The 72,089-nt window shown below is 35.9% G+C and overlaps 1 pseudogene; it reads right to left on the bottom strand.

Annotated features, from left to right (window-relative positions):
• Positions 1-32,532: 32,532 nt before the first annotated feature.
• LOC131036147 ((+)-neomenthol dehydrogenase-like) lies at positions 32,533-66,527 on the bottom strand (annotated as a pseudogene).
• Positions 66,528-72,089: the final 5,562 nt, after the last annotated feature.

Raw genomic sequence — 72,089 nt, 5'->3', positions numbered from 1 at the left:
TTGGTAGTAAATGTTTTATCAAGAGAGGTGACTATGTTAGTAAATTTAATGCTAAGAGTGATGAAGGCATATTCCTTGGTTACTCCACCAAGAGTAAGGCCTACAAATGTTACAACAACCGGACAAAAAAAATCATTGAAAGTGCTGATGTCCGAGTGGATGAGTGTCCTGAAGTCTTAGGAGAAACTAGTGAGGAGATAAAGGAAGATGAACCTTACATTCAGATTTTGGAACCAGAACTGGTGAAGCCAGAAGTTGGTGAAGTAAATGTTGTAGTACCAATTCAACCGAATCAGGTAGATTCTGCAAAAGAAGATGATGATAGTGAGGAAGAAGAACTTGAAGATAATGATCATGTTATTCCAAGGTATGTGAGACTCAATCATAATCCTGACTCGATTATTGGAGATAAAGATGCTAGAGTGTTAACCAGAAGAAGAATTAGAGAAAATTCCTGCATGATCTCCATTATTGAGCTTAGAACTGCTAAGGAAGCATTTGGAGATGATCACTAGATCAAAGCTATGGAAGAGGAGCTTGACTAGATCGAGAAGAACAATACATGGACCCTAGTACACAGATAGGTAAATAAAATTGTGATAGGTACTAAGTGGGTATTTAGGAATAAACTGAATGAAGATGGAGTAGTAGTCAGAAACAAAGTAAGATTGGTATGCAAGTTTATGCAGACGAAGAAGGAGAAGACTATAGTGAGACATTTGTACCAGTTGCTAGATTGGAAGGTATTAGGACTCTAATTGCATTTGAAAAATAGAGGGGATTTAAAGTATATCAGATGGATGCGAAGTCAAAATTTTTAAATGGAATACTAGAAGAGGAAGTATACATTGAACAACTAGATGGTTATGCTTTGACTGATGCAAAGGATACGGTGTGTAAACTACACAAGGCACTATATGGTTTGAAGAAAGCACCAAGAGAATGGTATGGAAGACTACATTCACACCTGATGAAGATAGGTTTCCTGAGAACTAGTGAAGACAATAATATATATCTCAAGATTGAAGGAGATAAGATACTGGTTAGTGAAGTGTTTGTGGATGATATCATTTTTAGAGGCAATGATGACATGGGTGATGACTTTGCAAATGCGATGAAAAGTGAATTTGAAATGTCTCTGGTAGGAGAGATAAAATTCTTGATAGGTTTACGAATTCAATAGATGAAGAGTGTTATTTTTATCACATAGCCTAAATATGTGAAAGAGGTATTGAGGATATTTGGAATGAGTGACTGTAAACCAGTTGGGACACCAATGGTTACAGGTTGTAAACTATCTAATGAGGATGATGCCACATCTATTGATGAAAAGGAGTACAGGTCATAGGAAACCTGCATTATGTTGTTCACAACAGATTGAATATTGCTCATGCAGTTGGATTAGTTTCCAGATTTCTGAAGAACCCAAAGGAGACACACATGATTGCAACTAAAAGAATATTCAGATATTTGAAAGGTACCATTGATTATGGATTATGGTATCCATATGCAGGTAAATTTGATTTGAAGGTTTATACAGATGCATACTAGGCAGGAAATGTTGATGAGAAGAAGAGCACAACCGGTGGTGCATTCTTTCTTGGATGAAGACTTGTATCTTGGATCAGCAAGAAGCAGAGTTGTATATCACAATCCACTGTTGAAGTTGAATATGTTGCAGTGCATATGAATTTTACCCAGGCAATCTAGATGAAACACAATTTGGAAGGATTCAAGTTGAAGATTATAGAACCAGTAAAGATTTTATGTGATAACACCAATGCAATAAATATCTCAAAGAACCTGTTGTTGCATGCTAGAACCAAGCATATTGAGCTGAAATATCATTTCTCGAGGGAGAAAGTGTAGAGTAAAGATGTATTATTGGAACATCTATCTACTAAGGATCAGCTAGTGGATGTCTTTACTAAACCTCTTCCTAAGACTACTTTTGAGTATCTTCCCCTACATGAGGTCAATTGAGTAGATGTGGATTACATCAGTCCCAGAGCTAATTGAAGAATCTTGAAGCAAGAATGGTGTAGAGTGGAGTTATTCCATAGGGGGAACATCAAGTTACAAATTGTTAATGCTGAATAGTGAAGTATGAAACTGCATGTTTTACTTTCACTTTCACATTGTTGTCAAAGGGGGAGAATAACTATATGATTGTGGGCAGATGAATTGTATGATTGATAGAGAGAAGATTGGTAGCCAGTTACCAGCTGAAGACTTGGAGACTCAGTTGAAGGAGAGTACATGGTAAAATGTAAACTAGGATTCCTATACCTATGTATGTGCATTACTCTAAATCATCACAATCAATGGTATTGATATTTGTATTGCCATCAATTCCAAAGGGGGAGATTATTGGTATTTGTTTGAAGATTGTATTGATGAACTCTTGTGTTGTCATTGATGTCAATTGTAACCGGTAATGATATTGTTATGATATTGTTTTGGAACTGGTAGGTAAACAAGTGAAGGAAACTGGCATTACTTAAGAAGCAGTAAGATCAACTGGTAACCCTACCTATTGATGTGCCAAACCCTAATCGATGGAGCTTGGTGAATCAAATGTATTGATTTATGATCAAATGGTAAACAATAATGATTATGCCACATATGCATGTTGTATGTGATGAGTTTCAAGTGGTTTTTGGTGCATAGAGAAAATGGTTTTATCTTGGGATTGAGTGGGTACATTACATGAAGAGGAAGCTATGTGATGAGTTATAGGATTCAATGAAGCGGTGATCAAGGAGTGATCAATCTTGAATAATGTGCAATGATTAATATGTAATATAACAGTCATACTTGAACCGATTTGTTTGTAATCTCTATGAGATCTTAGGTTTGTGATGTGTTACCGACCTATTTTTTTTTATTACAAGAAAAACAGGTTTGAAGGGATCCCGAAACACTTCACAAAATATCCTTAAAAGATAAGAGCATTAAGAAACAAGAAAAGACATTTTGCAAAAAAACCAGCACAGTTTTGGGCAAAAACCAGCATAAAAGCCCAATAAAACTAGCAACATCCAGCCAAAATAGAAAAAAGACAAAAGACAAAAGACAAATTACTTAATGTTTTTAAGGGCATTAGCCACATTTCCGCTAATCGCTTGCAAATATTTGATATTGTCCCTGAGCATTGGGATTTCCTTGGAAGAGGCCAAAGTAGCTTTTTTCGTACTCGCCCTAGTCCTTTTTGTCGTGCCACCAGGAACACTTTCCATGTTCCCTATTTCAATAGCATCCTCATCAACATCTAGGTCCACAACAAGTTTGGAAATGTTGGAGCCATCAAGGAACTTTATAATTTCCTCTATATTCCTGGTCACAAAGGTAAGGATATCTAGAATCATAACCTAAAAGTTCTTCATGGCTATCTTTCCTTCCTCCAACTTACTAATCTGAGCTTCCATCTTCTCCACTTTTTCCTCCATAACCTTTTTCCACTGCTCCTAGTTACTTTCATCTTTCTTTCCCTGCTCTTCCTGCTACTTATCATTTTTTTCCAATTTCTTGATTCTTTCATATACCCATGTATCAAAACCCATACGAGCCTCAGACTGGTTTTTGAATTTATCCAGAATAATCCCATCTCCAACTTTATCCTGTTCCCTGCTCAGTTTCCATTTCACTTTCCTCCTTATTAATCTGATTGTCCTGCTCCTCCATATGTTGGCTATTAACATTACCAATACTCACGCTGTGGGTAGGGCTATTCTGATCAGAAACATCCTCTGCTCCTCCTTCCTCTTCCCCTACTTCCTCTTCTTTCCATCTCTCCTCTCCTTCAGACTCATCGGTCTCCATCTCACTTCCATCTTTTCCTATGTCCTTAGAATCAACCTCCATATCCTTTTGTTTACCCATGTCTTCTTGAATTTTCTCCACAGTGGCTTTTTAACCTTTTCGCTCTGTGTCAACTCATCCTTACTGGGCCCACTTTCCTCAATTTTCCTCTTTCCTTTCCCCAGCGACACTGATAACCTTTTATTTTCCTGTATAGCTAGAATCTTGCAATGCTCATAAATGAGCAAAATAAGGCCGTAATGAAGCACAAGAGAAGAAGGGTTCTTACTATGCTTGTTCAAAGACTACGACAGAGACCTGAAAAGGTAACAAGGAAAAGAAATCCTCTTCTCATGTCTAAAGTGATTTAGAAGCACAAAATGGTAGGTGTGGACTCTAGTGAAATGACCCTCCACAATAATATATTCCATAATTGCATTAAGCACACAACCCCAGATTTTTTTGATATTAGAAGCATCATAATACCCCCCCTGAAGCTTTTCCTAATTTTGCTCTCTCCTTCTCTTTACGCAAAAAAAACTTCACTGCATTATTAGACTCTTTCAGGTCCCTAAAGACATTAAGACCAGAATGGGGCATACCTATGACTGTGGAAATGAGGTCCGCATCCAACTTGAATCTAACTCCATGAATTTTGAAGGAGCCATTTTTCCAATTTTCTGTGACTTTGGTAACCACTAGGTTAACTTTGCTTTTATCATAGTCAACCAATTTTTCCATGAAATGTGTCATGAATCCCTTCTCCAGCTTTATCCATACCTCAGGCATCTCCCACCATCTAGAAATATTATCAGGTTCCTCTCTTCTTAGATCCCCTCCATTTTAGAATTCATTTTACAATTTCTCTGCTTTTGCAACTTCTAAGCTTTCTTCCAAATGACACTCATCTTTTTGAAAATGCACACCCACAAAGCATGCAAAATTTTAATATTCTTGTTTAGGAATCTGGCCTTCTGATGTGCTATCATTACCTTTCTAAAAATTTGATGATTAATCATTAATACTTCCATAATTAGCATGCGATCCTTCTTTCCCCATAAATCTCTCCTTTCTAATGAGTTCTTCAATATTAAAATCAATATTAACTTTCTCATTCCATATGCTTTGAGATTCAGAAATAATGCTAATGTTAGCAAGGCCGTCTGCTATGACATTTTTTTCCCTGAAAGCATGCCCTATAATAATTGATTTAAAGCTTGAAATAATTTCTCTAGCTTTAAAAATGATATTTTCTATAGTCTATGAAGGCTCAACTTCTCCCTTAAGGCATTTAATAATGTTAAAAGAGTCTCCCTCCAACCATAAATTATCATGATTGAGATTTTTAGCTATAATCAAAGTATTCAAAGCCATCAAGGCTTCAACATAGTGACTAGTTTGGTTACCCAAAGGGCCACCAACAACCACATGGCAACTTCCAGAAAAATTTCTGACAATGCCCCCATAACTAGCTTTCCCAAGATTTCCCTTAGAAGCCCCATCAAAGTTGGCCTTGATCCATCCCTGGGAAGGAAAGCACTAGAAAAGACCATCCTTACCCTTGTCCTTACTATTTCTATTATTGGGGAGGTTCCATCTTTCATTAAAGTTTTCTTTAGCAGCTAAACCATTATCAATTCCATATAAACAGTCATAGATCCCTCTATAGATTTTGTCCACCACCACTTCAGGGTTCGCACTTTTTCCCCTAAAAATCTTGTTGTTATGCTCCTTCTAGATGTTCCATATGACAATAGGGAGAGTAAGTTTCCAAAGCTCAACATTCTTAGAATTGGAACTAGGGCAATACTATTGTTGCCAAAACTCTTCCAGAGAGTTCGAGAAAACCTAGCTCAACTTCCACCTACTAAAAATAATATTCCAAATTTCTAGACTAAAATTGCACTAGTAGAGGATATGACAAGCAAAATTCTCCTCCTTGCAGCAAAGAGAACACCTGTTAGGAAAAAAAAATCCACACTTATGGAGATTATCAAGAGTTAGCACCTTATTTTGGATAAAAATCCAAAAGAAGATATTAATTTTGGGCGTCAACTTCTTTATCCACACTTTATCCCACCAAGGGATCTCTTTCAAAGCTTTATAATGGATAGACATCGCTGAAGACACAAAATATTTCCCATCAAAAGTTTCCCTCCAAATCAAACAATCCTCAAAATCCTCCATAAAGATTTTGGAAGAAAGAAACATCTCCAAAATTTTTAATCCCAGACAAAGCTGGCTGAACTCAATCCACTTCCCATTTCTCTAGTAGTTACTGACCTATTGTTTTGCTTATAAGGTCGATGAGTTGTTTTGTTGTAGTGTTGACAATTTTTGGTTAAGTGTTAGTGTGATTGATTGCCAAACTAGATGGTGTATCTATAGTATGTGTGAAGGCAGATAGGAGCATGAAAAAGATCTGATCAAGCAGAGTAGTTCTATTTACCAGATCAACAAACCCCTGTTGTTCTCTAACAATTACAACAGTCAAATCCCTTAACTAGGTAAGCTTTAATAAGCTTAGTGCTTTCTAAATCCTCTAACCAGGTGATCCATTAGCTTTGATTTCAAATCCTCTACCGAGGTTACTCCTAACAGGGTATTGCTTCTAATAGGGCATTATAGTGAATCCATTAACCGAGATGTCCCTAATAGGATCTGTTCTTAACATGACTTTTTATAAAGATTTAATATGCTTGGCTCCTAACAGGGAAAACTTTAGAAGAGTTCAAAATTATTTTGGGTATTCATCCCCACCGTGGTTTTTCCCATTTGGGTTTCCACCTCAAAAATCATTGTGGCAAGTGGTGAATGGTTTTTGTGGTTATGTTTGCTATGGTTAATCTACTTAACTGTTAAATCCACTTAGATATGATAAGATGATTGATAGTAATCTGAAATGTGCTTTTACTACTATTAGTAAAGTATTTTGATGGGTTGGTTAAATGGTTTGGGAGTTTCAGAGCTATTATACTCTTATTCTGATATGACAGACAACCGGTATACTTGACAATGCTATTACAATTTATAGTTTAGTGTTTGAACCAGTTAATTCTAAGATTGACTTGTGAGATTATTTTTGAGTTTGGTGAGAGTTAAGTCAGTTTTCTATCTACTGATTCACTCCCCCCTCTCAGTAGTTGTTCAGATCCTTATTGATTCATAATACCATCAGTGACATGGGAGTTTAAGGAGGGAGGGGGAGATATAGAAGGAAAGATGAAGAAAATGATGGAGAGACCTAAAGAGGGGAAAGAGTGAGATGAGGAGAGACAAAATAACAAAGAGAGAGAGATAGAGGAGTAAGAGGGGATGGAGAGAGAGGTAGACATGAAGGGAGTATAAGATGTAGAAGAGTAAAGAGAGGTGAGAGATGTAGATGGTGAAAGAGGGGTGATATTTATAGAGGGGGATCAAGAGAGGTGGATAATGAGACATAAATGTAGAGGTAGATAGTAATGGTATGATGAAAGAATAAGGATTCAGTCAACTACTGAGAGGGGGGGGGTGAATCAGTAGATAGAAAAATTGATATAAGATTTCACCAATCTCAGAATCAACCTCTCAAAGAAAACTCTAAACTTACAAGTTAAACCAGTTGACTGTTATAGCAGATTAACAGTAAACAACTTGAAACTCACAAACATCCATATACTTTACTGACATAAGTAAAACCTCATTTTAGATTGTTGCCTATTAACATAACATATCAAAGTGGATTAAGCAGTTGAGCAATTCAACCATAGTAAACATAACCACAAAAACATTCACCACTTGACACAATATTTTTGACATGGAAACCCAAATGGGAAAAAAACCATGATGGGGATGAATACCTACAAGTATTCTGAACTCTTCTGAAGTTCACCCTGTTAGGAGCTAAGCCTATTAAAGTTTTACAAAAAGTCTTGTTAAGAAAAGATCTTGTTAGGGACCACCCAGTTATGGGATTGACTATAATGCCCTATTAGAAGCAATACCCTATGATGAGTAACCTCAGTAGAGGATTTGAAATCCAAGCTAATGGACCACCTAATTAGAGGATTTGCATAACACTAAGCTTGTTAGCGCTTACCCGGCTAGGGGATTTTAATTGCTATAATTGTTAGAAAACAATAGGGGTTTGTTGATTTGTTTGAATAGCACTACACTTGCTTTTTCAGATCATTTTCATGCTCCTATCTACCTTTACACAAACTGCTAATACATCATCTGGTTTGGCAACCACACACTCAACTACAACTTTGCCAACTCTGAAACAAAACTCATCAACCTTATAAACAAATCAATAGGTTGGTAACACAACAAAAACCTAATTCTCTCATAGAGATTACAAACAAGTCAGTTTAAGTATGACCATTGGATTACTTAGTATTCTCTACACATCATTCAAGATAGCCTCGACTACTCCTTGATCACCGCTTCAGTAAACTCAGTAACTCATCACGTGGTTTGCATTACATGCAATATACTTTCTCATTCCCAAGATAAAAACCATTATCTCAATGTGCCAAAAACACTTTGAAACTCTTCTCATACAACATGCATACGTGTCATAATCATTATTGCTCATCATCAGATCATAAACCAATACAAAATACTTAATTGGTTAGGGTTTATCAAATCAACAGGTAGGGTTTACCGGTTCAACTCTCCAATACTTAGCAATATCGGTTCACTCCACAAACTCACCTATGGGTTACAGTTCCCTTTCACTAGCTCTTCCTACCGGTTACAAAACAACATTATAACAATCACATTACCAGTTAATTGACATCAATGACAACATAATATTTCATTAATGCAATCTTCATGCAAATGCCAACAATCTCCCCCTTTGGCATTGATGGCAATATAAATATTAATATCATTGATTGCTATGATTGTGAATAGGAATCCTGGTTTACATTTTGGCATGTACTCTCCTTGTCTTCAACTGGTAGCTGGTTGTAGATCTTTTATCTGTCAATCATACAATTCTTCTCCCCATAATTACATAGTTCTTCTCCCCCTTTGACAACAATGCCAAAGTGAAAGTAAAACATACAATGTCAAAATTCACTATTCAGTATCAACAACCTACAACTTGTTGCTCCCCTTGTGGATTAACTCCACTTCTACATCAATCCTGCTATAAAATTCTTCAAGTAGCTCTGGGACTGATGTATTCCACATCATGATCAATTGACCTCATGAAGGGGTACAAACCCTAGCTGACTTTTAAAATAATCAAAAGTAGTCTTAGACAAAGGTTCAGTAAAGATATCTGCAAGCTGATCCTTGGTAGAAACATGCTCCAGTATCACATCTTTACTCTGCACTTTTTCCCTCAAGAAATGATACTTCAATTCAATATGCTTGGTTCATGCGTGCAAGACAGGGTTCTTGGAAATATTTATGGCACTGGTATTGTTACATAAGATCTTTACAGGTTTTGAAAACTTCATCTTGAAACCTTCCAAAATGTGCCTCATCCAAATAGCTTGGGTACAGTTTATATAAGTTGCAACATACTCATCTTCAGTAGTAGGCTATGATATACAACTCTGCTTTTTTCTACTCCGTGAAACAAGTCTTCCTCCAAGAAAGAATGCTCCACCGATTGTGCTTTTTCTATCATTAACATTACTTGTCTAGTCTGCATCTGTATACACCTTCAAGTGGAAGTTACCTACATATGGACACCATAATCCATAGTCAATAGTTCCTTTCAAATATCTGAATATCCTCTTGGTTGCTATCAAATGTGTTTCCTATGGATTCTTCTGAAATCTAGCAACTAGACCAACTGCATGAGCTATATCCGATCTACTGTGAAGAACATAGTGCAATTTCACAGTCATTTCCCTATACTCCTTTTCATCAATAGATGTGGCTTCATCTTCCTTAGACAATTTACAACCTATTACCATTTTTGTCCCAACTAGTTTACAGTCACTCATACCAAATGTCTTTAATACCTCTTTCATATACTTAGACTGTGTGATGAAAATACCACTCTTCATTTGCTGTATTTGCAAGCCTATGAAATTTTTTATCTCTCCTACTAGAGACATTTCAAACTCACTTTTCATTTCATTTGCAAAGTCATTTCTCATGTCATCATTGCCTCCAAATATGATATCATCCACAAACACTTCACTAACCAGTATCTTATCTCCTTCAGATTTGAGATATATGTTGCTATCTTTACTAGTTCTCTAAAAACCTATCTTCATTAGGTTTGAATGAAGTCTTTCATACCATGCTCTTGGTGCTTTCTTTAATCCATATAATGCCTTGTGCAATTTGCATACCATGTCTTTTTCATCAGTTGAAGCATAACCTTTTGTCTGCTCAATGTATACTTCTTCTTCTAGTGTTCCATTCAAAAATGTTGACTTCACATCCATTTGATATACTTTGAATCCCTTATTGCTGCAAATGCAAGTAAAGTTCTAACACCTTCTAGTCTAGAAAATGGTGCATAAGTATCACCATAATCTTCTCCTTCTTCCTATGCATAACCTTCACAAACCAATCTAGCTTTGTTTTGGACTACTATTCCATCTTCATTCAATTTGATCCCGAATACCCACTTAGTACCTATCACATTTTTATTCACCGGTCTAGGTACTAGGATCCATGTATTGTTCTTCTCAATTTGATCAAGCTCCTCCTCCATAGCTTTGACCCAATGATCATCTCCAAATGCTTCCTTAGCAGTTCTAGGCTCAATAGTGGAGATCATGCAAGAATTCTCTCTAATTCTTCTTCTGGTTAACACTCTAGCATCCTTATCTCCAATAATCTAGTCATGATTGTGATTGAGTCTCACATACATCAGAATAACATGATCATTATATTCAGGTTCAACTTCTTCATTATCATCATCCTCTTTAGTATCTACTTGTTCCAACTAAACTCATACAACAACATTCCCTTTACAAGTTTCAGGTTTCACAGGTTCTGGTTCTAAAAATAGAATGCAAGGATCTTCATCCTTTTTCTCCACACTAGTTTTCCCTGAGACTTCAGGATACTTATCCACTCGAACATCAACACTCTTAATGATTCTCTGTGTCTAGTTGTTATAACATTTGTAGGCCTTACTCTTGGTGGAGTAACCAAGAAATATACCTTCATCACTTTTAGCCTCATATTTGCTAACATAGTCACCTTTCTTAATAAAACATTTGCTACCAAATATCTTAAAATAACTAACATTAAGTGATCTACCATACCGGTATTCATAAGGAGTCTTATCCTTACCTCTTTTTACCAAAATCCGGTTCATAGTGTAGAAAATTGTGCTGACAGCTTCTCTCCAAAAAGTTTTTGCTACACCTCCTTGTATCAACATCGTCCTAGCAGTTTCAACAACTGACTGATTGTTCCTCTCTGCAATACCATTCTGCTGTGGTGTCCTCGGTGCAGAAAGCTATCGTTTGATACCATTTTATTCACAATATCTAGTGAATTCCTTAGAACTAGATTCACCACCTTGATCAGTCCTCAAACACTTTATCTTCTTACCACTCTCATTTTTAGCTAAGGCCCTGAATGCCTTGAATTTACTAAATGCTTCTATTTTATCCTTCAAGAATGTGACCCACATCATTCTTGAGCAATCATCAGTGAAGATCATAAAATATCTGTCACCTTAAATACTTTTGGTCCTTATTGGTCCATAGAGGTCTGTATAAACCAAATCTAACTGATGTTCCACTGAAAAAGATTTTCTCTTAAAAGTTGAGGATGTCATCTTTCCCAACTGACATTCCTTACATAGAGCATTAGCTCGTTTATCCAACCGAGGAAAACCTCTCATTGTCTTGGACTTACTCACTTTAATAATGTTATCAAAATTTATATGACAAAATCTCCTATGTTAAAGCCAACTATCATCTACTTTAGCAATTAAATAGTTGTTGACTTGAGGATTTAGGTGAAATAGGTTACCTTTAGTTTGCTTGTCGGTTGCAATCAGTTCACCCGTGCTCCCATAGATTTTTCACATACCATTCTTAAACTCCAATGGATATCCTCTGTCATTGAGTTGAGAAACACTCAAAAGATTATGCTTTAATCCTTCAACCCAGTAGACATCATCTGCACTGCTCTTTCCATTAAGAGAAATAGTTACCTTACCTTTAACCATGCAGGGTGAGTCATTACCAAATCTCACAACTCTGCCATCAAATTATTTCAAAGAAAGAAATTGCTCCGGTCACCAATCGTGTGATGTGAACAACCACTATCAATGATCCAATCATCGAAATTACCCATGCGAGAAACTAAAGCCTTCTGATCAGATGTCTCCTCTTTAATGGCTACAAAAACAATGTCTTCATTAGCATCACCCTCAAATTCCTCATCAGTGATATCACCATCAATTGCAATAAGATAATCTCTTTTTCCTTTTCCCTTGTACTTCTTGAACTTCTCTCGCTTATGCTCATTATCACCATTAGGACAGTTAGCTGCAATGTGTCTGTAGCGTTCTAAAATTGTGACACTTGCAATTTTGATTGCATTTGGGTCTTCACGATGGCGATGCAACGTTGAACCTGAATGGAGACCCCGAAACTTGTTCATGACATCAAAAACTGCATTTTTCTGCACCTTGGCATGATCCCTCCTTGCACCCTACTGTCCTGGGAGGTGGGACCATGGCGCCTAGCGCCCTGGTCCCCTAGGACCATGGCACCCAGTGCCCTGGTCCTTGGCCCTATTTTGGGCCCGGTCTCTTTTGGGCATCGGGTCTTTAAGTTTGCAATTCGGGAAATAATGCTTCCTGGTCGGCGTAAGGTCAGAAAAATCAGTCTATCAACCCTAATTGACAAGTATATAAACTACTTTTCCTCTCCTAGAAAAGGAGAAAGAAAAGAAGCAAGAGCAAGGCATGAAAGCGATATTCAAACATTCAAACATTCAAGCATTCAAGCATTCAAGCATTCCTTCAAGCAATTGAGCATTCTAAGTCTCCATTCAAGGCTAAGTGTTGCATTCAAGACAAGGATTCAACCATTGAAGAGGAGATCACATACAACACACAACATACTACATACATTACACCTTCGCATGTAAGAATACAAACATTCTTACAACAAGGTTGCAGGTACACAACTGTAATTGAAGATCTGGAATCCTTGTGTAGAGACGAACAGATCCCCCTTCGTTTCGCGGATTTTTCGGAGGACCGTGTGCACGCCAGGTGCCATCGTCCCATCAACTTTCGCTCAAATTTGTAGAACAGCACCATCTCGACATTTTACTGCTAATTCCAAGTCCACAGCTTCATCCCATATCCCTATCTCTATTTATAAGAGAATATTTCCTACTTTACATGCATTCCTAGTTCAATCTTTCTATCTACATTCTTTACAAAAGAGGGTATCCTTGATGTCTTAACCCTTGAAACTCATTTTGAATCCAATCCTGCATTGTGTGGGATTGGATCTTGTGGGTTTCAACCCCTCTTTTGAATGTAAAGTCTCTCCTAAGTGAAAACCATCAACCTTAGTGACTCTCCCTTCTCTCTCTTTGGAGTTGGGGAGGGGAGAACGACTAGGGTTTGATTTTTCGCTTTACATTTTGGTGAAACCAATGTGAACATCCTCATTCTGATTATTCATGGTTAGATCTAAAAAATTTGCTTCCTTAATTACATTTCCATGTTTGATCTTTTGCAAAATTTAGAGGTTGATTGCATAAAAACCCTAAAATTTTCTTTTTAGTAATTAAACTTGTGGAATGTTTAATTGTTAATGCTTGTTTCAGATCTACCCTTCTATTGCAAATTATTAATTCATATTTGTGCTTTAATTCTGAAAATTAAGTGGTTAAATGTCAAAACCCTAATTTTTAAGACCTTCTTGATTCAACCTTTGGTTGATAATTTCACTAATCAAAACACCTCCAAATCGGCTGCAACTTTGGATTCCACAATAAAATCACAATATCTTTCATCCCTGAAAATTTGGAAAAAAGTTGCGAGGACCGTGTGCACCCCGAGTGCCATCGTCCCCGACATTTTTTCCGAAATTTCGGGAGCTAGATCTTACTGTATTTTTCTGCTAAAATCCAGAATTTTGGCTGATTTTATCAATTTTAACACTTTCAAAATTAAAGTCAAAGTTGGTCTCAAGAATACCCTGATAGTGAAGCTCTTTCGTTAATTGAGGGTCTAAAACGTATGGTTCAAAGTGATAAGAATGGAATTGATATTTTGTGTGGTATTGCACACATTGTGGATTCGAATGTGATGCCTATGAAGAGTTGTGCCGAAACTTTAGGTTATACACAACCTCCTACTCAAGTCAATCATTCTATTCCTTTGACGACTCCTATTGCTAGTATACCTACTTTTACATCAAACATAATGACTACTTCAATACAAGACATTCCTCCTATGATCACCAGTCATGGGGGCAATCCTTCTTCTTCAATCAACCCTCTTTCTTCAATCAATCCAACTTCTTCATTCATTCCTTCAATGAGTGTTCCTATTATATCTCCACAAATAAACACGACGCAAGGGGGCAATTCATTTAACCATTCCATTTCTCCTTGTAGTGTTCCTCCTTTCCAATCATCTCCTATGACTAACTATCATAGTGTCCCACCACCTTACTCTCTACCTTCTTTCAATAACATAACACCTCCATCACAATCTAACACGTCTAATATGAACTCTTCGACTGAAGCAACCATTAACAATCTTGCACAAACTGTCTCCTCTTTACAGCAACAAATTGCCTCTATGAATCAATCTAAGTTTAGTGTGCCCACATTTGATGTTGCGAGCCCACTTTCTCTTGACATTGTTCGAGCTATTCCCCCTAAACATGTTGAAATTCCGCATTTGGAGCTTTATAATGGTAAGGGTGATCCTTTAACACATGTTAAGACCTTTCAAACAATATGTACTGATTTTGCTTATGACCAAAGGTTGCTTGCAAAACTGTTCACTAGAACATTAAGAGACAAAGCCCTACAATGGTATTGCTCATTGCCTTCCTATTCTATTTCTTCTTTCGAACAACTTGCAAATGCTTTCATTCAACAATTTCAAAACAATATAAGTCCTAAAGTTACTTTGATTGATTTAATGCATTGTAAACAAGGTGTTAAAGAAAAAGTGACTAATTTCATTGGTAGATATAAGCATTTGTATGCTCAAATTTCCTTTCCAGTGCCTGACAATGATATTCAAAGAATCTTTATTTCTAATTTGCAAAATGATATTAGAGAAAAACTCCTGTTTTCTGAGTTTACTTCTTTCCAACAGTTGTGCGCAACTCTTCACAATTATCAACTGACTGTGAGTCAAATGGAACAAGCAAATCCTATGGCTCCGAGTGATAAGGGTGATAGTAGTCAACAACCATTTGGGAAGTTTAAACCGAACAGAGAGTCCATTAAATTCAATGAAAACATCATCAACAATAATGTGAATGCAACATCAGGTGTGCCTCCTATTTCTAAGTTTTTCAAGAAAGAAAGAAAGTTTACTCCTTTGAATGAATCATTGCATAGTATTATGAATAAGTTATTGGAACAAAATGTGCTTACTCTTCCTCCTATAAGGCAAATAGATCCTGCAAAGATTAATTCACCCTATTTTGATAACAAATCTTTTTGTCAATTTCATCGTCATCCTGGGCATGATACTGAAAAATGTTTTGCTTTAAAGGGTAAAATTCAAGATTTGATTGATAATAATACTATCTCTGTTTTTGGTGTGAATGATAAAGGCAACACATCTGTAGCTCCTCCTAACCAAAATCTTTAGATTTTTACTGATCCATTGCCTTCTCATACCTCTAATGCGATTGATACTACTGATTCCTCTATCTCACCTGATGATCTCGTGTCTATGACTCTGAATGTGATTAACTTTGTGGAGCAGCAGAAAATCCCTAAAGAACCTTCCATCACATTTGATTCCAGTGAAACTATCAGGGCACCTGATGGTCCTTTATATATAGTTGCAAAAGTCAAGAATACACCTTGCCGTGGAGTCCTTATTGATCCTTCTTGTATGATTAATGTCATTACTGAAGAATTTCTTTTTACTTTGCAATTGAATCAAGTGATCTATGACGAAACAAATGTGGTTGTGAAATTATTTGATGCATTTTCTTCTCCTGCAATTGGTTCTATTACAGTACCTATTGAGGTCCATAACAAATCCCTTGATGTGGACTTTGCTATTATTCCATCACCTGAACAATTTCGTGTGAAGCTAGGCTATCCTTGGCTATCTTCCATGAAAGCTATTGCTTCTCTTATTCACAAGTGTTTGAAATTTCCCCATAATGGTGAGGTTGTTACTATCAATCATAGTCTCTTTAAACCTGCTGAAAGAACTTCTAGCATTCCTATTGATTATTTTTGGCCTAAACAATTCCAATCTCTTCCATCGCGAAGTGATCATCTTTTCAAATCTTATCAAAGGTGGAAAAAAGATACGATCCTATCTCTAAGTGAACCTAGAACACCCAAACTTGACATTCCTATCATTCTTGAGAAGGAAGTTCTTCCTTTGAAAGATAAAACTAATGTCTTTCCTCAAGAAGATTCCCAACCCATTCCTATGAATGTGACTATGCCTATATCTAATAAACTTTCTAAAATTAGACCTATACCTCCTCGTCATGATGGGCTTGGTCTCCTTCCTAAACCAAATATTCCTCCCTTATATGGAGCAGTTCCTCCTCCTTCCTCTTATAGAGAGAAGAGACCTTCCTCTTCTCCTATTATTCAACCTAAGAGACCACAACCTAAACACCAAAGTGATAAGGATGAGAACACTCCTCCTCCTCAATCTTCTCGGCTCCCTACTAAGACTAGACAAAATCGTTCTGCACGTGAACGCCGATGAAAGCGTCATCTTAGAGCTCAGGCAGCTGCTTCTCAAACTTTGTAATCCCCAAAAACACCTTCAGCCAGTATTATTCCATTTTCTCCTCAGCCGAAGAGTGAGCCGAAATCTCCTAAACACAAGATGCATGATGGTCTTGATCCTATGCGAGTTAAAGATCCTATTTTTATAAATCTTGATGATGATATAGATGAAAATGTTATTCATGATGAAAATGTTACTCCTGTTCATTCTGATAGTGAATATGAATATGTTGATGTTGATAACCATTTATCTAACAAATTTTCTAAAGCACTTATCCTAGCTCCTAGACAAGAACAACGTGGCTTGGGGTATGAACATAGCCCTTGTTTGGATCTTGTGATAGCTCCATCTGCTGTGTTGGATGTTCCTCCTCTAGCGTGTTTCCTGCCTTCCCGAAATATTGATCAGCAAGATCAGGGGGTAGATGACGTGCTAGACTAGTTTCATTAGCATAGCAGATTCTCTCCTCCTCTCTTGATCTCTTTTGTTACTTCTTCTATGTGTTATTCTCATTCTTCTATTTGTTGTCCTTAGTGTTGTCTACTTGAGGACGATGCAAAACATTGAGATCTCTTTTGGTCTCTCTCATGTTGACTCAAAAGACACATGTGTTCCCTTCTTCTAGGTGACCTTCCTTGATTGGGGAATGAAGAACAATTATGCATACATACATATGATATACATGAATTATCATACAACATACTGACCCCGAGGAAAGCGAAGTCACCTTGTGCTTTGTGTTTTTATCCTTGGGCTTATCTCACACTTGGGGGCTAAATCCTTGTGATAACGTGCTCCTTTCCTTTCTCATTCCTTATATGTATCACTACCTTAAAGAAATCACCCCTGGTGAGGCGTGTGCGATCGCTTTAACATAGGGGGGCATACATCCTGTTCATATCTCTTCAAGATACTTGAAAATTTCTTGACAAATTTAACTTTGCCTTGAAAATTTTTGGTATCTTTCTTGCATGACTCATAGTGAGGGAACCTTACTACTGACAGTCATGGTTCTCCCTCGTGATTTTCCCTTTTACTTTGTCAATCAAAGTCGTAAGATCCTTAGTCCACTGGGGGCTTGGTGTATCTTGCCTCCTTGATGTGGTGAAAGTTTTTCAATGTTGTTTCCTTGTACTTTACAGAAGTATTGGCGTATGCTTATACTCCCACTAAAGTGGGGCTAAATGTAGCGTCCTAAAATTGCGACACTTTCAATTTCGATTGCATTTGGGTCTTCACAATGGCAATGCAACGTTGAACCTGAATGGAGACCCCGAAACTTGTTCATGACATCAAAAACTGCATTTTTCTGCACCTTGGCATGATCCCTCCTTGCACCCTGCTGTCCCGGGAGGTGGGACCATGGTGCCCAGCGCCCTATTCCTTCAGGACTAGGGTGCCCAACGCCCTGGTCCCCCAGGACCATGGCGCCCAGCGCCCTGGTCCTTGGCCCTATTTTGGGCCCGGTCTCTTTTGGGCATCGGGTCTTTAAGTTTGCAATTCTAGAAATAATGCTTCCTGGTCAGCCTAAGGTTGGAAAAATTAGTCTATCAACCCTAATTGACAAGTATATAAACTACTTTTCCTCTCCTAGAAAAGGAGGAAGAAAAGAAGCAAGAGAAAGGTGCAAAAGTGATATTCAAACATTCAAACATTCAAGCATTCAAGCATTCAAGCATTCCTTCAAGCAATTGAGCATTCTAAGTCTCCATTCAAGGCTAAGTGTTGCATTCAAGACAAGTATTCAACCATTGAAGAGGAGGTCACATACGTTACACCTTCACATGTAAGAATACAAACATTCTTACAACAAGGTTGCAGGTACGTGGCTGTAATTGAAGATCTGGAATCCTTGTGCAGAGACGAACAGATCCCCCTTCGTTTCGCGGATTTTTCGGAGGATCGTGTGCACGCCGGGCGCCATCGTCCCATCAACTTTCACTCAAATTTGCAGAACAGCACTGTCTCAACATTTTACTGCTAATTCCAAGTCCGCAGCTTCATCCCATATCCCTATCTCTGTTTATAAGTGAATCTTTCCTACTTTACATGCATTCCTAGTTCAATCTTTCTATCTACAGTCTTTACAAAAGAGGGTATCCTTGATGTCTTAACCCTTGAAACTCATTTCGAATCCAATCCTGCATTATGTGGGATTGGATCTTGTGGGTTTCAACCCCTCTTTTGAATGTAAAGTCTCTCCTAAGTGAAAACCATCAACCCTAGTGACTCTCCCTTCTCTCTCTTTGGAGTTGGGGAGGGGAGAACGACTAGGGTTCGATTTTTCCGCTTTATAGTGTCTAATCTTGTTGCATGGAAAACATTTCAAAGGTAATTTACCTCTATACTTATCAGTACCTTTGGGAAACCTCTTGGCCAACAATGCTTCAAGGTCTTCTAAACTGTCTTCATCATCAACTTCTCTACTGGATCTGGATTCATAACTATGATTGACATCTCTACTTTTCCTCATAGATGGGTTAGAAACTGAAGCTCTAAATGCAGACTCAAATTTATGAACACTACCATCATAACCGTTTAGTTCAAAAGTAGTAAGCTTACCAATGTTGGATTCAAGGGTTACCTTAGTTTTGTCAATTGACTTTAGCTCCTGAATGGCTGCAACTCGAATAGCGTAGACCAGTGGCAGGGTTCTCAACACCTTACTAACTACTGTGGCATCTTCCACTTTACTGCTTGCTCTCTTGATCTCACCAACTATCTCTTTTATCCTTTGACCATACTATTGGATATTCTCACCTTCAACCATCCGCATGGCATCAAACTTTCCTCTTAGACTCTCTTCTTTGGCAATCTTCACATGTTCATCACCGTTATAAATTTCTTTAAGTTTCTTCCATACCTCATATGTAGTCTCTAGACCATGGACATCAACATATTCTGCATCAGACAAAGAACTGATAATAGCCTCTAGTGCTTCATTGTTTTCTTGTTGCTCTTTTTTCTGATCATCAGTCATAATCCCACTAGGTGTAACATATTGAGTACCAACATGCTCCTAGTATTGACTTCCTAGACTCTTGATATAAATTTTCATTCTATCACTCCATATTCTGTAGTTCTCTCTATTAAACTTCAGACCTTCCTTCTTCATCATGATCTACAAGATCTTTAAGTCAAGTTGTTAGGCTTAGACCTTAGAGGGTCTAAGAAGCTCTGATAACAATTGATGGTATGATGAAAGAATAAGGATTTGGTCAAATAATGAGAGGGGGGGGGGTGAATCAGTAGATAGAAAAACTGATATAAGCTTTCACCAATCTCAGAATCAACCTCTCAAAGCAAACTTTAAACTGACAAGTTAAACTGGTTACTGTTACAACATATTAATATTAAACAACTTGAAACTCACAAACATCCAAATACTTTACTGACATAAGTAAAACCTCATTTCAAATTGCTGCTGGTTAACATAACTTATCAAAGTGGATTAAGCAGTTAAGAAATTCAACCATACTAAACATAACCACAAAAACATTCACCACTTGACACAATATTTTTGACCTGGAAATCCAAATGGGAAAAAAACCACGATGGGGATGAATACCCACAAGTATTCTGAACTCTTCTAAAGTTTGCCCAGTTAGGAGCCAAACCTGTTAAAGCTTTACAAAAGGTCCTATTATGAAAAGATCCTGTTAGGGACCACCCAGTTAAGGGATTGACTATAATACCCTATTAGAAGCACTACCCTGTGAGGAGTACCCTTGGTAGAGGATTTGAAATCCAAGATAATGGATCACCTGGTTAGAGGATTTGAATAACACTAATCTTGTTAGAGCTTACCCGGTTAGGGGATTTTAACTGCTATAATTGTTAGAAAACATTAGGGGTTTTCTGATCTATTTGAATAGTACTACACTTGCTTGTTCAAATCCTTTTCATGCTCCTATCTTCCTTTACACAAACTACAGATACATCATCCAGTTTGGCAACCACACACTCAACTACAACTTTGCCAACTTTGAAACAAAACAACTCATCGACCTTATAAACAAATCAATAGGTCGGTAACACAACAAAAACCTAATTATGTCATAGAGATTACAAAAAAGTCAGTTCAAGTATGACCATTGGATTACATAATAATCTCTACACATCATTCAAGATAGCCTCGACCGCTCCTTGATCACCGCTTCATCGAACTCAGTAACTCATCACATGGTTTGCATTACATGCAATATACTTTCTCATTCCCAAGATAAAAACCATTATATCATTGCACCAAAAACACTTTGAAAATCTTCTCATACAACATGCATACGTTTCATAATCATTACCTCTCATCATTAGATCATAAAGCAATACAACAAACTTAATTGGTTAGGGTTTATCAAATCAACAGGTAGGGTTTACCGGTTCAACTCTCCAATACTTAGCAATACTGGTTCACTACACAAACTTACCTACCTGGTACAAAATAACATTATAACAATAACATTACTAGTTAATTGACATCAATGACAACATAATATTTCATTAATGTAATCTTCATGCAAATGCCAACAGATAGATGGAGAGGAAGAAAGGTTGAAACCTAGAGGTAGGAGAGAGAGAAGATGAGATAGTTAATAGAGGGAGATGGGTAAGTGGGATGGAGATAGAGGTAGATAGGGAGAGAGATAACTAAAGATAAGATAGATAGATAGATGAAATACCTAAAGAGGGAGAGAGAGGTGAGAGATATAAATCGGGGAAGAGAAAGGTGGGCAATATGACATGGCTGGAGAGGTCTAAATATGGAGAGGGAGGGAGAGAGAGGTGATGACTAAGGGAGGGGATCGAGAGATAAAATGAGAGAGAAAAGAAAAAAGAGAGAGGGATAAGGAGGGAGGGAGGGATAGGTAGACATGGAGTGACTAAGAGACCTAGAGAGGGGAGAGGTAGATAGGAGAGGGGGAGAGAGTTTAAAAAGTGAGAAAGAGGGGTAAGAAGGTAGGGAGATAAGTCAAGTGGGGGGGAAAGAAATATAGAGAGGAGATACATAGAGGTGAGATACCTAGATCCTTGGGAGAAATGGGTGAGAGATATAGGAGGTAGAGATAGAGATGAGATAGATAGAGGGGGAAAGAGATAGATAGGAAATGAGATAGAGGAGGATAGGTAGTGAAGTAAGGAGGGAGGGAGAGACCTAGAGATGGGGAGAGAGAGAGTGGGAGGAATAGGCAATGATAGAGAGAATGGAGAAAAACAATGAGAGAGTGAGAGAGAAGAGAGAGAGAGGCAGGGGTAGAGATGGGATATGGAGGGAATGTGAGGTAGAGAGGGTGGGAACGAGATTGAGTTTGAATTGAGTTTCAAAGATTCAATTAAAGTGGGAAAGAAAATAAGAAAGAGAGACAATGTTTCAATGCTGATAATTTGGCTAGTGTGATATTTGGCACTCACCAAATGCAAATAGTGCATTTTCACATTTAGTGAGCATCAAATCTAATGTTATCCAAATGCAAAAAATGCACTTTTTGAATTTGGGGAGCACAAAATAGGGTGAGTGCCGAATAGGGAAAGCACCATATTTGGTGCTTGCCAAATTGTTTGCATTGGGAAACACTAACCCTCTAGGTTGGATTTCACCTGGGCATCCAACCCAAAGGGTTGGACAACCACTTTAGGCTTCAAATGTGTTTTTATCAGAAGATTATTTTTTTACATAGTTTTTGTTGTGCTATCCATTGGGTTTTCACCTGTTTCAATGCAAATAAAAAACACCATAGTGATGTTAAACGCTCTCTTAGCCATCTAACCATATAAGTTTTTTAACATTTTAATTTTTTTTAAGGATTCCATCTTTAATTTCTTTTGTTAGTGTTTATGTTTTTATCAAAAAATAACATGTGATATTTTGGGTATATGTTTTTATCCATTTATCAAATTTTGAAACAAATTACATTTTTAGAAACTAGACTTGATTATACATGCATTGATTTTTAGTTTTTCATTTTTGATTGGTTTTCAATAATTTTAGGGAGTAGCACACTCAAATTTCTATTTTATAGGATGTATCCACTTTGAAAATAAGTAAAATATTATACACTTATTAAAAAAATAGTTGAAAAATCCGACATAAACTGCATGGTGTTAGCTAATTTCTCACCAAATAAATTTTTAAAATTCTAAAAAATAAGTTAATGTTTTAGGGGGGCTACAACAAATGCTATGTTTTTTTTCGCATAAAAATAGGTCTACTTATTTTGCCACCCTTTTGAAACCCTTAATCTTGACCATTTAAAAAAAAATTATTTTAGAAAGTAGATTGAAAGCACATTGATTCTTGTTCTTATTGCATCTTCCAATTTGGAGTGTAATTATGTTTGTCATAGAAGTTCAAAGCTTGCCAATTTCAGAAGAAACATGACATCTTAAGACCCCTATTGGTACCACAGATTGGTGCATATATCGCATACCCTTATGGTAATATTATAGTAACAAACATCAACTACTACAAGGTGCTCTATGAAATATGTGGCAAATAGAACCTCAAATTCTTCTATGTTATTGTAACCTTTAAATTTGTTATCAAATTTTATACTTATAAGGCTTTGATAAAAATTGGCCAATGCTTCGTCACATCTATCACAAATAGTGCTAGGGTTTTGTGTTATTATCCTTATTTAGTGCTAGAAATTTTGTTTGTGTTGTGAACAATCTCTTCCACTTTGCCTCTCTTTAATCATGCCATGTATTATACATATTCTTAGTTTATTTCTTCACTGTGACATGGACTTCATTCTAATAAGCACTTAATTTCAAAATAAGTGAAACAATATTAATGCCCACATAAAATCTAATTTAATAACTAATGGATATTAATATTTACAAAAAATTACGTCCAAAATTACGAACATTTTATAAACTCTATATAAATCAAATATATATATATATATATATATATATATATATATATATCACTTTCATTGTTTTTATATATTAAGTGAACATTTATCATGTCAATTCCCTAATTTCCAATACTTTTCTCTTAGTGATTAATAGGTAAATAAATAAATAAAAATAAATTAATCTTCCTATCTCATGTTTATTTGAATTCATTGCTACACATGTCAATAGTTTATCATCTAAATATACTTTGTATTTGCATTCTCGGATCTAAAGATCAAACAACCAAATGAAATTGGCAATTCTTGAATTAAAAGAAAAATACAAACAAAATTTATCATTATCATGAATTATAATAAATATACATCTAGTTATAAAACTTCTACATAACTTCTACATAATAATTCCTAACCAAATTAAACTAGAATCAATGGGTTAAATACTATTTTTGTGTTATCATCATCATTCCCTAAATATTAAAAATTCTTAGAAAATCCTTCATATTTGAAACCAAATTATTGAAGATTTTAGATAAGACAATTATTCAAGACTTTAAAATAATTTACTTTTAGAATAAACTAAACTTTCTTCGAAATATTTTCGATAGACATAAGATGCAATGTGTCTCACATAACTCCTGAATTATCTTACCATAAAATTCTTTGTACTATGGTTTTATTTTGGGGAAATACCAAAGAGGGAACGAAATAGAACTCTGGTATTCCTTTGAGATTATGAAATTTTTGTAATGCAAGTAAAATAAAATGGTGTTATAGATGAGCATTATTTTGTGAGATTAGAATGGGTTAAGGCATGAAATATAGACTCATACAAAATGGAAAGCAACATTTTATTTTAAGTATCACATAAAAGTTAAGATATGTATCTAAATTGGCTATCCCCATACTTTAGAGTGTTCTCCAACTTTGATTAATAAATAGTTACAATAAATATTGGCTAAAGGTGAACAAATAAATGTGCATGTGATTAGATTTCCACTACCACTACCAACAATAATAGATGTTACACACATAAAATTGAAGGGGAGAAAGAACAAAAAAATACAGCAAACAATATTAAAATCATAAAAACAGATTATATTAATGCATTTTTAGTACAGAGCTGCCAGTGTTCTCTTGACAATGTACATTCATCAAAACAAAGTATTCATGCCATATGCCATATTCTAAAAAAATAGAGTATTCCTTCCAAAGACAGAGTGTTCATGCTTCATTCTTAAAAACAAAGTATTACATTAATTCCCTTCTAAAAACTGCCTATAGCTACGAGAGAGTCTTCTAGAGAGTGCACCAAAAATAAACCATGTAGAAGCATTGAAGTGTATGGAAGAAGATGGAAGGAGGGAGAAGTAAATGCAGCAGATGGAGTAGTTGAGCTACTGAGGCAAGGAATATTATATTTTTCCAGCTGGAGTCCATGTCTGCCAACACTCCCCCTTAAACTCCACTACCATATATATATCTGAAATACCAATTCTTTCCTAGAGATGTTCAAAAATGTTCTTTGCAAGCGGCTTTGTGAAAATGTTTTCCAGTTGTTCGTTAGACCTGCAAAACTCAAGATATATGTCACCATTGTTTACCAATCCTTGAATAAAATGATAACTTGTATCAATATGCTTGCTCCATTTATAAAATACATGATTTTTAGATAAAGCAATTGTTGAATTGTTATCAAAATAAATTTCCATACGTTCTACTTGTGGATGTCTCAAATCTGAAAGTACCCTTCTCATCCATACTGCTTGACAAGCTGCTAATGTGGCTGCAACATATATTCTACTTCAGCTGATGGCAATGTCACAATTGGTTGTTTCCTTGATGCCCAAGAGATAGCACCCGATCCTAAATGAAAGATATACCCTGAAGTTCTTTTCTATCATCCATGCTACCTCCCTAATCACCATCTATATATCCAATCAGATTGTAATCATTTGAAAGTGTATACAAAATTCCAAAATTCAAATTCTTTTTCCAGCTTTCCAATGTGATTCCTTTGGTTTGTCTGTGAATTTGGAAATGAGACTAACCCCATACATGATATCCGGTCTTGTAGTGGTTAGATACATGAGGCTAGAAACTAATCTTTTGAATAAGGTTTCATCAAAATTAGTACTTTTGTCATCCTTACTAAGTTTCAAACCGAACACAACTGGTGTAGGGGTTGGATTCACATTTGTCATCTTAAATCTCTTAAACAAATCATTAACATATTTACTTTGACATATAAAAAATGCCTTGATCATTTTGACTTACCTCTATCCCAAGAAAATATCTCATGAGCCCCAAATCAGTCATATCAAATTCTCTTTCCATGGCTGCCTTGAATGACTTAATTGACATATTGCCTGTAAATATCAAATCATCTACATACAAACAGACTATCAAAGTTTCTCTTTCATCATTCACTTTAACATACAAATTTGGTTCATTGCCACATTTACTAAACCCATTGTTCACAAAATAAGAGTCTATCCTTCTATACCAAACTCTAGGAGCTTGCTTCAAACCATATAGGACCATTTTCAATTTGTATACCTTATGTTCTCCCAAAACTTCATAACCTAGTGGCTATTTCATATACACTTCTTCTTCCAAAATACCATTCAAGAATTCTTATTTAACATCCATTTGGTAAACCTTCCATTTGTTTTGAGCTGATATAGATAAGACCATTCTATCGGTATCTAATCTTGCCACATGTGTGAATGTTTCATTGTAGTTTATGCCCGATTGTTGTGTGAAGCCTTTAGCTACTATTCTTGCCTTGTGTTTCTCTATATTTCCATTAACATTATACTTTGTCTTGTAAATACATTTAACTCCAATCACATTCTTTCCTTTAGGAAGCTCTACTAGATCCCAAGTTCTATTCTTTTCTATTGACTAAATTTCTTCATCCATGGCTGCAATCCATTTGTCATCTTTTATGGAATCTTCAAAATAAATTGGATCAACTTGTGTTAAGAATGCAAAATTAGTGCATAAATAAACATTTTCAGCCTCTTGTATTTCATCATATATCTCCCTTAGACTTTGTATCTTCTTTGAAGTGTTTATGGACCTTGATCTTAGTGATGCAAGTGTTGAATTAGAAGACTTGCTGTTATTATTACTAGCTGGAGTAGTAGATACCCTATTAGGTGTTGTTGGAACATTTTCTTGTGTTGTAGGATTCTCAACTTGAGTTTCTTTCTCTTCATTCTCTTTTGGAACACTAGTTGCAACTGTAGTTGTTTTGTTTATGCTGCCATACCATGCTTCTTCTTCAACAAACTCAACATCATGGCTTATAATCAACTTCTTTGTGATAGGATTGTATAGCTCATATGCCTTGGATTTTTCACCATATCCTACAAATATGCACTTCTCTCCTCTATCATCTAGTTTCTTTCTCAACTCTTGAGGTATCAATGAGTATGCCACACACCCAAAACCTCTCAAATGTGCTATATTGTGCTTCGTTTTACTCCAAGATTCTTCTGGTGTTTTATTTATCACTGCTTTTGTTGGACATCTAATTAATATGTAAATTGAACATGCAATCGCTTCAGCCCAATAATCGTTTGGTAAGTGTTTTTTTTATCATACTTTGTGCCATTTTCATAATTGTTCTATTCTTTCTCTCAACTACTACATTTTGTTGAGGAGTGTACCTTGTTGTAAATTGTTTCCTTATACCATTTTCTTTGCAAAAATTCTGAAAATCACTTGATATGTATTCACCACCTTGGTCGGTTCTCAATATTTTGATATAATAACCACTTTCTTTCTCAACTTTTTCCTTGAACTCTTTAAAAACAACAAATTCATCTGATTTATATTTCAAAAAATAAACCCATACTTTCCTTCTGAAATCATCAATAAATGTCAAGAAATAAAGTCTTCCACTTATGGATGGTGTTTGCATCAGTCCACAAAGGTTTGAATGCACTATCTCAAGTGGTTGTTTTACTCTATAAGACTCCCCAATTGGAAATTTATTTCTATGTTTCTTTACCAACATGCAACTCTCACATGTTATCTTGAGTGGCTCTATTGGTGGAAATCCATATACCATTAATTTCTTATATAACAATTGTAACCCTTTCAAGTTTAAATGCCCAATTCTTAAATGCCATAGCCAAGATTCTTTTTTGTATGAAGCCTTAAAATATGATTCAACAACCTTTTTCAATCCTTGTGGGTCTAAGAATAGTTCACTTTGAATCTGAAGTGGAAAAATCCTATTTTTTGTCATTTCAACTCTTGCAATCAGCCAATTGCTTGGTTTCTTGTCTAGAATCATACACCATTTTCAAAGTTTATTATATACCCTTTTTGCACTAGTTGTCCAATGCTTATGAGATTGTGTTGCAATCTAGGAACATAGTATACATCGGAAATATGCTTCTCCTCACCTAATTGCTTAGTTCTTATGTTAATTGACCCTTTGCCCATAACTAAAACTCATTAATCATTTCCCAATTTTACTTCTGATTTTACTGAATCATCCATTGTTGCAAACATCTCCTTATTACAACTCATGTGATTACTGCATACACTATCTAGAAACCATACTTCTTTGGAACTCTCTTGTGCTACATTGCATGTTATCAATATGGTGTCTTGTTCACTAATGTTTGGTTGGTTTTCATTTGCAAAATGTGCCTTTTGCTTGTTCATATCATATTTATTTTTCCTATATTATGATGCAAAATGCCCAAATTTATTGGAATAATGACACTAGATGTTGGATTTATCATACCTTTCTCCTTGATGTTGGCTATGAGAATGGCGACTCCCCCTTCCTCTTGTTGGTGTAGAATGAGCATGCGAGCTTGATGTTGGTCTTCTGCCTTCAAATTGTGTATTTTCTCTTCCTCCCCTTGGTGTAAAATGTCCTCTGCCTCTACTATGATTTGATCTTCCTCTTATTCTTTCAAATGAGAGTTGAGTCTTGAATGCATTCTCCAATGATGATGTTCCTAATTGATTTAATCTTTGTTCATGTGCCAAGAGTGATCCCATTAATTTATCTACTGATAACTGAGTGATATCTTTGGACTCTTCAATAGCCACTACAACTAGATCAAACTTTGTAAGTAAGCTTCTAAGTATCTTCTCTACAACCTTTTTATCCCCAATTGTTTCTCCATATGATATAATCTGATTTACTATTGATATTGTATGAATTAAAAATGAATCTACTAAATCTGAGTCCTTCATTTGCAAATTTTCAAAATCCCTTCCAAGAATTTGTATTTTTTCTATTTTTACCTTGCCTGTGCCTTGGTATGATGTTTGCAAACTTTCCCAAGCCCGCTTTGATCTTGTGGCAGCTGATACTTTTGGAAAAATTGATTCATCCATTGCCCGTTGAATGAAAAACAATTTGGCATGTTTCTTTCTATTTTCCTTCAATAAATCCTTCTCAGCTTGTGGAAGAGCCTGATAAGCTTGTTGGTCTACTGGTTTAGGAAACCCATTTTCAACCAAGTCCCAAACATCCTGGGAGAAAAACAAGGTTTTCATTTTTATACTCCACTAGTCATAATTTTTGCCATTAAAAATTGGAATCTATGGTTGTGCAATGCTTCCACTTGTTCCTGCCATGATTTTTCAAAAAAAAAAGCCTTGCCTCTTCTTGCTGCTTGCAATTCCTCTGTTTCCTTTTCCAATCTTTGACTATCTTGTTTTGATGGCTACAAAATCTCTCTTGCTACAACTCAGATTTCTGCACTCTTCCAAAAATAAAACAACCCTATCTAGGCTCTCTTATTTCTATGATCTTCTCAAGACAAATTCCTTTATTTGTTCTAAGGTCCCTTTGTTGGGTGCAACTTAGAAAACTTGTGACATTTCTTTACATGCCCACAACTCCCTGCTTTAACTTTGCTTAGATATCCCTACTCTGATACCAGTTTAAAGGGGAGAAAGAACATAAAATTACAGCAAACAATATTAAAATCAGAAAAATAGATTATATTAATGCCTTTTTAGTACAGAGATGTTAGTGCTCTCTTGACAATTTATATTCATCAAAACAAAGTATTCATGTTGTTGAGTTTTCTATAGTTCGGAAGGTGTGTTTGTGGAAGTTGCTTAAGTGCAGCTCGTGTTGGATGTTCAGCAAGAGGATATTTTCTATTCTATAAATAGAATATTTCTTAGAGTTGTGAGGTTATTACCAAGAACAGTTTTATGTGTGGATAGTTTGAGTTATGTAAGGTGAGTTTCCTTTCTCTCACTTCATGTAAGGAAAGTTCCACTTTGCATCATGCAAGGAATGTTTCTCTTAGGTTGTGTCGTGTGAGGAAAGTTTCTATTATCTTTCTTAATTGACATTTCATCAATAAGGCTATATGTAAGATCGTTGTAGCAACTAGGATAGATTCTTGAAGGAAAGTGCTCTTAAAGTTGAATAGAAAATTCAACATTTGCAGGTTTTTCCCGGCATTGGGGTTTTCTGGGTATATCCATGTTATATGTGCTTGGTTTCTTTTGAATTTACTTCCGTTGTTCATTTAGTTAAATAATCCAGAGTATTAATTGTTACAAATTAGATAGTTTATTTTTTGTGATATTTGTTGAGCAATTAATCAGTTGCTCGGTTATAGAAATTAACATGGTATCAGAGCTTGGTCACAGGTTTGAATCATGCAAGTTGCGGTGAGTGACAATGGGAGGGAGATTGTTGGTAGTGGGCCAATGTACCTCATGGGGATTCATGACATGGTTTAATAGATTCTAGTGGATTATATAAGTCTAGTGGTTATATCAGGCATTGACAGGTCGATCTTTTGGTGTAACGACAACCCTATCTTGTAACAAGTGGTATCAGAGCTCTAAACTCTAAATACGAAGCCAAGTTTTATATCATAGGTTGATCTTTTGGTGCAACGACAACCCTAGCTTGTAACAAGTGGTATCAGAGCCTGGTCACAAGTTTGAATCATGCACGCTGTGACAAGGGATGCTGGGAGGGGGATTGTTGGCAGTGGGTCAGCATCCCTTGCGGGGATTCATGATATTGTTTAACAACCTCTTGTGGATTCTATAAGTCTAGTGGTTGTATCGGGCATTGACTAGCATAATGACCTATCTGATGGAAGCAAAAACACTTTATCTTACTTAGGTCTTTCTTCTTCCCATCCTTGAAAGATGACCCTTCAGTTTTCCCTTTACTAAATTTTAGCTTGCCTTTGCTTGCAAGTGCAAGATTTTATTCATCGTCAACCTTCTTTGTCTAGCCCCTCGATGACTGCTTTCACGAATCTCCTCCTGAACAAAATCATCCCAAAGCCTCACCCAGTCAGGTAGGCGATCAATACCAACAATGTATTTGACAAACACTTCCTAGTGATTCGAAAATCCATTCAGGGCTATTTGCACCAACTTATCTTCAAAAATTATCTCTCCAATAAGATCCAACTCATCCCTGACCTATGTCAATCTTGACAAGTAAGAGGTCACTCCATTGAGGAAAGTTGTCTTCACATCCATCTAGTGTATCCTCCAACCCATCTACACTGCTATAGAAATGATAGCCCTTATCGATGAGTACCTGGCTACCGGAGCAAAGGTCTCATCATAGTCGATCCCTTCCTTTTGATAAAACTCCTTATCCACAAATATTGCTTTGAACTTTTCCACACTACCATCTACAACATGCTTGATCTTATACAACCATCTCAACCCTACCACGGACAAACAGGTAGTAGACATTCTGACTAAAGATTTGGTGAAGACTAAGTTTCTATTCTTCCGTGATAAGTTGGGTGTTGTGCATAACACCTTCCTCACTAAGAGGGAGTGTTGATTTTTCTGTAGTTTAGAAGGTGTGTTTGTGGAAGTTGCTTAAGTGAAAATCATGTTGGATGTTCAGCAAGAGGATATTTTCTATTTTGTAAATAGAATGTTTCTTAGAGTTGTAAGGTTATTACCAAGAACGGTTTTATGTGTGGATAGTTTGAGTTATGTAAGGTGAGTTTCCTTTCTCTCACTTCATATAAGGAAAGTTCCACTTTGCATTACGCAAGGAATGTTTCTCTTAGGTTGTGTCGTGTGAGGAAAGTTTCTATTCTCTTTCTTAATTGATGTTTCATAAAAAAGGCTATATATGTAAGATTGTTGTAGCAACTAGGATGAGATTCTTGAAGGAAAGTGCTCTTGAAGTTGAATATAAAATTCAACATTTACAAGTATTTCCCCGCATTGGGGTTTCCTAGGTATATCCGTTTTATATGTGTTTATGTGTTTTTGTTTATTTTGAATTTGCTTCCGTTGTTCATTTAGTTAAATAATCCAGAGTATTAATTGTTAAAAATCAAATAGTTTATTTTCTGTGATATTTGTTGAGCAATTAATCGGTTGCTAGGTTATAGAAATTAACACATGCCATATGCCATATTTTGAAAAAAGAGAGTATTCCTTTCAAAGATAGAGTGTTCATGCTTCATTCTTAAAAATAGAGTATTACATTAATTCCCTTTTAAAAACTGCCTACATCTACATGAGAGTCTTCTAGGGAGTGCACCAAAAAAAAACCATCTAGAAGCATCGAAGTGTATGGAAGAAGATGGAAGGAGGGAGAAGTAAATGCGACAGATCAAGTAGTTGAGATACAGAGGAAAAGAAGATTATATTTGTCCAGCTTGAGTCCACAAAATTGGCTTATGAAACAAAATAATCTTATATTGATTATGAGGAATTGCAAACACTCATTGATTGTAAAATTATGAAGAAAAAAAACAATGACAAAGTCCTTAGTTTGATCATTTGGTGTAGATTTACAATTCCACATGAAACGATTCATATTCATTCTAAAAAAATTATACTTCATCAAATTGAATACGACATACAATTTAACTTGGTGTTTTTGCAGCCTGGTAGCACTCACAAAGATACAAAATTTGAATTGTCAGTGTATAAGAGTACCACATATTAGATGGCATTTAGTTTATAATGAAAAGTTTAACCTTATTTTTCTAAGAAATAAAATCTATCTATTTCCATTTTGTTGTAATGTTGGCCAGAAGGTGAACTAGAAGGAAGAAGGGCTAGCATGATAGGGCCCTCTGCACCATCATCATATGATAGATGTCCTGTATTGAAATTCATTTCTCCTCACATATCCTGGATGCACATAGTTCACATACATGTTTGGATTTTGATGTGCAATTACTCATGTGTAAGCACTCACATCAGCCTTGGAAGCATCCTATGCTGAAAATTGAACGGACCACCCATTGCTCTTCAATAATCCCTCTTGAAAATCTTTCAAGAAAATTTCAAGAATTGTATCTATTTTAACTTCGTTCAAATTGTCCAGGTCATTCAATTGTTGCCTCAAAGCTTCATTATGGAGAAACTGTACAAAATTCAAACATGTAGTGTATAATTACTAATGTCACAATCACTGACTTCACAATGTAAATTATCTTTCCAGAAGTAGATATTTGAACTCCCAGAATCAAAATATCATATAGCACAGATAGATTCAAAAGTATTTATGATGGTGGGTTTGTTGAGGTAGAATTTAAGAATTTATTTATAATGGTTTGTGGAGGTAAAGTTTGCTCACCTCTAGGACTCCAACACGAGAAGAAACATTCACAATTCGACCTCCACCATCATTAGCATTCTTCATAAGAGGAAGAAGCACTTTGACCATTCGTTTAGTGCCATAATAGTTAATGTCAATGCATTGCTTTTCCATTTCATAGTTCTCACAAATACCTTCCACTATTTTTTGAGACTTCCATAATATACAACAAAAACCTGAGGATAATACAGTATGTAAAAATCTAAATTCACCAATCAATGTACAAAGAGAAATAACCTTACGAATATCAGTTTTGGATCTGCTTGGTTGGCCTTTAAGATGCCATAATCTATTGAAATTCCCATTATTTCTGCATTATTAACCCATGTTTTCAATGAAAAATATTCAAAAGAGCTCCAAATTGAATGGAGAAATAAATGAAATATAAGAGAATAATGTGTACCAGAATATCAAGTTTTCCATATTATTGCTTCATCCATTTGGCAAACACATGGATTCCCCTATCATCCTTCACATCCAGTTGATAAAAGATGGCATTATCAAAGCCAACATTGTGGAGAATTTTGAGAGAAGCCCTTCCCATTTGTAAATCTGGATCTGTTGAAATTACATGAATACCATTTGCTAGCGATCTGTGAACAATTTCATATCCAATGCCCCTATTCCTGTCACCATTGCTACAATATCCTATATCCACCATCTGATATTAAAGTTTAAGGTTAAGGTCAACCATGAAAGTTATTGGAAGTTCATAAGTGTAGGGAAAAAGAAATCCCATAAATTGTACAATAGAAGTAGTGTATATATTGTTTAAATTAAAAATAGAATTACCCAAAAGTAAATATACCCAAGAGTAAATATATACAATAGAAGTAGTGTATATATTCCCCTGGATCAAAAGACTTAGGGACTTCTTCAGGATTATATGATATATGATGAGTATTTGGATTCGTTCCTCGACACACCCTTAGCTATAATGCATTCAAAAATCAAGGAGAAAAGGAAATTGGGTCTGAACCAGTTCTTAGAAGGAAAGGGGAAACCTGATTTCGGATCCTCCCCTCCCAAGAAGGGCTGCCGATCTTTGATTGAAGTAAGAACTCAAGAAGGGGCAGCAAAGAACCAATCCAAAATCACAGACCTTTGGAAAGTAGGGAAGGGAAACTCCCTTCCTGAACAATAATGAAAATAATTTCTTGGAATTTTAGGGGTCTCAATGTCCCTAACAAATAGAGGGTAATCAAGAGAAGGATTCTTTTGGTCAGCGTAGATGTTACCCTCCTTCAAGAAAATAATTTAGATTGCCAGCAAGTTGTTTCCTTTGGTTTGGGAATCAGCTCCCTCTTTCAAGCATCTTTTGAATCAATAGTTTCTTCAGAAGGGGCTTCTGGGAGTCTAATGATAATCTGGAAGCCTCCTCAAGTTCATGTGGAAGGTGTTGCTTCTAACATAAATTGGATGCTAGTAAATATCACTCAGCTTCAAACAAATTCTTCCTTTTTTATCATCAACACTTATGGACCAAGATCTCCTCAAAATAGGCAGCTCCTCTGGCTATCCCTTGATGGGATCATATCCCAACTTTCGGATCAATAGCTTATTATAGGAGGTGATTTCAATGCTATCAGGTATGCATCAAACAAAAGGGGTGGCATTATTAGGTTAGGAAGATCTCAACAAGATTTTAATTGTTGGATATATAGGAATGGGTTATTAGATATTGATTTAGGGGATTCCTTTACATGGACAAATATGAGAAAAGGTTTTAGTAATATCTCAGAGAAAATTGAAAGATTTTTTTGGTTGGGGGATCTCAGATCTTTTCCCTTCTTCTTTGAGTGTTTAGTTTTAGCCTATTCAGGATCTGACCATTTCCCCATTATTCTTTCCCTTGAAGGTGTTCTTGACACCTCCAAATCTCCTTTTAGATTTGAGAACATGTGGATGAAAGATCCAAATTTTATAACTTTGATAGAAGACTGGTGGAAAGAAGAAACATTTGAAGGATACAAACTTTATTGTTTCATTTCAAAGTTAAAATATGTAAAACAAAAGTTGTTGCAATGGAATTATCAACATTTTATAAACATTTTTTCCTCCAAAAAACTTTAGAAGAGAGATTGGTTGTTCTAAATGCTAAAATTATTTCTAAGGGCATGGATCAAGACTCCTTTCAACAAGAAAAGAGTCTACTCATGGATTATGAGGATATCCTATCTAAAGAGGAAATTTTGTAGAAGCAGAAGTCTAGAGAAAATTGGCTCTGGATGGGTGACAAGAATACTAAGTTCTTCCATAATATGACAAAGATCCGTAGGAGAAAGAATAGGATTTGAAAACTGGATTTGAATCAGAACCAAACTATAGAAGATCCTGAAGAGATTAAGAGAGAAATAGTTTCATATTACTCTACTCTACTAAACAATGTAGAAGGTTCTCACCTTATAGAGCAAGGAAAGTTCTTGGCCTTGATTCGAAATATCATCTCCAGAGAGTTTTTTAGTGGCAAATCTTTGCCAATTGGTGAATTTCACGTGAATAGTCTTGGGCAACATCGTGGTCAAATCGCTCAGAATTTTGGGGTTAACGACACACTGTAGAGCCTGGCTTCACCATTGACCACACACTGTCGATGTGCATGCCCGTAATATTTGCCTGGAATCAATCAGACATGGTTATTAGATCACCTCCATTATTCGCCAGCAGTAGTAAAACGACCACGTACCCAGGAGCTAATTCACCAATGGTAAATTAAATGTTCATTGCACGCGTCGGCCAAATTTGCCAATATCAATTAAAACATTATAAGCATTCGAGGACCCATTTCGCCCCACTTAAATTTAATGTTCATTGCATGCCCACACAATTCGCCAAAAAAGCAATTAAATTAAATGTTTATTGGAAAATGCGACGCCCGGGCCCCGCGCAATTTGCCAAAAATACAATCATGGATTGCTATAAATACACTCTTTCTTACAATCTATTCATGTCTGATTAGTAAATTGGGAGCTCTCGAGTCTTGATTCACATTCCGCAAATTGAGTTGGAAAGTTGAAGTTCATTCACATTGTAGGGTGGGGCAGAGGGCCAGAGTTACAATCCTGCAACACAAGCCCAGGCATTCCTGATTCCCGATTCAGAGAATTGAGAAGGCATAAAGGTGAGTAATCATTTCTTCATACTTGATAGTATTAATTTTAACTTTTAATTCATAGTGAGAGGTCAAGACTCAAGATGTCATAGTTAGACTTGGGTGAGACTCCTTAGGGTGGTGAAGGGATTGAGATGTCACACAAGGGTGAAATTGAGACTCCTCAGGGTGGTGAAGAGATTGGGATGTCATACAAGGGTAAGACTCCTTAGGATGGTGAAACTAAAAGGATTGAGAGGCCATCAAAATGCCCAAAACCTAAACTTAAAGATAGTACCATAAAGTCTTTCTTGGGAATTGGCAAAGTTTCTAGTCCATCAACTTCTGCAGTTGCAAAAGCCATTCATAGTAGCTCACCACTACAACAAGGTGGGATTGTCATTGAGTTAAATGCATCAAATGAGGATGACAATACCGACATGGTAGAAGATGTTGTAAGGGATACAAACAATGAGATAATTCACTTGGATGCAAATGCTAGTACTGAAGATGATGTTGGTAGGAAGAAAAGAAAATGGAAAGTAAAATTGGGGCGAGAGTGGGAGATGACAAGGAGTTTTAAGATTGATTGGGTAGAAAAGTACCCATTCATTGAACCCTGTCCCAAATAATGATGAACAACCAATAGAATGCAGGTGTAAGATTTGTAGCTAGAAAACTAAAAGAGAGAAGAAGATGCAGCTAAAGCTTGACACCATAGAAAAGCATATTGGTAAGGTTTATAAAAAATAGATCATAGACGGAAAGGAAACATGAGTAGTAAGATGAAAATCAAAGGAAGAATGTCTTCATGTTAAGTATGCCATGGAATATGAAGAGCTTAACCACAAAATGACACTGATTGGTAATAGTGGATTTGGAAATACAATGAAGGCTGGGCTTGAACATGTACCGAAAGATGCAAACCTAGCAAAGACTGTTAAGATGAGTGTTGTTTTTCATATTATGTCGAGAGGGCGTCCTATGAAATATTTCCCAAAATTTAGTAGTTTATTATCTTTTTTGAATATTCCTCACTATCCTATGTCACATTGGTCAATAAACGCTGGATAGAAATGGCAAATTGTCTCACTGAGGTGGAAAAGCAAAATTTACAAGAGAGTGTAAAAGAGTCAAATTTCATTTCATTATCCATAGATGAAGTTACTATGGTAGATAACACTTCTTGGGTTTGTATGCATGTGTATACCGTTAAAGAACACGTCCATCGAGCTCATCTACTCTGTGTTCGTAAAATGAGGGGCAATTCAATAGCAAAAAAAATTATATTTGGAAGTTAAGAAAGCTTTGAATGAAATTGTTGGTATGGATGACTTGACAATTGCTAAGAAGTTGGTGTGTGTTGGAGCTGATGGAGCTACAACAATGCAAGGTCAAAGGACCGGTCTTTGCACAAGATTACAAACTAGTATTGCACCATACATGGTTGGAATTCACTATATGGCCCATCGAATGAATTTAGAATATAGAATTTTAAGCAATTTCCCTACAATGTCAAAAGTTGAAGATCTGGTCCACGAGCTCCACTCATACTTCTGCCAAAGTCTTAAACATTTTGTAGAATTTCAGATTTTTGTTGAGGGAGTAATAGGAGGAAACACGCTTCTCAGGGATGTTGAGACCAGATGGATCTCCTTGCATGGACCAGCAGAATGAGGTCTAACAGAATATCAATCCTTGATCGGACTAATGTATGAGCAATGCCTCACAGTAGACAAAGCTCCTGATCTCTTACATAAGTTAAGTGATATAGAGACTCTATTAACTTTAGCTAGTCTTCTCCCCATGCTGGATTCAATGAACAAACTTGTTAAGAAAGCCCAAGATAGAACTATGTATATCAATGAGTATAGCACTCTATGTAAAATGACATGCTTGAGCCTGGATGGTCTATATTCAGATCTAACAAGGCGAAGCCCAAAATTTTTTAGGTGGCAGATAATTACAGATTTGAATCATGCTGAAATTTTTTTACATTTCAATACAAAAAAATGAGTTATGTGTCTTTGTAAAAGGATTTCAGATACCAATGCACCAGTCTAAGATGGACAAGTGAGGCACAACACTACCAGTTAAAAAGGAAGATTTTGACAGGATTGTTAAATCTGTTAGTGATAATTTGAAGTCTATTGCATATGAACTTTCAACTGAGATTCGTGAAAGATTCCCTTGAGAAGAAATACTTGAAGCCATGGGTTGTGTGTATCCTCAATTTTGGCATTCAATTGGAGATAATCCAAATGACGCAAAGATGTATCATAAAAAACTAGAGGAATTGATATTGAAATTTGCAAAAGATGCATATTGCAATGGACAACCAATAGAAGGAATTTTAAATTCAGATCATCTTAGAAAATAATGTAAATAGTTTGCATTAGTTATGAAACAACAGTTGGTTAACTTGGAGAATCCATTTGAACCTGGATCAATCACAAGGCTTTGGAAAAAGATAGATCAAAGTGAAACATTACGTATTGCAATACCAGAATATTTGAAACTTGTTGACTTATGTCAAACAATGATATTGGGGTCGGTGGAAGATGAGAGAGTTTTCAGTGCATTAGGGCTTTTGAAATCAAAGATAAAAAATAAATTAGACAAGAATTTTGAAACTTGCTTGAGGTTGTTTGTAACCTAGTATAATGTTAGAGATTTTCCATATGATAGGGCATTGTCAATCTAGAATTCCATGCGTGAAAGACGAGGGTGTGCAACACTTTAAATGTTGGTGGTGCTACTGCTAGTGCTAGTGCTGAGACAAATGAATATGATGGATCACAGACTCAGAGTCAGCATAAAGACAAAGACATTTTTGAATACCCGACTCAGAATGAGGATGAACCTATTAGTACTAGTTAGTTTCTGGATCTTGAGTCCATTTGGGATATAGAAGCCTCAGAGTGAGTCACTAAAGTGAATTAGCAGTCAGTTTATAGGTATTTATAATTATACTACAGTTCTTGAGTCATATTACAATTTCAATTTGAAAAATTAGAATACTATAGTTGTCATTGATGATTTTTGATATTGTATTCCTTGAATTTGTCAATCAGAACGGATACTTATTTCATATTTTTAATTGTGAATTTGAATTATTAGTAAACAATTGAATTATTAGTAAATTGGTATTTGGTTCCACATTATGTTGAACATGAAATGCAACAATTTGTGTCACAAGATCCATAAAATTATTTATATTGCATAACTATTACTGCTATAACCTTTCTATTGTTCTATATTAAATACTTAACATGATGTTCATGGTGATTAGGGTTTTGTGTTTGTTTTTTTGTCTTAGTTGGCTAGTAAACTGAAGTTGTTGTGTGTTGAAAATCTGAGTTGCCCTCTCTTTATTTGTCCATGTCAACGTCAAGTGTGGTCAAACGGTTGGTCATACATACTTAATATTTCATCTCCTACTCGCAGATAAATTTCATGTTTAACAATTTAAGTGGCGACTTAGTGAGTGTTGGTTTGGGTTTAAATCGCGAGGTCTCTAGTTTTTTGAGTGTTAGCAATTTTATGTTAGCGAGCTGGAGATTGTTAATAAAATTGCTTTGGTCATGAGGTCTCGCATTGGTTTGATGCCATGCATTATAGTCGTGAGAGTTAGTGAGTAAGTACTAAGTCATTAATGGTCTGTGTGCCACTGCTCGTGCCTATTTATGATGGTAAATTAACATAAAACATCAATTTTTGTTGGTACTTGCTGGGTCACTGTGGTCAAGAGATAAAAAGTTTTAAGATTTTATGGTTATCGCTAGCTCGTAGGTCCTTAATCATCAAGTTAGTTTAAGTCGTGAGCTTGCGAGTACTGGGAGATTTTAGTTGTCGCTAGCTCGCAAGATGTTTTGCACTTGACCATTTTACATTGCGAGGTTGCGACTAGTGTGATTTTATGTTGTCGCAAGGTCGCGAGGTGTTTGTGGTTAAGTCATTTTAATTTTTAATCATGCGATGTGGTTGGTATCGCAACTTAGTTGGCTTCGTCGCTTGCTCGCAGGTTTTGAAGTTGTTTAGCATTTTAAGTTGTGATCTGGTGACAGGTAAGTTTTGGTCTGATTTTGTGTTCATCGCATGCTCGCGGGTTCGTAAGTCTTAAGTCAAAAAGTGTTGTGAGCATGCGATGGCGGTAAACTGCCTTGTTGTCACAGGATCGCAAGGGTTTAAGTCAAGTTAAGTTTCTAGTTGTGAGCTTGTGATGAAATAAGTTATTTTGTTAGATTTGCAGTGGTCGCTAGCTCGCAGGTAAAGAAAGAAAATTACAAATGTTGTTGCGAGGTTGTGACTGAAGGGTTTGATGAAGATCAACGACTGTCGCTCACTCGCAAAATTCTTTGAGGATTTGTAAAAGGGGTTGCAACTTGCAATTAAGAGGATTTGGTAGCATTGTCGCTAACTCGCCGATTCCTTTCCAAATTGTTATAACCGGTTGTGAGTGTGCGATTAAAGATGGGGATTGACACGTGGACTTGTTTACCGGGTTCTGTAAAAGTTTTGAATGGCAATCACCAATCAAATGCCATAGTAGCTACTGCTAGTTCATGCAAGTGTGGCAGTTAATATTAATGAGACTTGAGAGAAGTGACGATGCCCAAATACCATAAATTGCATTATCGAGCTGAGATTTTGACATTTGTATAATTGCATTAATGCCACACTAGCTAGCATGCAAGTGTGGAAAATGGCAATTAATGAGACTTGAGAGAAGTGACGGTGCCCAAATACCATTTTATGTTGTGAGGTTGCGACTGGGTGTGATTTTATGTTATCGCAAGGTCGCGAGGTGTCCGCGGTTAAGTCATTTTAATTTGCAATCATGCGATGTGGTTGGTATCACATCTTAGTTAGTTTCATCGCTTTCTCGTAGGTTTTGAAGTTGTTTAGCATTTTAAGTTGTGATTTGGTGATAGGTAAGTTTTGGTCTGATTTTGTGGTCATCGCATGCTCGTGGGTTTGTAAGTCTTAAGTCAAAAAGTGTTGCGAGCATGTGACAATGGTTAAGTGTCTTGTTGACACGGGATCACAAGGGTTTAAGTCAAGTTAAGTTTCTAGTTGCGAGCTCGTGATGAAATAAGTTGTTTTGTTAGATTTGCAGTGCTCACCATCTTAGGGGTAAAGAAAGTGTTGGCATTTGGCATTATAATAGACAAGGAGAGATTGTTGGCATTTCAATAAGGATATTGAGAAGGTTGTTGATGATTATGGATATAACTGATTAAGGATGTTTTACTGTCTTAATATTATTATTTTGTCATTGATGTCAAGAAATTGATTTTCTAATTCAGTATGATGTTTCCATATCTTGAGAAGTATGATTTGATGAGTATAAAGATGTCGGTAAAAGACACAAAAAGAATATGATGAATAAGGGGAGGAATAAGTTATTCAATGGGCAACTATTACTGAGTTAGACAATGATGAGATCACGATGTTTAGATTGTTTTGATATCATACATATGTTATTGATTGTAAGGTTAATACTATACTATGTTACCGAGCAAAGAACCTAGTCGGTAAACCCTAAGGAACCTAGTCGGTAAACCCTAAGGTTATCGCTATCGGTTAATGAAGGTAGAATGTCTACCGAGTGAAGTTTAGTATTTACCGAGTTGCAACCGAGTAATAACAAAATGCATTAAATGATTACATGCATTATTTAATGAAGGAAGCTGATGAGCTGGCTATGATTAAATGATTGGTATGTTGTAAATGAAGTTTGTTAAAGAATCTATGGCAAAGGAAAATCGACAGGAAGATCTACAGCTCAGATTGAACCGCAATACCCTAGCACAAGTTCCAAGAAATGTATGCAAGTTCCAAGGCAGGGTAAAATGTTTTTAGATCAAAGGATACATTGAACCTGGTCAAAGTTTGAAGATCTGATGGCTATGATTGATCATGGGAAATGTGATCAAGGAGATTAAGCGATTAGCTATTGTTTATAAATAAGGAACTGTTGATAAACAATGTATGTGGGCAAGTGTATGAACATGGATGCTACATAGTGATTACCAAGCATAGAAGCTTGAAGACCTGTTTGAATAAACATAGTATAGAGCCCAACAGATGGACAAGATAAGTTAAATTGTATTGAGAAAATAAGTATCTACTTTAGCATTTTAGATGTGAAGTTGCAGATCAATTTTTATTACTGTTATTTTGTGAAGTGACATAAAATATCTTAACCGAGTGGACTTAACAGTCTTATTTGCAAAACCCTCTAGCAAGGTGACATTTTGATTGAGTGTTTGAAATCTTTTAACAAGGTCACTTCTAACAAGGTGAAGATCCTAACAGATCTAAGGGAAATCCCTTAACCGGGTCACATCTAGCAATGTGTTTGTAATCTTTAACAGGATTTGCTTTTAACCGAGCATAATCTAGAAGAGTATATTTCTTAGTGTGTTCGAAATCCCACAGTGGTTTTTCCGTATTTGGGTTTCCACATTAAATCTAGTGTTATGAGTGTTATGATGTTTATATGCTTTTGAGTTTGCATGTTTAGCAGTTTTGGTTATATTACTGAAGTATATGTTACTGAGGTTGAATCTGTTGTTTTTATGGAAGATTAAGTTTGTATGATTCACCCCCCCCTTTCATCTTATTAGCTTGGCATCTGTACTTATCTTTAAGTATCAGAACTATCAATTGGTATCAGATCTTTGGACTCTAGAAGAAAAAGTTTAAAGGTACTTGAGGAAAAGATCTAAAGATGTATAAGAGGGATGCATCGAAGCTGAACAAGTCAAGTTTCTCTACATGGGAGAAAAGGATGAAGCTGTACCTATCAGGAGTCTGAAGAATGATTTCATCACACCGCGCACCTATCCATTAACAATGGAAGAGATAAAGGAAAAGCAAGAACATATCCAAGCAATGATTAAAATAACATTTGCATTGACCGATTCAGAGTTTAATGATCTAGAAGGCTGCAATGATGCAAAGGCAATGTGGGACAAGCTCATATCTATGTATGGAGGAGATGAACATGTTCAAAGAGCATAAGTGGATAGTCTAAGAGGACAAATTGAATCTATGAGGATGAATGAAGGTGAGAACATAACCCAGTATAGTACAAGACTAAAGGAGATTGTCAATCAAATCAAAGGAGCAGGTGGAACTATTGAAGAAAAGGATATAACAAGTAAGTTGTTAAGAACCCTTCTACCAGATTATGCAATCTGAGTCTCTGCAATCAATGAATTAAGGTCTGTACCTAATATGCTAGTTTCTTTAGAGGCTACTATTGGTAAGCTACATGCATTTGAGTTAAGTAATTTTGATAACAGTGGGTCATCGGTAAATAAAGTTGAATCTGCATTTAGTTCTTTTCATCTTGATGAATCCAATGATTACAATGAAAGAAAGTATAAGTACTCTGAAGGAGATCATAGTGGAGCAAGTGGAAGATTTCACAAGAACATGGAGGAAGTATACAAACTGTATGAGGAAATCAGAAAGCAAAAAGAGTTTGAAGCACTATTAGCCAGAAGGTTACCGAAGGCAAAGGTAAGTATAAAGGAAAACTACCTTTGAAATGTTTCAATTGTGATAAGATAGGACATATGGCTTCTAACTATCCTGACAAATATTCTACTAAAAAGAGAGATTTTCTCGATGATAGATAGAAAGATAATCATTACAGAGGACATCGAGACTTCAAAAGAAGAGATAGAAAGTCATGCTTAATAGTCAATGAGGAATCCAATGATGATAAATCAGATGAAATTGATACAGAGGAAGTAGTTTATGTGGCTATCAAAGATGGATCAGATGAAGAAAGGTATGAAGAAAAAGTCCTAATATCTCACATAAATACTAATGATTCTTGGATCATAGATAGTGGATGCTCACATCACATGACAGGTGATAAATACAAGTTTGTTATGTTAGAAGACTATGATGGAGGCTCTGTAAGATTTGGTAATGATGCACCATGTCCAGTAAAAGGTAAAGGATCTATAACACTTCTTGATAATGCAAGATGCAACGATGTTTATTGGGTTGAAGGATTGAAATACAATTTGTTGAGTGTAGCACAACTAAACAATACAGGATACCAAATAGAATTTCAGAAAGGAATTGTCAAAGTTCATGACAAGCATGGAAAGTTAGCTGCTACCAGAACACAAACAAAAGGTAACACATTTCACCTTGACTCAACTCAGAATAAATGTTTGTATGCAAAGATAGATGATACCTGGTTATGTCATAAAAGGTTTTGTCATGTAAATTTTGATAATTTGATCAAAATAAGCAAGAAGCACTGAGTAAGAGGTCTACCGAGTCTTGAAAAACCTGAGAATTCTATGTGCCAAGGATGCCAGATGGGAAAAATGACAAGATCAAGCTTTACAAGTAAGTCTTACACTTCTAAGGGAATTTTAGATCTTGTGCACACTGATCTTTGTGGTCCTATGAAAGTTCAAAGTTATTATGGTGATAAATATTTTATATTATTTGTGGATGATTACTCAAGGATGATGTCAGTAATGTTTTTAAAAGAAAAATCAGAAGCTTTTGAAATGTTTAAATGGTACAAGGCAAGAGTTGAAAATGAAACAGGAAGACAACTGAAATGTCTTAAATCAGATAGAGGAGGAGAGTTCACATCTGATGAGTTCAACTTATTCTGCAATGATCATGGTATAAAAAGACAAGTCTCTGCACCGAGAACTCCACAACAAAATAGAATAGCTGAGAGAAGAAACAGATCTATTGTGGATTGTGCCAGAACCCTGATGATTGAAAAGAAAGTGCCACAAACATTTTGGAGAGAAGCAATAAGAACAACAATTTACACCCTAAATCGAGTACAACTGAAGAAAGGTACTTTGATGACACCATATGAAATCTGGTATGACAAGAAACCTAATGTAAGTTATTTTAAAATCTTTGGAAGTAGATGCTATGTACACAAGGATGATAGAAATGGCAAGTTTGATCATAAAAGTGAAGAAGGAACATTTCTTGGTTATTCTTCTAGAAGTAAAGCATTTAAATGTCTGATCAAATCATCTAACAAAATAGTAGAAAGTGCAAATGTGAAAATTGATGAATTTGCAGAAAGAAATGATGAAGGAAATTCCAAAGAACCAGAAGATTATGATGAATTTGTCTATGTTCAACTGACAAGTCCTACCAAGAAAACTGCAGAAGGAAATGAAGAGAATATTCAGTTACCAAGTGATGAAGAAGATCATACAGAGCCTACCGAGCCTGTATTTGCCAAGTATGTCAGAAGACATCATGCACCAAGTCAGATTATAGGAGATAAGGATGATCCAGTGATGACAAGGAACAAACTGAGATAGAACACATGTCTGATATCTGAATTTGAACCGAGAATAGTGAAAGAGGCATTTAACAGTGAAGATTGGATAAATGCTATGACAGAAGAGATTGACCAAATCAAGAAGATTGACACATGGACACTAATCCCAAGACCGAAGGACAAAAATGTAAATGGTACAAAGTGGATTTTTAGAAACAAGCTGAATGAAAAAGGAGAGGTCATTCAAAATAAAGCAAGACTAGTTTGCAAAGGTTATGCCCAAGAAGAAGGAATCGATTATGGTGAGACTTTTACACCTGTGGCTACACTAGAAGGAGTAAGAACATTGTTGGCATATGCTGCTTACAAGAATTTCAAGGTATATCAAATGGATGTCAAATTTGCATTCCTGAATGGTATATTAGAAGAAAAAGTTTTTATTGAACAACCTGAAGGATTTGTTGAAGACAAGAATAAAGATCAGGTATGTAAATTGAACAAAGCTTTATATGGTCTGAAACAAGCACCTAGATCATGGTATGAAAGATTGCACTCTTATTTAATCAAGATTGGTTTTATAAGAACAAGTGAAAATAATAATATGTACATGAAGAATGATGAAAATGAAATATTGATCTCAGCCATATTTGTTGATGACATTATATTTTGTGGAAATGACTCTTTATGTAAGAACTTTGGAAATGAAATGAACAAAGAATTTGAGATGTCATTAATCGGTGAGATAAAGTATTTTATAGGTTTACAGATACTACAAATGAAAGATAAGATTTTCATTACTCAATCCAAGTACATAAAGGAAATCTTGAAGAAATTTGGAATGGAGGATTCAAAACTAGTAAGTACTCCTATGACTACCAATTGTAAGCTATCAAAGAATGATGAATCTGCATCTATTGATGAGACACTTTACCGATCCATGATTGGAAAGTTACAATATGTTGTTCACAGCAGGCCAGACATAGCACATGCAGTAGGTATAGTTGCAGGATTCTCTGCAGATCCTAAGAAAACATACATGACAACAATCAAGAGAATTTTTAGATACTTGAAAGGCACTGAAGATTATGCCTTAGTATATCAGAAAAAAAATGATTTTGATTTAAAAGTTTATACTGATGCTGATTGGGCAGGCAACATTGATGACAGAAAAAGCACAAGTGGAGGAGCTTTCTTTTTAGGAGAAAGACTAGTGAGTTGGCTTAGCAAGAAACAAGGATGTGTTTCATAATCAACAACAGAAGCTGAATACGTTGCTACAACATTGAATTGTATCAACATAGCATGGATCAAACAACTGTTGGAAGGTATAAATGAGAAAGTTACCGAGCCAGTAACTATATTCTGTGACAATACTAGTGCCATTAACATTTCAAAGAATCCTATTATGCACTCTAAGACAAAGCACATCTCTATCAAATATCATTATCTTAGAGAAGAAAGTGGTGTTGGGGTATGTTAGCACAAAGGAACAAATAGCAGATATCTTCACCAAGCCACTGCCAAGGGACACTTTTGAGTATCTCAGAAGTAAGTTAGGGGTCCTACCCCTATTTTCTACTTGTTGACTGAGTTCGGTGAAAGCATCAATTCGATGACTCTATAGAATATCTTTTAGGAGTTGATGTTGATTTACACACTTTAGGATGTTTTCTAAAGGTGTGCAAGAAACAATACAGGGAACAGGAATTGAAGACATAAATGCTCTGACCGAGACCAAGTTGATACATAACAACAGGAAATCACTTCATACAGGAATAAATTATGTTTTAGTTCTTTACTTTTTGGCATTGTTGTCAAAGGGGGAGAAGACTTAAGAAAAAGCAAGACTGAAGAGAAAAGAAGAGAAGACTAATGTATGGGGGAGAATTCTGATGACAGAAGGAGATCATTTCAGCATTTCAAAATCTCACAGCAATCCGAATCAATCAAGTCAAATCAATTGGGTTTGCCATCAATGCCAAACGGGGAGATTATTGGCATTTGGCATTATAACAGACAAGGAGAGATTGTTGGCATTTCAATAAGGATATTGAGAAGGTTGTTGATGATTATGGATATAACTGATTAAGGATGTTTTACTGTCTTAATATTATTATTTTGTCATTGATATCAAGAAATTTATTTTCTAATTTAGTATGATGTTGCCATATCTTTAGAGGTATGATTTGATGAGTATAAAGATGTCGGTAAAAGACACAGAAAGAATATGATGAATAAGGGGAGGAATAAGTTATTCAATGGGCAACTATTACCGAGTTAGACAATGATGAGATCATGATGTTTAGATTTTTTTGATATCATACATATGTTATTGATTGTAAGGTTAATACTATACTATGTTACTGAGCAAAGAACCTAGTTGGTAAACCCTAAGGAACCTAGTTGGTAAACCCTAAGGTTATCACTATTGGTTAATGAAGGTAGAATGTCTACCAAGTGAAGTTTAGTATTTATCGAGTTGCAACCGAGTAATAATAGAATGCATTAAATGATTACATGCATTATTTAATGAAGGAAGCTGATGAGCTAGCTATGATTAAATGATTGGTATGCTATGAATGAAGTTTGTTAAAGAATCTATGGCAAAGGAAAATTCGCAGGAAGATCTACAACTCAAATTGAACCGCAATACCTTAGCACAAGTTCCAAGAAATATATGCAAGTTCCAAGGCGAGGTAAAATGTTTTCAGATCGAAGGATACATTGAACCTGGTCAAAGTTTGAAGATCTGATGGCTATGATTTATCATGGGAAATGTGATCAAGGAGATTAAGCGGTTAGCTATTGTTTATAAATAAGGAACTGTTGACAAACAATGTATGCAGACAAGTGTATGCATAGGGATGCTACATAGTGATTATCGAGCACAGAAGCTTGAAGACCTGTTTGAATAAATAGAGTATAGAGCCTAGCAGATGGACAAGATAAGTCCTAAATTGTATTGAGCAAATAAGAATTTGCTTTAGCATTTTAGATGTGCAGTTGCAGATAAATTTTTATTATTGTTATTTTGTGAAGTGACAAAAAATCTCTTAACCGAGTGGACTTAACAGTCTTATTTGTAAAACCCTCTAGCAAGGTGACATTCTGATTGAGTGTTTGAAATCCTTTAACAAGGTCACTTCTAACAAGGTGAAGATCCTAACAGATCTGAGGGAAATGCCTTAACCGGGTCACATCTAGCAATGTGTTTGTAATCTTTAATAGAATTTGCTTTTAACCGAGCATACTCTAGAAGAGTATATTTCTTAGTGGGTTCGAAATCCCACAGTGGTTTTTCCCTATTTGGGTTTCCATGTTAAATCTGGTGTTATGAGTGTTATGATGTTTATATGCTTTTGAGTTTGCATGTTTAGCAATTTTGGTTATATTACTGAAGTAAATGTTACCGAGGTTGAATATGTTGTTTTTATGGAAGATTAAGTTTGTATGATTCACCCCCCCTAGCTCTCATCTTATTAGCTTGGAATCTGTACTTATCTTTAAGTATCAAAACTATCAGAAAGAATATTACAAATGTTGTTGCGAGGTTGCGACTGAAGGGCTTGATGAAGATCAATGACTATCGGTCACTCGCGAGGATTTGTAAAAGGGGTTGCAATCATGCGATTAAGAGGATCTGGTAGCATTATCGCTAACTAGCTAACATGTGGCCTAGTTTGTCGGGTTCTGTAAAATTTTTGAATGGCAATCGCCAATCAAATAGAAGGGCATGAATTAAAATTTCACTTAAGTACTTCATCTTTGAAGTTTTAAATTTGAATTAATGCCATAGTAGCTAGTTCATTCAAGTGTGGCAATTAATGAGACTTGAGACTTGAGAGAAGTGATGATGCCCAAATACCATAAATTGCATGATCGAGCTAAGATTTTGTATAATTGCATTAATGCATTCTATCTTCGAAGTAATCCAGTGAATTGAGCTCTGCAACAATGTTGGAGAATTCAGAGTGTTGGGTGTGGGAAAATTTCAAAAAATTGGTTAAGTTTTTCTCCTGTAGCTAAAATGAGCCAGGCAGCGAGTGGAACTAGAGCTTCCAAGCCCAAGCCCAAGCCCACGACAAGTGGAGTAGGAGGACCTAGAGGTTCCAAGGCCAGTGCCACTAAGGAAAAGATGGTTAAGAAATACAAAGAAGAATTTGTAGATTTGATGCCAGGGACTTCCATTGCTTTGAATACAAATGATTTGGCATGGAGAGATTTATGGAGCCAATGCAGAAACCCTACCACACTTAATATGACTAGTTCTATTTTGTTTCATTATTTTTGGAATAATAGGGTTAAGGGTGTCCCGATGTCAAACCCTTGAGATTTAAATATGGAAAAGTTAATTGTGCCATATGTGTATGTTGATGTGGATTTTATCAAAGAGTTGGCCAAACGCTATTGCCCAGTATCTAGGGTAATCAGAAGAAAGAACCAGTCTGCCCTAGTTTCAATTAACAGAGCTAGCTTTGTTGAAGCTTCCCAGATTGCTGGTGTTGCATGTACATATATAGATTTGGAGCGGAATGCAGAGGATTATGACAAATACAAAGGTGTTATCAAGAAGCATGCAATGCCCAGATACATGCCTAGGGTTAATAGGAAGCCGGTTATAAATCCAAAGAGTATCGAACCACCATTTGACATCACACCTTTCCACCATTATATGCATTGTACAATCTATGGATTATGTAGAGTGTTGGGTTTTGATGGAGATTCAATAGTGTTAGCTGAATTACTGACAATGGCTATAGACATTCAACACCCAGATGTTAACAAAGATTACAATTATGTGGGCTATATGGTTGAAAACATTCATAATGCTCTAGTTGAAATTCAGAGTGGTGCACCCAGCCCTACATTCAAGCATTATTCATTGCTAATGCATTTAATCTTGTTCTATAATGTTGAGTTCATGGATAAAGAATTGGAGCTTTTCAAAGAAGAATTGGGTGTCTTAATGCCAATACAAAGATGGACCTAGGTTTGGGACAATAGTTCTCCCCATTCTTCTTTCCTTTTCTTTGAAAATTGGATTGTTTCACCAATTATGGAAATGCTAGGAATAAATAGGGAACGATTGTCAATTAATATTAGCAAAGTTTTGAGACCTTATTAGTATGTTCCAAACTAGTCTATTTCACATAACTGGGGGGACTTTTATTTTTTTGATAACTTTATTGTGATCAGAGTCTATGGGTGTCCTCAACCTCCCCATATTTTACCAAAATTTATTCCAATTAGGATTGCTTTTATGGAGTTTATCTGGCAATTGACCCTAGTTGAAAAAGAATACCTTGAAAAACATAGGAAGGGTTCTCTTCTTCCTAGGCTTTGGGTTGCATCTTATTTTACCATTGGTAGGAGTTCCTTCGATGAAGTAAACAAATTCCTTAAACAATATAAGTTGGTTAATGTTGTGTCTAGATTTTTGTGATCCTGAATAATTTATTAAAGTTGCATTGCCAAAAATGACACCTTGGGCCACAATAAAGGACCATGAACCATTGGATGATGAAGATGTGGTTAGAAATTTGCTGAGAAAAGATAAGTACAAGAAAGGAGAAGAAAATAGAAAAATTTGATGAGAGTTGAAGCATAATTGAAGGCTGTTGACCCTAGTTTCTCAGGTTTTTTCCCTGATGGCCCATACTTGGAGAGGATTAACAAAATGCTGAGTTTATATGAAACTTTGATGGAACAAATGCCTCAAATTCCAGAAGTGGCTGCTTAGCAGCAAGACCCCCAAGATGGACATTCTTCACATGGCAAGAGGCCACTTAGTGTGTCTGCTGATGATGTAGAGAGTGGGGATGAAGTTCAATCTACCTGAGTGATAGGTGCAAAGAAACAAAAAACCAATGAGGTCGGTATAATTGTGAGGAGAGACCCTGCTAGAGCAATTGTTACATAACAAGGACAATACTTTCATCAAATAAAGACACATCTCAGAGAAGTATGGCAGAATGAAGAACAGGGAGAAACAAACGAAGCCCTTACTCAAGGCTTTGATGAGTGTGTGATGTTGTCAAATGAGTTCATGAAAGATGATGACTTTATTAAGTCAGATGAATTTAAAAGTTTTTTGACAAGATTGAAACAAAAACAATTAAGACAGAATTTGATCATAGAGGAAGCAAATGAAGAAAAGAAACGAGAGATCATCAAGGCACTACAAGAATATGATCCTGACAGGGAGCAAATATCTGTGGAACAGGCAAGACAATTGATTAAGAGTACTGGTATAATTATGATGCTTGACTAGGATATCAAATCTATTTTTATTATTGATTAGATTAGGAAGCAAGATTGACCCAATGTTTAAAACTGAATTTGAAATTGGAGATGTAATAAGAGGATCAAGATTTAATCCTAAGTCAAAGACACTTGCTTCTTGGTCTTTGGCCCCTTCCACTCAAAAGCCCCACCTTCTAAATATCCAAGTAGAAAAGAAAGCTGACAGAATGATCCGGAACTTGCAGAACACAACTGACACAGAGATTGCCTTATTTTTTACTCAAGTTTCTTTCATGAATTTATCAAAAATAGGGGATTTGTCAAGAAGATACACAGAAACATATACGCAATTGATTGCATTGTCTAAAAAATATGAAGAGACATTGATGACGAAGGGCGCTCTAGAGGAAGAGTTAGTGGAGTTGAAAGAAAAAATTGCGAATGAGCCCCCTCCAATACAGACTACAAAAGAAGTACAAGAAATACCAGCTGATGTGATAGAAAAAATGGAGGAATACACAGGGAAAATTGAAAATCTTGAAAAGGAACAAAATATCAAGGCTATCTCTGTTGTGTCAGGAATTCTGAAACATAGGATTAATGTATTGAAAGGAAAATTGATGGTAGTGCATGATTTGCACATTTCTTTGAAAGAGACAAGTAAAACATCCTCTGAGGCTGTCACTTTTCTTGGACCTTTGTTCAATGTTTGGTTTGGAAGAAGCAGATTAATGGATATGCTAGATACTACAATGATGTATAGTGAGCAGTTCCCTCCCAAGATCAGTGACACTAAAGACATGGTGGAGGTAATGAATGCAACTTATGCATTTTTCACAGGGAAGGATGTGCTTATAAATGAAAAATTGCAGACATTTGGGGAAGGTTATAGTAAATTAGTGCCTTCAATTTATGGTAGTAATGGAGATTTGAAATTAGTTTATGATTGGACCAACGAATTTGATTTGATTCTGGAGCAAGAAGAAATAATCAAACATGTAAATGAACAGGTTGATGCTGATTTCCTTAACGGTATGCTTGATTCACTGTTCAAGGTTGAGGTTGACCATGAAAAGTTTATTGTTGAGTCCAGGGTAGTTAAAGATGCCAGATGGAAAGATTCAGTTACAAAGTTGGAAGAGGTAAAGGCATTCAGTTGGCCAACAGACAAAGAGGTGGACAGGTGGCAAGCCATGCTAAAGCCAAAGAAGAAATCTCAGGTTGAGGTTGCTACCCAAGATTCCTCATAGTAATCCTAAGCTTGTTGTATCCTCATCTTATAAAAGGATTCCAAGATTAATTTGAGAGGGATGGCCACTTTTTGTTTTTGATTGGTAGAGAGGGATGGCCAATTGGCCACTTTTATTGATGTTGAACCTGAAAACTCTTATATAGTTATAATAGCTCAACTGTTCAAGAATTTGATAAGTGCATAGTTGAATCGCATTGTGAATTTAATTTCTGATATCATTATGAATATAATATCAATATCATTTGTAGTTTGAGATCTTCACATAATTGTCTTTGTGCTTGATTTATGTTTTCACTCTGAATTGAATGGTCAAGGGTTTTTCAATTTACATATGAATCTGGGTTGTGTATGTAATGACATTATTCATAATTTCATTCCTATTTATCTGCAAATGAATCTTATTGAAGTTTATTATTAGGTTGTCTTTGAATTGTAAGTGACTCTATGCCCTAGGATAAGGCACTAGTCTGTTGTCTTGATGTTGTCTTGGTGAAGTGACCTTCCAATTATAATAGTTGATTCATTGTGGGTGAATATGTTTTCTTGTTTGCCTTTGATTATGAAATTGTGATTTTTCTATAACATCTATCATGGAATTGGATCCTCAAAAGATATTCCCTTTAATTGAGTTGCATGCATGTTTTACTAATTATGTTGTATTCCTATCTATTGTGGTGTTTGATACTTTCATTCTTAATACTCTTATGATTTTATATGCTATGGATATTTATGTAATATATATGGAGGTGTTATATGACTATAATTCGCCCACCAATTATAATGAGGTGAATCCTTAATATGATTCCAGACTGACAGTAACAAAATTTTTGCATTCCTGGGCATAATAATTAATAGGAAGCATTAAATGAAAAATTACATACACCATAACAATGCAACAAATGAAAAAAGTTAAAACTCATGATTCTGATCATTTGAAAGAGATATAATTATACACAAAATAAATTTATATATAACTCCTTCAAGAACCTGCACAAAGCTTGACACTAAATGCTTTTCATTTCATCTATAAATGACTATACAATATACAACTTGCTCCCTTCACCTACGGTCTAGAATCACTACTGGAATCAGAAAAGGAACCCCAATGACTATACAACTTGCAAAACTGCTTGAGCCATGCCATTATCACCTTGATGCCTTCAGATGGAATGTGAGATGTTACATTCTATCCAACCGATCATTTCTAAATAGAGGAGGAAGCCTTCATGCCTAGGAACAGAGAAAATGGTTTAATGGAAAGAGGAGCTCGAGCCTTCATGCCCATGATCAGGGAAAGTGGAAACAAGAGATTTAGGGTAAATGTAATATGTTGGGGAGGGGTCGCAGCTTCCATGTCATCACAAAGATGACTGGCTACCACTCCCCACCCAAACAAATCCTTCTTCCATTCCTCTGCGGGCTCCTTCTTCAAACCCCTTGCCATCCTATGGCAGAGTAGAAGCAGAGGATGTGCCATGTTTGGCCTTTCTTGACAAGAAAAGGCTTTCACACCCCCTTTGGCAATCCTTCTCACTTTCACAACCCCTATGACAATAAACAAACTCACATAGAAGAAAACAAAAAAACACCCATCCGGTATCACAGAGCACACAACAACTCCATGCACGATCCTGCTCAAACATCATCTTCCTTTCTGAGGAAAAAAACACTCTCAGAAAATGAAAAAGGTTTCTTTTCTCTTCTACCAACTAAGTCACCACTCCATTGTATTTATAATATTTTTAAATTTTCACACTTCATTTGGTGATGCTCATTCACGTGAAAAATCATCATTTTGGTGTTTTTCAACATGACTATAGACTCTAGAAGTCATGTCATGCCTATCAAATCAACTGCATCCTGCTAAGGCTCATCTGTGAATGATTTTGTTCTAATTTTATTCCTCCTTGATTGGACAAATTCTGCTTTAGAAATTAGAATCCCTGACAACAAGCAACCTGAGCTCTTATTTCTCAGAGAAATCCATGATCTCCCATCACTAACTCAGAAGCTATCCAATCCTTTTATGCCTCTGAAACCGTCATCCTCGCTTGTCTAATCAACCTTGACTTGGGAGAAACCTTCAAACTAGTCCCTCAGGAATGAGTCAGCATCCAAGCCTTAAAATTTTTAGGTTGCAAGCTAGCAACTAGTTAGTTTGTGGTTAAGTTTTGCGGTTATCGCCAGCTCGCGAGGTAAAATTGCTAAAGACGTGATCAAGCCGTGAACTGGCGACAAGTTGGTTTGGGTTTACATCGCGAGGTCTCTAGCTTTTTGGGTGTTAGCATTTTATGTTACTGAGCTAGAGATTGTTAGTGAAATTGCTTTGGTCGCAAGGTCTCAAGTTGGTCTGATGTCATACATTATAGCCACAAGAGTTAGCGAGTAATTCATTTCATGCAGTTGTCACTAGCTCTCATGTTTGTTTAATGTTATCATTTTTAGGTCACGAGCTAGCGACTAGACAATTTTTGGTTAGGTTTAATGGTTATCACCAGCTTGAGAAGTTAAATGTCTGAAGACCTGATCAAGTCGCGAGCTTGTGAGTGAAGTGCTAGTGGTTAAGAGATAAACAGTTTTATGTTGGTGAGTATGTGACAAGGGTTAAAGTTACCAATATCTCCAAGTCACTGTGGTGACAAGGACTTAACATTTTGTGGTCGAGAATTGGTGAGTGGCAGTTCAGTTTCCCTCAGTCGCTAGATCTCAAGGTTACGAAGGCTTGGCATTTTCAGCTTGCGAGTTGGAGATAGAGAGAGTCATAAGGGCTTGTCGCTAGGTCGCAAGATGACCTAATGGGCAGTCTTCCAAGCAGAGAGTTGACAACTGCGTGCCACGTGTTTTAATGACTTAAAGTTAATATCTTCAAATCGCCAATTTTTTTTTTTATGGTTTGAAAATAGGTTGAAATCGCCAATATTTTTTTTAATGGTTTGAAAATAGGTTGAAATAGCCAATGCAAATATTTTTTTGGTTTAAAAACATTACAATCTGCCCATGCAAATAATTTTTGGGTTTTAAAAACATTACAATTCGCTAGGATTTTTCACAAACTTTGAGCGATCCTGACTAATTCGCTAATGGAGATTATTATTTTTCTTCGTAAACCAAAAAAATTTGGTAGTAAAATTAAAATTTTCCTCAGAATTATATAACTTTCGCCAAGTTTTTACACCTTGTCCAAGGGGGGGGTTTCTTAAAGTTTTCCCTAATCATCTCAGATGAACAAAATTAGAAATTAAATGAGAAATTTTCACCGGAAGAAGTAACTCAAGATCTTAATTAGCTTCCTTCTGGAAAGGCTCCTAGCCCAGATGGATTCCCTACTGACTTCTTCAAGAAATGCTGGCATATTTTGGTACAAGATCTTGTTGAGGCTTTGAAGTTTGCAAGAAGATCAGGCAGCTTGCTCAAAGAAATCAACAATACATTTATAGCCCTTATTCCAAAAAAGGAGAAAGCTTCTAAACTAGGGGACTTCAAGCCTATCTCACTCTGCAACACAGTTTACAAAATCCTCTCAAAAGTCATGACAAACAAAATGAATCCCCTTATGGCTTGCATTATATCAGATGAACAGACTGGATTCATCCTTGGCCGTTCAATTCTTGATGGTGTCATTGTAGCCCAAGAAGCTATCCACACTCTACAAAATACAAAGAGACCAGGTATGATAATCAAATTAGATCTTTCTAAAGCTAATGATAATGTGGATTGGCGGTTCATATGCAAAATAATGCAGGCTTTTGGTTTTGACAAAAAATGGATCAACTAGGTTTTTGAATGCATTTCTACACCCAAATTTTTAATCTTGATAAATGGGAAGCCAACATGTTTCTTTTCCTCCTCAAGGGGTATTTAGAAAGGAGATACTATCTCTCCATTTCTCTACATTATCATGGTGGAAGCTCTAGGGAGGGCCATTAAATCAAAAAAATATAACAACCTTTTGGAAGGAGTCAAAGTAACCACAAATTATGTTGTCACACACCAACAATTTCCAGATGATAACCTTTTGCTGGGTGCAACAAAAGTCAAGGAAGCAATTCAACTAAAAATGCTTTTGGAATCCTTTGGGAAGGCTTTAGGACAAATCGACAACAAGAAAAATCAAAACTTTTCTTGTTCTCCACCCTTTCTCCCCTATAGGTTAAGATTCAAAGAATTTTGAACTCCAGAGCAGGCATCCTCCCATGTATAAATTTGGGCATTCCAATTGACAAAGGATTGAGGAAAACTAAGCTTTAGGACCCTCTAAAGCTAAAGATGGATCAGAATATAAACTCCTAGAAAGGGAAATGACTTTCATGGGTTGGTAGATTAGTAATGCTCCAAGCAGTTATTTTGGCTCTCCCCATCTATCTTTTATCCTTCTTATCCCTAATTGCTGGTGCAAATTCCTTCATCATTAAGAAGATGATAAACTAATTTTAGCAAAATACTGAAGAAAAATAGAAAATTTCCCTAATTGCATGGGATAAAATCATCAAACCTAAATCTTTGGGGGGTCTAGGAATCAAAGATCTTAAATTGCAAAACAAAGCTTTAGGAGCTAAACTAGTTTGGAAGTTCATTAAAGATCCCAAAGCAACATGAGTTAGGATGATGGAAACTAAATATCTAATAGATGGGGATCCTTAAAACCTCCTTAGAGCTAATATTCATCCAAAGGGTTCTAGAACTTGGAACTTCATTGTCTCTTGTAGAAACTTAATTGCAGATTCTTTGTCTTGGGATATACATGATGGTTCCTCTAGCCTCTTCTAGGAAGATTCATGGGGAGGATACCCAAGCATTGAAAGTTCTCTTAACATTCCAACAACTAATAATTGGCTTAAACAATACCGGGTATCTCGAGTCAGCGACTATATGGTTTTGGAAAGGACCTCTAGCATGCAAGGATGGGGTTGTAAGCCTATGGAAGGATTGTCTATTCCAATTTCTGAAATCAAACAAATTTTAGATCTTATAAGAGTAAGAAATATTAATCCTAGAAGAGGGAAAGATACTCTTATTTGGGCTTGCTTGAAAACAAGTCAATATAATGCTAAAGATTGCTACAGGGTTCTAGCTAACCTTGGGAATCAAGAGGAACATGATATTACAATTAGGCTCTTTTGGAATAGTAAGATCATCCTAAAAGTAGGAATATTTGCATGGTTGGCCTTCAAAAAGAGGATTCTTACTGCAAAAAGGTTTACTAAAATAGGCTATGAAGGGCCCTCGAGATGCATCTTGTGCAAAGCCCATGTAGAGATAATTGATCACCTTCTCTTGAATTTCCCCTTTGCCTCAAAATGTTGGTGATGGCTTTGTGCAAAATTGGGGTGGATATCAGCCCTTCCTAATGATATAGTCTCTCTTTTTCAATGCTAGCCTCTTACTTCTAAGGAAAGCACTTTAAGCCAGATTTTGGAAATTTCTCCATCCTGCCTTGTTTGGGAAATTTGGAACACTAATACATTTGGCCTCAAATTCCAATGAGCATTTTCGACAATCTATGGGATTTCTTTTTCTTTTTTGGATTGATTTTTTTTTTTTTTTTTAAATTGCCCCATTTTCGTCAGAATTTTGACATGGTAAAATTTCACGTCGGAATTTCGACTAAAAACCGACGTCTTGAAATTTCACCTTGGCATTTCAACGAACATGGATTTTACCTGTTGATTGGCATATGTTGGTCCGATGATTTTCACAGCCTCTGGATGTCTTCTTACTCATCGGGATAACATAAGCCGATGACCTCTCTTCCTACTAATCGGTGCGAGTTATCTCACTAGTCTCATCCGCCATCGAGATAGCTTAAAATGTGTTCAGGTGATGGGCATGATTTCCCTAATGTCTTTTCCCTCGATGTATCTCCTCCCAATATGTTATGTCTCCTTAGCATAAGCTTTGACCCTATATCATCTTAACCTTTGTTGATGCTTTTTACTTTTTCCAGTGTCCATCAGGAAAAGTCTTACCGATAGCATCATCGACTATCGACAATACATGATCTCTACTTTTCCGCTAGTGTGCGTTATGCCAATGGAATTCTCTGGTGTAATATATCCTAATGACATGCTTCTAGTTGTGTTGCCATTATGTTGACTTTTGCCGATAGTGCAGAATTCGTATTTCATATCAGAATTCTAACAAACACATGGTATTAAAAAGAAAAAGTAACTACGCGCTATTATTATATGTGGGCTCATCAAGGTGTGAAAATTGGGAGGAAGTGGGCACAATTGCTGCAGATAGATGCTGATGAAGAATTCACTCATGGCAATGACAAGAAACCTTTTATCATTCATAAACCGCTCTTTCTCTTTCTCACGAGTCCCTATTGAGAATCGAACGCGGAACCTCTTCCTTGCAAATTCACTGCCCATGGGAAGCAACCCATTGGAGCTGGAAACTATAAACCCCAAGGAATTCACTCTACTTTTACTCACCAAATTCAAATTGAAGAAAATTGCAACAGCAGACAATGATGCCATTGATCCACAATGACCATCGCCATTATTGTTACTACCTCTTACCTCCTGCACTTGCTGTTGTGTACTGTACAAGAGGTTGGTCCTTTCGTTCTTGTCATCAAGATTTTTTTGCAAGTTCCTTTGCTTTCCTTGCATTATCTTCTTCAATTTGCTTAATGGTATTAGATTTGGCAAAAATATGCATCCTCAACCTCCTTAACCTCTCCATTTTGTGGCTGCCAGTTATAAAGACAAGTTGCTAGACATACCAACCGCCCCAGTTATGATTCACTATCTTTCTATCATCAAAATCTTTAGGTCTTGATTCAGTTATAATTTGATCTTGTGTAATGATAATCCCAAATAGAAGTCCATAATTGAACATGTTTCTCCTCCCCTTGGCTGTTTCTGATGTTAAGCCTCAATTCCTCAGGCCACATACCCCTAAAATGTCCACAAAATAAGATTAAATGCATCAATAATGAGTAAAACTTAAAATTAGGGCAATTATTAGGGCACAATTGCTGTAGATAGATGCTCAGCAACAACTATACAAGAGGTTGGTCCTTTTGTTCTTGTCATCAAGAAATTTTCCAAGTTCCTTTGCTTTCCTTGTATTCTCTTGTTTAGTTTGTTTAATGGTATCCGCTTCGGAAATATATGGATCCTCAACCTCCTTAACCTCTCCATTCTATGGCTTCTTGTTATAAAGACAAGTCACTTCATAGCTTCTAGCGAGGTGAACAATTCTCTACAACTGTAAACCCTTCCAGCCCTCAAAATAGCCCTTTGTATGGAAGCAACTTTTCTATGTCCAAGGCCAGCTACAAATTGTAGAGGAGAAAACATCCATTCATGTGATGTTGCTAGGTTTATGTCAACACCAACTTGGTTTGTTACTATAACCATTACCTGTTCGACAATTCTCTGCGACTGTAAACCCCTCCAGCCCTCAAAATAGCCCTTTGTATGGAAGCAAATTTTATACGATTATTTAGGACTCTATGGGTAGTTGGTTGTACAATTTTCCCTACTCAAAGGGTCTCTTCATTTTCTCCAGTTAGTAGATAAAATTCCTCATCTTGGGATGGCTTTTTATATCATAGTAGCAAAAATCATTTGGGGAAAAAATCGGCAAACCAAAAGTATTAGATTTTTTTTTGAAAAAATCGGAAAAAATATCAGATTTAAAAAATACATAACAAATTATAGGCATAGAGACAAAAACTATTTTTAAAAAAAACTTAAGGGCATTTCCATAGCATAGAGATATAAAGAGAAAATAAAATAGAGTTTAACCCATGAATTGTAGAAAATTAATTTTTGTTGTTTACATTCATATTGCTGATTCAATCTTTATGTTAGTAAGAGTTTCCCTCTTTTTATTGGATGTTTGTTGTTCCACACTTCTAGCATATTCATCAATATCAAGGGCCTTTAACACATGGGGATATTTTTTGACATGTTCAACTGCCATTTTTTGTGTTTCCTCATCCATATCATCTATATCCTATCTTGCATCTTCACAGTATACATCCTTAGCCATTTTCTCGGCTAGCTCATGTGCATCAATAAAAATTGGAAAAAAATCAGATTTAAAAAAAAAACATAACAAATTGTAGGCATAGAGACAAATTAAAAAAAAACAAAAACTTAAGGGCATTTCCATAGCATAGAGATATAAAGAGAAACTAAAATAGAGTTTAACCCATGAATTGTGGAAAATTAATTTGTGTTGTTTATATTCATATTGCTGATTCAATCTTTATGTCAGCAAGAGTTTCCTGCTTTTTATTGGATGTCCGTTGTTCCACACTTCTAGCATATTCATCAATATCAAGGGCCTTTAACACATGGGATTTTTTTTGACATGTTCAACTGGCATTTCTTGTGTTTCCTCATCCATATCATATATATCCTGTCTTGCATCTTTACAGTATACATCCTCAACCATTTTCTTGGCTAGTTTATGTGCATCAATAAAAATAAAAATAAAAATCAGATTTAAAAAAAAAACATAACAAATTGTAGGCATAGAGACAAAAACTATTTTAAAAAAAAACTTAAGGGCATTTCCATAGCATAGAGATATAAAGAGCAACTAAAATAGAGTTTAACCCATGAATTTTAGAAAGTTATTTTTTGTTGTTTACATTCATATTGCCGATTCAATCTTTATGTCAGCAAGAGTTTCCCACTTTTTATTGGATGTACGTTGTTCCACACTTCTAGTATATTCATCAATATTAAGAGCCTTTAACACATGGGGACATTTTTTGACATGTTCAACTGCCATTTCTTATGTTTCCTTATCCATATCATCTATATCCTATCTTGCATCTTCACAGTATACATCCTCAGTCATTTTCTTGGTTAGTTCATGTGCATCAATAAAAATCGGAAAAAAATCAGATTTAAAAAAAACATAACAAATTGTAGGCATAGAGACAAAAACTTAAAAAAAAAAACTTAAGGGCATTTCCATAGCATAGAGATATAAAGAGAAACTAAAATAGAGTTTAACCCATGAATTGTAGAAAATTATTTTTTGTTGTTTACATTCATATTGATGATTCAATCTTTATGTCAGCAAGAGTTTCCCACTATTTATTGGATGTCCGTTGTTCCACACCTCTAGCATATTCATCAATATCAAGGGCCTTTAACACATGGGGATATTTTTTGATACATTCAACTACCATTTCTTGTCTTTCCTCATCCATATCATCTATATCTTGTCCTGCATCTTCACAGTATACATCCTCAGCCATTTTCTTGGCTAGTTCATTTGACACAAGTTTTGGAAGAATTATCATTACTTTCATTTGAATTGTTGGATCCTTTTATAAATTGGAGGATAAGTCTGCAACAATGATATGAAGAGATTGACCAGAGCGATTGGATTGATTACAAGGAAAGGGCATCCTTTGTCATGTTTTTCTTCCTCAAAGTATGGTTGGTGTCTATTAAGTTTTTGTCTTGTAAGGGTGTTTTGAAGATTGAGAAGAGATGGATATTAATCCCATTGTTGTCAAGTATGCCTGATTGGAATTGAATTTTTCGAAGGTTTATGTCACTTCAATTAAATAATTATTGAAAACTTTGAATTTCTTTCTTGTAAATGAATGCTTTAAATAAAATGTTACTTTATTATAAGTATGATTTCTTAATTGAGATTACTCTTAAAACACCTAATTAAATTATCTTCAAACAATAGTAGACCAGTGCCTTCACCCTTGACATAATGTTGCAGTTAGTCTTACTGAATTTAACTTTGCTCTGAAAGACCAATAAGATAGAATGAAGCTTGACATGCAATCCTTCAAACTGAAACTTAATCCAAACTATAATAACATAGGATAGCACATTGAAACAATCTAAATGGATAGATTTATCACAGGGAACTAATCAAACAATTAAAAAGATAAATACCATTAGAGATGAAAAACACTTGATCTTTGTATTGAAATAAACATAAGATAATCAATTGATTACATATAGCACAATGTCTTTTCACCAGTTTGGCATTTACAGAAAATAAACCAAGATCATCACGTACAAGGCATCTATATGAGTTGTAATAAAAATATAATATGCCGTTAGTCTTATTGAATTTAAATTTACTTCGAAAGACCAATAAGACAATTCGAAGCTTGCCAACCAATCCTTCAAACTGATATTCAAACTGAAAATTAAGCTCAATCACAATAACATAAGATAGCACATTGAAGAAACCTAGTTGAATAGATTTATCATAGGGAACTAATCAATAAATTGAAAAATTAGATACCATCAAAGATGAAGAACACTTGATCTTTATATTGAAAATAGATAATAAAACCAGTTGATTTCAATAAATATTGTCATCCACCAACTTGATATTGTCTTTCTTAAAAAACAAACCGCATAAGCACCGCATAAAAGATTGTCTTGACATAGTAAAAAATATAGATGAGATTCGGTTCCACAATGAAAGGGCATACCCTTTCATTTGGAATTAAAATTAACTAAGTCTAACTAAAGACTAACTACCTAAAAAATGACATTTCCTTGAGACATTTTAAAAAATCAAGTCTGATCTCCCAACATCTTGCCACATTTCTAAATGTGCTCGAGGTATTTTTCTGACTTGTATGTATTTGCATCATGAATTATGTCCCTAACGATGATCTCCAGTGTGACAAAATTCTCCATCTATTCTATAGTTTTTTTTTTTAATTCAATTCCACCAGTTTGGACAATATCAAGGGTGGCATTGAGAAGACTTTGGCATTCTGAGATCCATTTATCCTTATCTTTAATCTCACCTTTCTGATCAACCAATTCTGGGAAACTGTCACGAGTTATGTGCTTGCACTCATCATAATCAATTTGTAACTGTTCATCAAATTTATTGTGTCTTGCCAACAACTTCTTTATCTTTTCAATCTCCTCATTTTCTGCTTTGGCTACTGTTCTATCATGCAATCTAGTCCCCAATCTGTTTTGAATCCTATTGTGTGATACCGCATTATCCATGTTCTTCTGAAAAACTGTCTAGAACTCTTCTAGAAAGCCTTGCAAACTCTCAAATCTTTTGGTTAACAATATAGAGGCAGTATCTGTCCTCACACTTTGCATCTGTTTAAGCATCTTCTTGTTTTCTTGTTTTAATTCCTCACACTTTTTCTTCCACTGTAAGTTCTCAGGAGAAAGAACCATTGGCACTAGTTTCCCACTTGTTCTCAGCAGTTATTCATACAATCCTTTATATTGGTTTCTTTCTCTTACTGTCCTGACCATTTGTGCCTTATTAAACTTTGAGATATCTACTCCAATATCTACAAAAATGATGAGATCAATCTCCCCAAATTTAAGCTTCATCATATGGTCAAAGCCCTTATCAACATCACTAATATTAGGTCTTTTATGAGGAGGATATAAAGCCCATAACAATAAGGCTTCCTCATCTTGATCGAACCTTGACCCAATGAACACATCATTCACACCCTGCATATCTAATTTAAACTCCCTATTCTCTGAATGTAATAAACTATAAAAAATAAACGAAGCACTAAGATCCCACCTAGGAAATAAGATCACTCTAGCCTCTGTAAGCAGTTGTTTCCCTTTTAAGAAGTCATTGTGGCCAATTCAACATCTATTTATTCTGATAAATTCCTCAACAATTCAGCTTTATTTTCTGGTGTAATGTTGGGAATAGAGTCCCTTAACTTCTTTCCTTTGAAATTGTACAAAAATGATTTAAATTCTTTTGATTGTATAAAGACATCATCTGCAACAAAGGAAGAATATTTCTCCAACCTGGAATCAACATGAACCTCCAATTTTGTCACAATTTTCTCTTGCATATTGGGCTCTTCTTCCCTTGCTGGTACTTGATACCTAGAGATAGTTGCATTTTCATTTGATTCACTTTCCGCTTCCTCCTCCTTAGTTTCCATTTCCTACAATCTTTGTCTCTTTTCTGCCAATTCTTTGTTCAGTCTATCAATTACCTCTTGGGCTTTTGCATCCTCCATATTCTTAAACATGTCTTTAGCCTCCAGACTTGAGTGCAGATAATCTCCCAAGTTTTGCTTTTTCTTGCAAGAATGAATATAACCTTTAGGATCATAATTATTCCTAGCATAGTGCTCAAATAAGTTGTATTATTCCATCAATTTTTTATCAATTATATCATAAGCTTTAGTTGACACTATTGTAAAATCTCCAAAACTTAGTGTTCCAGGTAGGAAGGCTTGTTTGCGTTGATCCGCAAAATGTTTAGCATTTGACACACTCAACTGCCTTACAATCTCCAAGTAGGCTATTTTGTTTGGAACTAATTTAGGCAACATATAAGGGCTTCCCTCAAATCCATATATTCTGACACATGTGAAATCTTTGTTTACAAACTAGTCTCCCTAGTTATGGTCAACAATTCACCTTTCATCACAATCCTTAAGCCTTAAAAATTTCTTAATTCCATCAAAGATAGATCCTTCACATGGAACCCCATATATCTTGTACAATGGTTTCACTATAAGCTCTTCAAACTTAATATAATTGGATCTTATATACTGAGAATCCCAAAGAGATGTCCATAATTGCATGGATTGTTCTTCACCTTCCTTGTTTGTTGTATTCAATTTTAAATCTTCTAGCCACAAACCCTTCACACGTCCATAGAACAAAACCAAATGCATTAACAATGAATAAAATTTGAAGGTAGGGTTCCTATTATATTTAAGGTTTAGAAAACCTTCATGTAACTTCTCTACTAGATATGCAGCATAGTCAAAAGGCCTAGGCTCATACATTTGTATGTCAGAAGATAAAACCAATGGCCCAGTACTCACCAAATCAGGCACATCGACTCATCCTACTTACTTGTATGACATGTATGTATACTGCAAGTAGTGTCTAAATAAATCAATGCTAAATGGTGGCCCATCTTCCTCAGTCAGTTTCCCTAGCTTCTTTTTATGAATAGAAATTTTCCAACCAGTGTATGTAGTGTCCATCCTAAGATATTCTTCCTTTAACTCCCCAAAGGACAGGGGTTTGTCGGGGTTGGGATCTAAATTAAAAAATTCATTCACAGTACCTGTGGAAAACCTAATGAATGAATCACCATTTGGGAATTGAATGTATCTCTTCACAAAAATATAATTTGTAACCAGAACCTCTAGCAACTTTATGTTCACAAAGACATTTGGGACAGTTAACTTACCCGAATTCATCATCCAAGGATTGCAAAGCGACATTTCCTTGTTTCTTCTTAGATAATGAAACAAGAACAATTCATGTCATCTCACCTTAGTCCAGACATCCCCGACCTCTTTGTATCTATCTTCCAACTGGTCCCTTCTAGGAAGGTGTTGCTTCGACCTTCTGGACTTCGGTCTGGGTGCTTGCATTTGCTTAATCATGTCTTCATTCAGTCTTTTAACATGAGGCACATCCTCTGTCTTAGTCTTCTTTCCCTTAGATTCTGAGCTCTTTGCTGCCCTTTTCTTTCTAGTTGAAATTGAAGTGTCCATCTTTGTAATCATAATTCTTCACTCTGGTTTTCAAAAACTCAATGTATTCTCTATGTGAATTATCTTTTTTTTTTGTGACACTTAGTTTAGATAATTTTAGTTTATATGCCCAATGCATCTACATACAGATTTGTATTGATGAGTTTCTCATAAAATTGCCTCATGTGAACCATAGATGTACCTGCTGCAAGCATTAAATAAGAAATCTCTATTCTGGTTTTGAATTCAAATATGGCAACAACTCAATGATATGTGTCTCTTTGATGTATACTTCCTTTCGGCGCCACCTGCAAAACCCTTCTTTTATTTTGGTACTTTACTCTCCTTTATCAGGATATCCTTAACCGATAACTTATCTTCTGCAGTATCGGTGTAAGTCAACCCGATACTCCCATTGGGCATTGGATTAGATCATTAGATGTCATAGCGATTAGCTTTGTTTCCCCAATGAATTACTCCTTCGACGTAACTCTTCCCATTGTAGTCGGTTCCATCATCATAGGTCTTCCTGATGACATCCTCGTTCCACTTAATCGACCAACTCTTCCATTGCGTATAGGGATAACTGGAATCAATTACAATGATAGGAAAAGATTTCCCGATGAAGTATGTCCCATCAGTACATGCTTTCCGGATGCCTTATTTGGGCATTGGGGTAACTCAAAATAACACATCCCGATCCCTTTGGTTATGCCGATGACCTTCTTTTTGTTATGACCTTTGCCGATGGATTTTATTCGTTTCCTTTATCGATATATGATACCCTCATCGAATCTTGGTTATTTTTGTTCAAGTGTTCTTATCGAGATAACTTAACCCAATAATGCAATTTTCAATTATTTGCAACTTTTGCTTCTTCTGAGGAATACAAATATTAATAATCTTCTTAATGGGTTCAATATAAACTGAACAAAACCTCTAACATACATAGGAGCTCTGCTTTTTCTCATTATGTTTCCTGAGATGCTTTTGAAATATACATTTTGCCAAGACTTGTCAAAGTGAAATCTCATCCATGTCAGCCATCACATAAAACCCAAGAGTAACTATTGTTATGATAGAAAGTGTTCAATGTATAAAATCAAAAGAAAAAATATAAGAGAATGTCATTTTTTAGAGCATAATTAATTTGAAAAATTATGTGCTATCAGATCTTATCAGAGTACTTTGACATTGTTGTAATATAGTTATTGCTCTTGTGATCTGTCAATGACTATTGTTCATGAAGTTATTGTGTTGAATGTTCAATGGTTTTGGTTCATTTTGCAATTTTTCTATGTTTAAGTATTTTTGTTGGCATTGTGTTGTCATTGATGTCAACCGGTATAGGATGACTATCGATATAAGAGATGTATGTGCAACACTATCATGGATGAGTACAAGATGAGATATCTTTGATATCACCTTGCGTTGTAGAACACCGGTAAGGTAAGGGAGAGAATTTCATTCAAAGGAATGATCATTGGAGTCACCGGTACACAAGTTAGTGTCTGACTTGTGTGGATGAAATGGATAAGATATCGGTATAGTGTATCATTGGTAAGGAGAGTATGTCAATTGGTAAGTGAAGTGTTGAAAATAAACATGATGCTTGAATGTTGATTGTGATGAAGAGGCAAAATGTTACCTCAATCACATCAACACTAGAGGAGAAGGATAAACAGGTCACCGACATGCTGTGTGGATGCAGAACAACTGAACTCCCACCGGATGAAGAAGCTATCACAGGCTATGTGATAAGTTGATAGAGTAAGATTCTTCTATGAGCAATATGACATATGGAAAGATACTAGGACATATGTCAAGATACCGAGACATATGTCAAGCTGAAGATGTATCCTCCCCTCAATGAAGTCACACTTATACCAGCAAAATGATTCCCTGAGATAGGCAGGTGAGTGAATGAACAAACCAGATGACCAAGCGTAAGATGATATTGCTGCCAAAGTCTGAGATCAGTTAAGCCTACAAAGAGTGAAGACAAGGTGTGTTACCAAGACGGTGAAGGAAGATTTGAAGTGAAGGGTTTTACCTCTATGGCAAACTAGTCATGAGATGAACTGGACAAATGGTGTTGTGTCCGTAGCTGCACACAATAGTGTTACCAGAATGAAGAAGGTGTGTTGTGCTGCCACTAGTACAGATCTAATGGAGGATGATGACATTGAGTCATCTAGGTAGTTACCGGTAAACAAGGATATTGGTATGCAGTTGAGTAAGAAGAATATGAAGAAATGAAAGACCTTCATCAGATGAAGGTACACATGATGAGTTACTCCCGATGGTTGCTAAATTCTTGCATGTTTGATGATCAGGTGAACAAAATATATCGGCAGGACCCTAAAGACATTGGCAGGAAGGAAAACTGGCAAGGTGATTTGTGTCGGTAGGGTTAGTGAACCAGTTATTTGTGTGATCGGTGACTAAGGTGTACCAACAGAGTAGTGTGATGAGGTGGATATCGACAATGATGCCACATAAAGATGAAGTGGAAAATAAAATATGCACAGGTTGGTAAAGTGAGGTCAATGAGGTAGTTGAGGTTGGTTCGAAATCAGTGGTGACTGCTAAGTTCGAGGTGATGTTACAAAGGTGCATGACTTGAGATCAGATGGATAGGAGAGGATCAAGGATAGACTGATTGAGCAAATTGAAGTAGTTGAAGCTGTTGGTGTAAATAATTATTCATCATGGATATTATTACACCTTACTTAAGTTTACTTAGGAAATGCATTTCATAGTAGTTTGGGTATGAGACACTTGGCTGTTTGTGCCACTTTGGGATAGTGTGTGTAGGAGAATTTCCACCTTTTATGGTATGATCTTATTGTTACACTCCATATTTAGTGGGTGATCCACCTCATGTGGACTATTATATTGTTTCTCCTACCTACCCACAGCTATTTCCTACCTACCCTTGTTTCTTATTGAGCCACATGTCATATTTGTGTCCTCACATATCCATATAGCCTTGCCTATATAAGAAGACTCATATTCATTGTATGTATCGATTGATGATCCAGTTGATCAGTATTTTCATCTTGATAGAATACAGTTTATTTCTATCATATATTTTGTCTCTCTTATTTGTGCTTTCCATTGCCTCTAGATCTTGGCAAAATCTCACATGGTATCAGAGCTGGTCCATATCTCACATGGTATCAGAGCCATTAGAGTGTCATTGGTTTGCTAATTGAGAGAAATTTGATGTTATTTGGGGTTGTGTATTTTGGAGTTTTCTATTACAGGTTATTATTGAAGCTTGATGGGTCAAATCTGAGGTTACCATTGGATTGAGGAGGACCAAGAAAGTTAGTTTTTCCTTTTGTTTCATCCAATTCGGACTTCGGAGGCCAAATCTAGAGGCATTTGAAGTTTGACGCTACAGTGAAAAGTTTCAATAAATTATAATTTTGCAGGCATTTTTCAAATAGCTATATCTCACTCATTCGGACTTGTTTTTTCAAGCAATTTTTTTTGTTTTGGGGTAGAATTTTGTGATCTGTACATTGGTGCATGATTTTTCTGATTTTTTGATACAGGTTTATCAGAAATCATGAAATCCCGATTTTTACAACTTTGGGGGCTTCATTTGGGCTCATATGGACTCCTTTTCAGGTGCCGGTTTTTTTGAAAGTAGATATTTTTTCATCTACTTTCATAATCTACCATCTGTTTGCAGTGATTTTAAGTAGAAATTATACTTTCAGTATTTGGCCATTTTTGGCATATTTGGTATTTGCATTTTGCTTGGATCTCAGTTTAGATCACTAGTAGTATTTGTTGAAGTCTCTTAGATCTCATTTTGAGAAGTTGTAAATTGAAATCAGAAGTCCACTTTGTCTTGTTTTGCAAGTGGCCCATTGTATACGCACTAAGTATAAAGTGCCAAAATCACTATTTTGGGGGGGATTTCTTGATTGAGTATTTTTGGGGGGTGTCTTGTGTGATTGTGCCTCTCTCTATCTTGTGTTTTTTCATTTTGGTGCTATGGGTTCTCCTAAATTTCCACTTTTAACTCCTCATAATTATGCATCATGAAAAATTAAGGCATGGAGTAAACAAATGGAAAAAGGACTCATTCATTATGTAAATGAAACTATTACAACACCACCTGATCCTAAGGCTGATCCTAATGCTCAAATTGAATGGCTTACTAAGAATGCTATGGCACTTGGAACTCTTAGAAAGTATGTATCAGGTGACCTCATTTTTCACATTGATAAGTGTACAACAATTAAAGAGGCTTGGGATATTTTTAAGAAATTGTATGGTTAAGTTGATGAGATTAAGGGCTACAAGTTTGATAGTGAACTCACAACTTTGGATCCCAAGGATTTTGATACAATCCAAGATTATGTCACAAAAGCAACTAAGCTAAGAGCAAAGCTAAAGGATTGTGGAATTGACAAAAAAGGATGCTCAATTGGTTTATAACTTGTTGGACAATCTTCCTTCAGAGTATGCAGCCTTTGTATCTAGCTTTCACACCCATAGGTTAGCTCAAGGTTCCTCATACACTTCTCCCTCATTTGATTCATTCATGGAGATGTTGATACTTGAGCAATCTAAGTTGATCACGATGGGGATTCTCAAATCTTCAAAGTCACTAGCTTTGGTGGCTAACAAAGGGAATCAAAGTAATCAAGGAAAAGGAAAGAATAAAAAGAAACCTAAGTCTAAACCACAACAAGATGGAGCACAATATTCCTCTCCACAACAAGGTGATTCACCATTCTCACCTGAGAGGAAATCATATAAGGACAATCTTTTTTGTGGATATTGCAAGAAGTCAGGACATGATGAACATCATTGTTATAAGAAGGATATTGATGAGTTGAAGAATCTTCTTGAGAAGAATAGAATCAACCTACCTTCTAGAATGTCTACATCAGCTTCTTCTTCCAAGGATAAAGAAAAGGATCACTCTTTTGGGATAGATAAAGGAAAGGGACAAGCTCTTTGTGCTACTACAAGTCATGATTCAAGGAGATGGCTTCTAGATTCAGGGGCTTCTCATCATATGGCATCTTCATAGTCTATGTTTTCTACATTTGAGCCTTGCCATATGCCATAGATTTTGATGGGAAATCATACATACATGGATGTGATTGGGAAAGGATCTATTGCCATTGGGGATAACTCCTTCAATGATGTGTTGTGTGTACCCCACTTGACAAATAATCTTCTTTCCATCTATCAAATCACACATGGGGCAACTAGGAAAACTGTGGAGTTCACACCTAATTCAGTTATCATTAGAGACTTGGAGAGTGGAGCTATCATTGCGACTGGGGTGGTTGATCATGCATCTCGGTTGTACTCTTTTTCAGATTTTGGTCCTATTGATAAGGTTGGTTCTTCCTATGTTGATGATTCAGATTTTGAGGAGAACTTTGGGCATTTGAACTTGGGGATTCTCACATGTGATCCCATTCTTGAGCCTTACATTTCATCTCCTTCTACTGATATCACACCACCTATTGCACCTGATGATGCAGCTAGTGCGACAGTTTTGCCTTCTTATGATTCAGTGCAGCAGGATATCTCATGTCTTCTAGC

Source organism: Cryptomeria japonica, chromosome 10, assembly GCF_030272615.1.
Source record: "Cryptomeria japonica chromosome 10, Sugi_1.0, whole genome shotgun sequence".
Taxonomy (NCBI): domain Eukaryota; kingdom Viridiplantae; phylum Streptophyta; class Pinopsida; order Cupressales; family Cupressaceae; genus Cryptomeria; species Cryptomeria japonica.
Note: the sequence above shows the minus strand (reverse complement) of the source record. Positions and strands in the feature narration are given on the sequence as shown.